The 72,089-nt window shown below is 47.2% G+C and overlaps 1 protein-coding gene across 3 annotated transcripts; it reads left to right on the forward strand.

Moving 5' to 3' along the window:
- Positions 1-18,958: 18,958 nt before the first annotated feature.
- Positions 18,959-27,627, forward strand: LOC133912792 (tobamovirus multiplication protein 1-like). Of its 3 annotated transcripts, XR_009908906.1 has the most exons (12): positions 18,959-19,256; positions 21,772-21,862; positions 21,940-21,992; positions 22,170-22,262; positions 22,364-22,435; positions 22,584-22,656; positions 22,747-22,792; positions 22,870-22,933; positions 23,303-23,356; positions 26,700-26,799; positions 27,118-27,195; positions 27,272-27,627. XR_009908906.1 is itself a non-coding variant. In XM_062355704.1 (11 exons), the coding sequence occupies exons 1-11, from the start codon at positions 19,074-19,076 to the stop codon at positions 27,371-27,373; spliced, it is 909 nt and encodes a 302-aa protein (XP_062211688.1). In that variant the 5' UTR covers positions 18,961-19,073; the 3' UTR covers positions 27,374-27,627. The 3 variants fall into 3 exon arrangements, 2 of the variants coding, with proteins under 2 accessions (XP_062211689.1, XP_062211688.1); XM_062355704.1 differs by lacking the exon at positions 26,700-26,799 and having other exon boundaries at positions 18,961-19,256; XM_062355705.1 differs by lacking the exons at positions 26,700-26,799; positions 27,118-27,195.
- The last annotated feature ends 44,462 nt before the right edge of the window (positions 27,628-72,089 follow it).

The following is a 72,089-nucleotide window of genomic DNA, read 5'->3' on the forward strand; positions in this document are numbered from 1 at the left end:
GGCCCCGAGCACCTTCTCCCGGGACTTAGCTTTTTCTTACCTCGTAGGGTGGTGACATGTGGTGGATAGCCGGCCTGGCCTCGGGACTTAGGGACCCCTGGTTCTGAATACACCGACAGTAGCCCCCGGGCCCGTTGGTAGGCGATGGGACGGAGACTGCGAATGGGCCCTTCGTCGCGACCGAGGCCAAGGCTAGCGCGGACGCCATATGGTAAGCTTTCGAGAGGTGGCCCTTGCGGACCTAGACCTCAAGTACGTTCCAACGGGAAAATGAGTAGACGCGTGTCCACACAACTTCCGAAGGGTATGATAACCATACGGGCGGCACGCGCGGTCGCCGCGCAGATCGAGGAAAATACGCCTGGCAACCGCTGACATCGTGCGATCGTCGGGAGATTCGTCTGACAGTTGCGTCGATCGAGGCGACGCTTCGCCGAGCGAACCGTCTGGGGCGGCAGTTTTCGAATTTTGAGATATAAAAGGGGGAACGGATCGGTCCGTTTCCCTTTTTACGCTCTCTGGCACTTGCGCTCCTGCCTTCTTGGTGCTCCGAAGCCCTCAGGAAAATCCCAGGCGATCGGAGCATTCTCTCTTCTCCCACTTCTCCACCAAAAAAACACCTTCCACCCTGTTGAGATGACGAGGGTTGGAGGAGGACGCCGGGATAGGACTTCGGACAGCATCTTGCCGGAGTCTCGTCTGAGGAACGAGGAGGCGGCGGAGAAGATTAGGAAGCTGTTGGTACCGGAGGGTCAGGAAGGTGCCGTGGTGGTGAGGCCGGCGACTCTGACGCCGGCGACGACCGTCCCTGGGCGGATCGTTCTCTTCACCTCTTTCGTGGCGGTGGGGCTAGTGCCGCCGTTCTCCGCCTTCTTTCTGCAAGTTTTGGAGACGTACGGCATACAAATGGCGCACCTAAGCCCCAATTCCGTCATGGCGTTGGCGGTCTTCGCGCATCTCTGCGAAATGTTCGTGGGGGTGATGCCGTCGGCGACGCTGCTTCGCCATTTCTTCGTTCTCCGGCCGGTGGGGAAGAAGAGGGGGTACTCCACGGCGGACGTCGCGGGGTGCTGCAACCTTCGGCTCCGGGAAGGCCTGGGGGATCATTATATTCCCCAGGTTCTGCGCAGCAAGTGGGAGGAGTGGCGGCGGGACTGGTTCTTCGTCGACATCGACCCCCACGAGCGCCTCGAATTGCCAGGGAGGGCGGCGGAACCTCGGCGGTCGACGTGGGAGGCGCCGCCGCTAGAAGATGCGAGACTGAAGCCGGTGCTAGAGCGCATCTTGGAACTGCGCGAGGGCGGGCTGACCTCAGTCATGGTGGTTGTAGACTTTCTGCGTCGTCGGTTGGCACCCTTGCGAGAGCGGGCCCGACCAAGCTGGTTCTACACCGGGCCGGAGGACATCACCAGGACCCAGATTGGCGCGAGCTGGGATCTGGGGCAGGCGGAGCTGCGAGGGATGACCCGAGTGATCACCGGGATGGAGGACATGAGCCGGGCGGAGCTCCCGTGGCCGGAGATGGCGCTCTGCGCCAATCCCAACCGGGTGGCCATCATGGCGGTGCTGCCGGAGTTCGATGCCCAGGGGCCCGTGGACCGGCCACGAAGCCGGAGTCCCGAGGCCACCGACCTCCCCGGCCTGGAGGAACTTCTTGGCGAGGAGGTCGCTGGTAGTTCGGCGCGGGCTGGCGACGGGGCCGCCGCAAGCAGCAGCCGCCGTGCCGGAGAGGAGGGCGCCACTGAAGTTGTTGAAGAGTTGGCGCCGGGAGACCGGGGAAAACGACCCCGGGCCTTGATCCTAGTGCCGGATTCTCCGCCGTCGCCGACGGCAGCGGCGGCATTTCCGGTGCTGGAGCCGCACCTGGTGCGGATGGGGCCTGCATCGACGCCTGCGACCTGCACGGCGGAGACCGAGACCCGTCCAGCGGCACCCGAGGTTCGCACGACGGCGCCCGTGGCCTGCGTAGTGGCTCAGCCGAGCCCCCAGCGGAAGAGGCGGCGGGAGGAGTCCGGACCGACGGCACCGGACCCGGACATCAGACTCCCAGCGGCCAAATGGCGGTATCGGTGAGTCTTCTTTCTCGCCTTTCCATGGGCATTTTCGGCCCGAACTAAGTTTTGACAACTTTCACTTGTCTCCCGCAGGCCAGCTGCAGGCGCTGTTGTGACGGAGAGAGAGAGGGCGCCGGAGCCAGAGCCGAGCCTGCCCGCTGCGACGGCGGAGGCCGGCATAGGATCAGCGGAGGTGCCAATCGACGTGGCGGCCCCTGGGAGAGAGGTGGAGGTGGCAGCCGAAAGAAGGGTGCCGGCGGAACCTACCCCGGGCGTGGAGAGCCTGGGGCGGATAACGGTGGAGGCGGATGTTCTGCCGGGGCCGGTGGACAGGGCGGCCGATGCGGGAACGCGGCCGCCGTCCGAGACTTTGGCTCCGGCGGAGCCTACCCCGGGCAGGCAGAGCCCGGGGCGGATGGCGGCGCAAGGCCCGGCGGAGAGCTCGGCCCCCCTGGAGGCATCGCGCGGAGAAGCCTGGGCGCCCGCAGTGCCCGGCCGGCCTGCCGATCCCTTCCTGGCCGCCATTAAAGGCGTCCAAGCAGCAGTCGGGCAACTGGGCGCAGTGGTGAGGGCCAAGGAGGGGGAGCTCGAAGCCGAGTGCGCCCGCCTGGCACTGGAGAAGGCGCAGCTGGCGGGCGCCCAGGAGGAGGCCCGTGCGGCAGCCGCGCGGGAGCAGAAACTCCTAGAAGACATCCGCGCGGAAGCCGCGCGGGAACGAGAAACTTTGAAGACCGCGCGGGCAGAGGCCGCGCGGGAACGAGAAGACGCCGCCCGCTTGGCCGAGGCATCGAGGCAACGAGCTGCCGAGGCCCTTGCCAGGATGGGGCAGGCGCAGGAGAGGGAGGCGGCAGTCGCAGCCCGGGAGGAGGCTGCGGAGGAGCGGCAAGCCGAGCTGGCCCGCCGGGAGGGCGCGGACGAGAAGACGCGCGCCGACCTCCAGCGCTGGGAAGACGACCTCCGGAAGATCAGGGAAGAAATCAAGCGCTGGGAAGAGGACGTCTCCGTCCGGGAAGTAGACAACGAGCTATCAGCGTCGGATCTCGGAGCCCGGGAGGATTCGGTGGTCCAGCAGGAGGATGTGCTGGCCCGGCGGGAGAATGAGCTGAGTCGCCGAGAAGGCGAACTGAGTCACCGAGAAGGCGAACTGAGTCGCCGAGAGGGCGAAGCTGCTGCTGCGGTGGCCGCCGCGGCTACCAGGGCGGAAGAGAATGCGAAGCACGAGGCGGAACTGGCCGCCCGTGAGCGCGCCTTGTCCGAGATGGTGGCCAAGGCAAAGCAGGATGCCGTCCCCGCCGCAGCTGGCGGTTCTTCTGGTCCGGCCAGGGACCAGGGACTCGAGGCACAGCTGCGGGCCGCCAAGGAGAAGCTCGAGACCGCCTTTGTCTCGCGGGTCAACCTAGAGCATATGCTGGAGGACATCCTCCGGCGGATGCAACGGGCCGTGGAGAAGGGTGGTCTCGGACGGCTTGTCGACGACAAGAAGGGCGACGGCCCCGCACGACAAGTGTTGGGGCTGCAGCAGGTCTGCGAGCGCCTCGAGACCCTGCCCTGGGCAGTTCAGGAACTTGCCGCCCGGGAGGGACGTGGCTTGGCACGTGCCGTGGCCGAGCACGTCTTGGCCTGCTACCGAAGCAGGGACCCGAACTTCCCGTTGGAGCCAGCGCGGGAGGGAGTAGTCGAGGCTGAGGAGGAGGCCGCCCGGGCAGCGGTTAGGAGTACCGCCTCCGTGGTGGCGGCCGGCTTCAGGCGAGAAGTGCCGCCGCCGCCAGCCCCCGGGGACGACTCGGAGGATTCAGCCGACGCCTCTGCCGCCGACTAGGCCTTCTGTGCCCTCTCTTCTTTTGTTGTAGATGTAGGAGTGAATATTAGGAGTGAACCCTTAGAAAACGCCTTGTATATGTCTTGTGAATATAATGGCAGCTTTTCCTTGGGCTCGCAACTCCAATTTCTCTGTGTGTTTGACGTTTCTTCTGGTGCTCTGTCTGGAAGTCCCGGGGAGTACTCAGTCGGGCCGTTCCCGACCTTCCCATCCCCGAGAAATGAAGTTGTTCCGGTCGCTGGCGTTGGCGCAGCCAGCCCTCAAGCTCTCGCGAGTCCGCACTACCTAGGTTAAGAAACGAAGACACAGACTCCCTTGCCCGGGAGATAGATCGATCCTGCTCGGAACACGCCGTGCCTAATGAACACTTTTTCACTTTGCGACCACTCAGTTAGTAGAAGGGAGACGCGTGCAGGCGAGAATGTGACCAAAAGTCCTCGCGGTCTGGTGGTGCCCGGGCTCAAAACGGGCCGGACCGAGCACTGACAGCCCGCCCCCAAGGCCGGAGCTCCGGACTACTCGAGCAGCTCGAGCGATAGGATTACCCAGGGCACCCGAGGACTCGGTAGTGATCGGGGTCCATAAAAGCAGACCGAACACCACGACGACCACGAAGGGCTTCGGTCAGACATTATCGTAAGCACGGTACTCCTTTCTACAAACCGCTATGTCGTTCTGGGAAAAAGGTAGACACGCGGTAGGGTTTTTGCGTGCAAGGAGACCACCTCGCCGAACAGATTAAAGCGCGAGAGCCCCCGAGAATGACTCGGGAACATAAATTTACTGAAAGCAGACTTGTCTGAACATAACCACTCACCGGACAGCTGTCGGCCTTCCAGCCAACCGATCCAGGAGGGGTGTGCTTCCGAGCTCGGGGGCCCGGGGACTTGATTCTTTCAACGGAGCGCCCGAGGGCCCAGAGGCATACGAGGCTCCTAGGGTCGGGTGGCCTCGACCACCCAAGCCTAAGTGGTAGGACCACCCGAAGACCCTTGGAGCCGACCAGAGACCGGGGCATTGAAGCCCTCGCGGCCGAACTGCTTGTGATTGCCAGCCTGTGACTTGAGAGAGAATATAGAATTTCTTTGTCTGGTGCGCTCTGTTAGTGCGGTACTTGCTATAGACTGTTCTCGTTTTTGACCCGAGACCTCTTGAATACCCAAACCGGCGAACAAGAGCGGACAGAGGCATAACCTAGAGGTCCTATGGTTCGATGGCGTCCGGGTACGACAGACCAGACCGAGCACCGACAGCCCGCTCCGAGGTCCCGAGCTCCGGACTACTCGAGCAGCTCGAGCGATTGGATTACCCAGAGCACCCCGAAACTTGGTAGTGCCCGGGAGCCTGCCATGACACCGAACACCACAGCCTACCATGCCGGACGTGGGTCAGCGGCGACTGCTCGCATGCATACCGATCGGGATTCTTTTGTCAACGGGAAAAGAGAGAGAGCGAACTTTTTCTCGCACAACCGAGCTCCTCACCAGACATATTAAACATACGGAATCCAGAAAAAGTATTTTGATATAGCAATTGCTTATTGAAAAAACTTAATGTGCAATATTTACAAGGTTGGGTGACATCGACTTACCCCACGGGGCGAAGCCTTCAGACTGCTCGGGCGGGGAGAAAGCCCCCGGCCTTACTAACCTGAACCGCGAGCACGGCCATCTACGGGTAGAAGCGTCGAAGATGCTCGATGTTCCACGAATTCGGGAGTGGCTGTCCTTCCTCCGTCGCCAACCTGAAAGAACCTGCCCGGGGGACCGCGATCACGGTGAAGGGACCTTCCCACACAGGGGACAATTTATTCATTCCTTCGCGCGACTGGATGCGTCGGAGAACTAGGTCCCCCACCTCGAGAGACCGGGCCCGGACATGGCGCAGATGATAACGCCGCAGACTCTGCTGGTACCGAGCCGCCCGGACAGCAGCACGCCACCGGCGCTCCTCCAGGTAGTCTACGTCGTCGCGCCTTTGATGCTCCTGCTCACCCTCAGAGTATGCATGCACTCGAGGGGAGCCCAGAGTGAGCTCGGAGGGGAGGACTGCTTCGGCGCCGTAGACGTGGAAGAAAGGAGTCTCCCCGGTAGCGCGGCTTGGCGTAGTCCGATTGGCCCATAGCACGGCTGGCAGCTCGTCCACCCATCCCTTCCCGTGCTTAGCGAGCACGTTATAGGTCCGGGTTTTGAGGCCCTTTAGTATCTTCGCGTTGGCGCGCTCGACCTGCCCGTTACTCCGGGGATGAGCGACGGAAGCGAAGCAGAGCTTGATGCCGAGATCTTCGCAATAGTCCCCGAACAAGGCACTTGTGAACTGGGTGCCGTTGTCGGTGATGATCCGATTAGGGACACCAAAGCGGCTAGTGATGCCGCGGATAAACTGGAGCGCCGTGTTTTTGGTCACCTTGATGACTGGGACCGCCTCCGGCCACTTAGTGAATTTGTCGATAGCGACATATAGGTATGCATAGCCCCCGACTGCTCGGGGGAATGGACCCAGAATGTCCAAACCCCAGACCGCGAAAGGCCATGACAGGGGAATGGTATGGAGAGCCTGAGCTGGCTGGTGAATCTGCTTTGCATGGAACTGGCATGCCCTGCAGCGCCGAACCAGCTCGGAAGCATCCTGGAGAGCTGTAGGCCAGTAGAAACCTTGCCGGGAGGCTTTCCCGACCAGCGTGCGGAACGATGAATGGCCACCGCACTCGCCCTCGTGGACCTCAGCGAGAAGATCACCGCCTTCTGCCCGAGAGATGCATTTCAGGAGGATACCTCCTGCGCTACGTCGGTAGAGATCCCCATCCACAATGGCATAGCGTTTGGACTGCCGAGCAACCCTTTCGGCAGACGCCTCATCCTCGGGTAGGAACTTTTCTTTCAAGTACCCTCGGATGTCAGACATCCACGAGGCATCTTGAGAACATTCGGCGAGCACAGCGCACTCGTCGGACGGCGGCGCCCTGACGGGGCTTCCCACTGAGGGCACCGCCGGGGTCTCCTGAATTGAGTTCGAGGTTTCCCCTTCATCCTGTTCGGCAGGCAGGATGGAAGGCCGTGCGAGTCTTTCTTCAAAGACTCCGGCAGGGACGCGCGCACGTGATGAGGCCAGGCGAGAGAGCTCGTCGGCCGGAGCATTGTCGCGGCGAGAGATATGCCGCAACTCGAGGCCGTCGAAGCGTCGCTCGAGCTTTCTGACTGCAGCCACGTACGCCGCCATTTGAGGATCCGTGCACTGGTACTCCTTGGACACCTGGTTGACGACCAGTTGGGAGTCCCCTTTGACCAGGAGGCGACGAATCCCGAGCCCCACCGCAGCTCGGAGGCCGGCGATGAGACCTTCATACTCCGCCATGTTGTTGGATGCGCGGAATTGCAACTGTACGACGTACCGGAGCTCTTCACCCGTTGGGGAGGTGAGAACCACTCCGGCCCCTGCGCCTTTCAGCGAGAGGGAGCCGTCGAAGTGCATGACCCAGTACCCGGGCGCGTTGTGCCCGGGATAGGCAGAAACCTCTTCTGGGATGACGCAAGGGACGGGCGTCCACTCCGCCAAGAAGTCGGAGAGTGCCTGGCTTTTAATTGCCTGGCGACTGACGAAGTGTAGGTCGAACTCCGCCAGCTCTACTGCCCATTTGACAACGCGCCCGGTGCCTTCCCGGTTCCGGAGAATGGGTCCCAGTGGATAAGTGGTAACCACCGAGACTTTGTGCGCCTGAAAGTAGTGGCGCAGCTTCCGGGAGGCGATGAGCACGGCATAGAGCAGCTTCTGAGCTTGGGGATACCTTGTCTTGGCCTCCCGGAGGACCTCGCTGACGAAGTACACCGGTCGCTGTACCCGGCGGGCCCGGATGGTGGCCCCACCCGGGGGGCTGCCACAGCCCCCAGGGTCGGCGGTATGGTCGGGGTTGGCCGAGCATTCGAGCTCGATTCCTTGGCTGGGAAGAGCAGTGTGCTCGGGCTCGACCCCTCGCTCCGGGGGAGCCACGAGGACAGGTGAGTGGTCGGGGGCCTCTGGGAGCTGGGACCCAGCACCCGGCCCCGAACACTCGTCTCGCTCCACCACCAATACTACGCTCACAACCTGAGGAGTGGCTGAAACGTAAAGCAGCAGGGGCTCACCTTGAGGAGGAGCCACCAACACGGGTGGCGAAGTAAGGTACTTCTTTAAGTCGCGGAAGGCCTGCTCGGCCTCCGGCGTCCAGTTAAAATGACCGGATTTTTTCAGAAGCTTGAAGAGGGGGAGCCCTCGTTCCCCGAGCTTGGAGATGAAGCGCCCGAGGGCGGCCATGCAGCCGGCGAGGCGCTGGACTTCCTTGAGTCGAACCGGGGGTCGCATCTGCTCGATGGCCCGGATCTTCTCCGGATTGACCTCGATTCCTCGGCCAGAGACCAAGAAACCAAGGAGCTTGCCCGCCGGGACTCCGAAGACACATTTCTCCGGGTTGAGCTTGAGGCGGGTAGAGCGGAGACTGTTGAAAGTCTCGGCAAGGTCCTCAAGCAGGGTGGCGCGGTCTCGGGTTTTGACCACGAGATCGTCGATGTAGGCCTCGACGTTGCGGCCAACCTGCGAGTTAAGAGTGATACGAATGGCGCGCTGGAAGGATGATCCAGCGTTGCGCAGGCCGAAAGGCATTGATATGTAGCAATAAGTCCCCACCGGGGTAGTAAAAGCAGTTTTTTCCTCGTCCCCTACGGCCATGCGAATCTGGTGATACCCAGAGTTTGCATCTAGGAAGCACAAAAGATCACATCCCGCAGTTGAATCTACGATTTGATCAATGCGAGGTAAGGGGAAGGGATCTTTAGGACAAGCCTTGTTAAGGTCGGTGTAGTCCACGCACATGCGAAGCTTGCCGTTGGCCTTCGGGACGATGACCGGATTTGCTAGCCAGTCGGGGTGGAGGACTTCTCGGATGAATCCGGCGTCGAGGAGCTTGCGGACCTGCTCGCGGATAAACTCCTGGCGCTCTGGCGCCTGCCGCCGGACCTTCTGCTTCACCGGGCGGGCGTCCGGACGCACAACCAAGTGATGCTCGATCACCTCCCTAGGGATCCCGGGCATGTCGGACGGTTGCCAGGCAAACACGTCCACGTTAGCCCGGAGGAAGGCGACGAGCGCGCTTTCCTATTTGCTGCCCAGGTCGCTGCCGATTCGGACAACCTGGGTAGCGCCTTCGCCCACCTGGACCTCCTTCGTTGGAACAGAGGTGTCGGCGGCGAGTCGGGGTCTGGATGAAGAGGGTCCCGGGCCCCCTGAAGAGCCATCAACCTCGGCCTGTGCTGAGACCAGAGCCATGTATGATTGTTCGGCGCAGGAGACGGCGCCGCGGGAGTCGGCGACCACGGAGATAGAGCCTGCGGGGCCGGGCATCTTAACCGTAAGGTATGCATAATGCACGGCCATCATGAACTTGGCAAGCGCCGGACGCCCGAGGATGGCGTTGTAGGGGAGAGGGAGCTCCGCAACATCGAAGAGGACGCACTCCGTGCGGAAGTTGTCCCGGCTCCCAAATGTGACAGGCAACTCAACCTGCCCGAGGGGTAGGGAGTGCCCGGGAGTTACTCCACAGAAAGGGAGTGACGGCTTTAGGCGTCGGGAAGATACTTGCAGCTTCTCAAAAGCCTCCTTGGAAAGGAGGTTGAGGCCGGCACCACCGTCGATCAGCACTCTGCCGACCTTAACATTGCAGATAGTGGGAGACACAACCAGAGGTAGCCGTCCCACGGCTGCGGTGCTGACGGGGTGATCTGCCATGCTGAACGTGATCGGAGCATCCGACCACCTCAGGGGTCTTATGGCCTCCTCGCTCGGGGTTGCCGAACACACTTCGCGCCGCATGACCTTGATGCCACGGCGCGAGCAGGGTGTGTAAGCGCCCCCGTCGATGAAGGCAACCGCATGTTCGGGCTCCTGGAAGCCGAGCTCGGTGTTGTTGGGGACGACCTCGGCATTGCCTCCTCCGTGGGACTCATCGCGCTCCCTCTGGCGCTGCTCCACGAGTCCTTTGACCGTACGACACTCCGTGAGGTCGTGCCATCTGGTCAGGTGTATGGGACACCATTTACCTGGCTCGGGCCCCGCGGGAGCGGGGACCCTCGCTGGAATAGGAGCTCGGCCAGGGGCAGGGGCTCTTGCTGGAGCTGACGCCCTAGCCGGTGCCGGGGCCCTCGCGGGCACAGAGGCCCGAGGAGGAGCCCGAGCAGGGGCCCTGACGGGGCGCCGATCGGCACCCGGCTGACGCTCTTGCCGGCGATCGGGCTCTTGCGGCTCCCTGTGAGCGGGGACTTGGGCTGGCTCAACGGGAGCGGCCTCGCGCTTCCTTCTCTTTTTCTTTTCCCGCTTATCAGAGCGGGAAGAACTTGGCTGGTCGGAAACGGGGCGAGGAGCATGCCATGCCCTGGCCTCCGCAGCCTTGGCGCACTTATCGGCCAGTGCGAAAAGCTCCGCAGGGGTCTCGATCTCGTGCGTACCTAGCTTCTCGAGCATCCGCTCATCACGGACGCCCTGCCGAAAAGCAACAATAACAGCATGGGGGGCCACTCGCGGAATAGTGTTGCGAACCTGGCTGAAACGCTGTATAAATCGCCGTAGCGTCTCCCCTTCCTGCTGTTGGACGGCGTGGAGGTCGCACTCCAGACCGGGACGTGCGAACGTGCCCTGAAAGTTGGCCACGAATTGGTGGCACAGGTCATCCCAGGAGCTGATAGATCCTGGGGGTAAGTTCATAAGCCAAGAGCGGGCGGAACCCCTCAAGGCAACATGAAAATAGTTTACCATCACCTTTTCGCTGCCTCCGGCCGCTTGGACGGCCGTCGTGTAGATCTGGAGGAACTCGACGGGGTCGATGGACCCGTCGTACTTCTCCGGCAGCTCGGGGCGGAACTTGGAAGGCCACCTCACCCGGCGGAGCTCGGTGGTGAAGGCACGGCAACCGGTGCCGTACCCCGCAGCACGAGCGGGAGTTCTTGGTGGCGAGAAGCGGCGAGCCGGGGATCCCCGGTGGTCATGGGCCGGGAGAGAGGAAGCCTGGTCCTCTGCCCCAACCCCCTGCCGGGTCTCCCGCTGACGTTCGAGAGTGACTCGAGCATCTTCGTGGCCCCTCCGCTCGTCAAGGTGCAAACGAAGGTCCCGGGCTCCGGACATGGCCAGGGGGACGGCACTCCGCCTGGAGACCCCTCGGCCCGTGCGGGTGTTGCCCGCTGAGGAGCCGGCTCTGGCGGCACCGTGCTGAGAAGTGGTGCGAGGACTCCCGGCCTGCACCTGGCGACGAGCAGTGCCGACCAAAGCGACGACGTCTTGCATCCACCGGCCTTCCGGAGTGTTTGGCGTGGCCTGAATGGGCGGGTGTCTGAGGAGAGCTTGTGCTGCAAGCAACGCGCTCCCTGGGCTGGCCTCACTGAAAGCGAGCCTGCACCGAGGCGGCACCCGACGTGGTCCAGAGGCAGACCTGGCGGCCGGGGTCCCGACCACCTGCTGGGGGTCGGAAAGTACGTTGGCAGCGGCGGCGGCGCTGATGGGCCCAGCGCCTTGATCCCCTTGGGCGGGAAAAGCCGCACGCGTGGATGGCGGCTGCCGCGGGTACGCAGCAGCGACGGGGCTTTCTTCGCGGGGCAGCGTTCCGTTACTGGAAGTGGAGCCGGAACGCTGGAAACGGTGCCCACCTACCATCTTTTCCTGTGGAGAAAAAAGTGAAACAAACAATCCAGGGATATTCCCCCCTACCTGGCGCGCCCGCTGTCGGAGAGTGAACTCCTGTCGCAGGGATCCCGAGAGACCCCTTTTTAGAGATTCGGCCGGGGGGATGATCCTGGAAAAGCTTGTTTGGGAAATAAGCGGGAACGGAAATAAATGTGATGGCTGGCGGGAGACGATCACCCTAATGCAAGAAAAAGTGGGTACGCCGGGTTTTAGACAGGTTCGGGCCGCACGGAGGCGTAACACCCTACTCCTGTATGAACACTATATTTATCCTTGAAGAGAATTCTTCAAGGAGGTATCTGGTTCTAAGGGGAGAGCTGTTTACAAAGAGCTTGAGGCTCTTATGTTGTAGCTTAACTCGAGCTGGTTCGAGTGTCTGTCGATCTATCTTTGGCCTGGTTCGTCGGAGATTGTTGGTCGTCTGGTGGTCGAAGGCTTTTTCTTTTTCTCTTTTAGTGTTCTCCATCCTTTCCTTTTATAGGCGCGCCGACCTCAACATATCCTGAATGGGAAAGAGGGGACACGAATGCCAAGGTGCCACGGAGAAAGGCGTAATCATTTCATTTTGGCGAAGTGACAGGGGCGGTGGAGAAATGCGGCGCGCATTCGACCACCAGCCGCTGCGGAAGCCTCGGGGCGCCCTAAAAGGGGCCCACCGGTCAGCCTCAGAGGTGCCCAGTGCGCCCACCCTGTCTTGTTCTTCTGCCAGGGCAGGGTGGCAGGCGGAGTGCTTCGATTCTGGCAACGTTATCCCGAGGCACCTGGATAAAAACGGGACGGGACCCGTGCATTTAATGGACCCACGGCCCCCTACTAGTGCATGGCAGGGTCTGACACTGGGGCGTGGGCAGCTGAGAATGTCAGGATGTCAGGATGTCAGACCGCGCGTGCCTATTAAATGCGGCATTGGGCCTTTGACTGGATGATACCCTGACGACGGGACCCTTCGGGTCGTTGAATGATCTTGCGCGAACCTTCGGGGCACCGAGTCCTCGGGGGCTGCCACGTGCAGCCCCGAGCACTCTCTCCCGAGCACTTCAGTGGGACCTTCGGGGCACCGAGTCCTCGGGGGCTGCCACGTGCAGCCCCGAGCACTCTCTCCCGAGCACTTCGGTGGGACCTTCGGGGCACCGAGTCCTCGGGGGCTGCCACGTGCAGCCCCGAGCACTCTCTCCTGAGCACTTCGGTGGGACCTTCGGGGCACCGAGTCCTCGGGGGCTGCCACGTGCAGCCCCGAGCACTCTCTCCCGAGCACTTCGGTGGGACCTTCGGGGCACCGAGTCCTCGGGGGCTGCCACGTGCAGCCCCGAGCACTCTCTCCCGAGCACTTCGGTGGGACCTTCGGGGCACCGAGTCCTCGGGGGCTGCCACGTGCAGCCCCGAGCACTCTCTCCCGAGCACTTCGGTGGGACCTTCGGGGCACCGAGTCCTCGGGGGCTGCCACGTGCAGCCCCGAGCACTCTCTCCCGAGCACTTCGGTGGGACCTTCGGGGCACCGAGTCCTCGGGGGCTGCCACGTGCAGCCCCGAGCACTCTCTCCCGAGCACTTCGGTGGGACCTTCGGGGCACCGAGTCCTCGGGGGCTGCCACGTGCAGCCCCGAGCACTCTCTCCCGAGCACTTTGGTCTTAGTATTTGGACCCTGCAGATCATCGGGGAACTAGGGTGCTCGGGAACCAGAGGCGGCGGCCCCGAGCACCTTCTCCCGGGACTTAGCTTTTTCTTACCTCGCAGGGTGGTGACATGTGGTGGATAGCCGGCCTGGCCTCGGGACTTAGGGACCCCTGGTTCTGAATACACCGACAAGAACCATAACCACAACCAAACTCATAATGATAACCCAACTAATCATGTGAGGATCCAAGTCTCTTATAACCATGAACACGGCTGTTATAACAGTTTTACACTCTGCAGAGGTTGTCCAGCTTTCCCCACGAGTCAGTGAATTCCATGTTGCTGTGTTTCGCAAACACTTAACACACGCCAGTGGTGTGCCACCAAGAATCACTGTATGACACTTTCCACTAACCAGAGACTAAACCAGTATGTGTCTACCCACTAGGTTTCACCGTCAGTCTTTACGTGAGTTCAACTCCTACCCAGAAGCCCCCTTTTGCGCTGACACAACACACACTGGATAGACTCTAATCAGTATGTCACGCCCTACCCATATCAGCCTCGTGGTTGGTACGTTACTTCTTGGTTGTCGCTCCACGAACCGGTCCTTACTTAGGTTACTTGAGCAAACACTAAACCAACATCATAACCATGATAACCATCAAAACCACTTTGCTCAAGGCCTAAGGTTCCATGTTGCTAGACCATTAACACATTAACGACCATTGTTTTATATGTTCATTAGTCAAGATTATGACACTTCTCAACATCCCAAAAGCATGGCTAAGAAATCTACCCAACAAGAATACCTAACTATAAACCATCTAGGTTCCAAGGAATGATAAGGAAAAATCTAGGGAAAACCCTAACATAGGTGACTACCCATCATATTGACACTACATGCAATTTTGTAAAACAAAACATTTAAAAATATAGGTTCAATATGATCAAGGATACTTGCCTTTTACCCAACACTGCTCAGTGTTGTCGAAATCTTGGTCTTGAAGTCTCTCGAACTGCTTCAGAACGTTATCGACTAATCGCGGGAACTACCTACAAATAACACAAAGCAAAACACTAAGAACAAGATACCAAACTTCATTAAAACACTTTAAAACACTATGGTTGGATAGGTAAGATTTTAGAAATATTTAGACGCAAGAATCGCCTAAATCGGAGTTAAGATGAAAAGAGAATAGCTTTCAGGAGATAGATTAGGCTGAAAAGGAAAAACTAGTTTACTTGAGTTATCTTCCTATAGGAAAAGAGTTTATTGCACAATCACTGTGTCAGGCTTGACAACATCATTGCGCAGGATTCAAGAAGTATAGGGCAGACCGAACTTCGCTGACTAGGCTAAGGAGAATGATGGGATGCTGACTTGGCATGCTATGCGAGTACCATCTTGGATTAAAGAAGGGATACACTGAGATCTAGTATCGACCATTTATGATGGATCAAAAAGACCGAAGGTTGCACTTCTAGGTTAAGGATACTACTGGTGACTCTATGTAGCGCTGGTGGTTCGGGTTTCATCGGAGATGACGATCGGGCACATGGCCATCAACATCGATATCGGCTTCAGTGGTGTTTCAGTGAAATAAGGGAAGCATGGCATAGAACATGAAAAGACTAATTCAACGGTATGGTTGATGTTGGATGGGATCATTTGAGGTAGTGGCAAAACAGCGATGACTGCTTCTAGGTTTGGTGGTGATCACAAACAGATTTAGGAATGAAGACGCTAGCGTTCACAGAGATTGGCTATGAAATTTGAGAAACTGTTTGAATAGAGATGTTCATATATCCCAGGAACACAATGCTATGGTATAGTTTTGGGTAGATCATCCACTGAGAGGAAGAACGATCAGTAGAGATGAGACGGGTGATGGCTGCGACATGCTGTGGTTGGCAATGGCGTCCTGGTCGTGTCGCTGCACAAACGGGGATAGGCTCCTAGGGTCACGTACAAGACTCCATGGGACACGCCGTGACATGGTTGGTGCATCCATACGACTTTCGGATTGACGGGGAATGTGAATGCAAATCCGATGCACGCGCAGAACGCGTTCAGAAACCGGACAGCGGGTATATCGACCTTCATTACGGTGGTTTGGTGAGGGTGTGGGAAACATCATGGGACATGTGCTGGTGAAAGGGTATGGCAAACGGCACACTGGTTGGCCGGGAACGTCAATTCACAGCGACGACCGTGGCGGCGTAGATTGAACTTTGGCCGGGGCTAGGGCTTGGCTAGGGACTTAGTATGATGCTAAAACAGTAGTAAAGGAGGATAAGAAGGGGTTCTCACCTTTTTTTGATGGTCGAGGAAGGAGGACTCGCGTAGAAGATGACGTAGCGCATCACGGGAGACGGCGGCGGTGGCTACGGCGAACGGCGGCGCTCCGGCGATGCACGGACATGGCAGCAGCGGCTTCTAGGGCTTGGGGGCGTGGAATAGAGGTAGGGGAGGGCGTGCAACTCATATTTATAGGGCTAGGGGCGGCTGGTTGAGGTGGACTCCAAACCGAACATGAATCGGATTCGAGTTCGAGTTGGTTACAATTTCCTTTTTCGTAGCTCTCTATTCTGAGGATGATATCTTCCTCGTCCGGACTCTAAATTAGACGTTTCTTGATTCTAAATTGTAGTACTCGAAAATATCTACAACTTTGGTAGTCATTAAAACTTCTAAAAATGCCATCTTGATTTCCAAAAATACGTCACAAGATAAACTATTTGAACTCAGACTTATGTGCGTAGCACTGATTTTGGGGGCCATAACTCCTTGCTCCGTTATCTAAAAGAGGACTTACATAGGTTCAAATCGAAGCCCTTGATGAGACCTACAACTTTGGTATTGTCAAGATTTGCATTTGAGGCCGTTTCAAACTCTGAAATATCATGAGAAGATGAAGCTGTCCAGGACTCCGCAAAAATTTGCAGATTTCGTGGATCCTTTGTTGGGCCATCTAGAAGACTTGGCTAAGGGGTTAGACTTGAGAAAAATTGAGCTCAAAGACACTTTAGGTATATCTAGGGTTTAGAAAAGAAACTTTTACAGAAATTTTTTAATAGGTTTTGAATTTGAATTGAGCTTGGAGTGAATTTAAGAGGAACGAATAATGAGGTTGAACAGGAATATGAGTAGATAAGGAATTTGAATTTGGATTTGGGTAGAATTTTAGAAAGAGGAGAGATTGACTTTAAACAATGATTTAGATAAGATTTGTATTGACCTAGAGAAGGATCAGATATGATCAAGGATTGAATAGATGATAAATTCAAAGATTTTGAATTCCAACCATTAAGATCCTTAACTTATTCACTACTGAGTTTCGTAAAAACCTTTTCAAAATCTTTTTTCATTCAAAACACCAAAGAGAAAGAAAAAGAAAAAAGAACTCTAATGCATTGACCTGACTCCTAGCAAAACTCAGCATGCAATGCACACAAAATAATAACCTATATTGATCCCTATTCTACTCGTGAAGCTATTCAATAATCTTGGAAAATTTTATAATTTTGAGAAATCTGAAAATCAGGGTGTTACAACACATGATAGTGGGGCTGGAGCCCAGCTGACTCGGTCAAAACGGCAATGAGGCCATGACTGCACAGCGACATAGTCGGCCGGCCTTGCCGGTGGCGAACAATGCCCAAAATGGCCCGGCCGAAGGCACCTAAAGCTTTCACGCATGCTAACGAATTCAATGGCATGGCTATTGGCCGATGAGCCCGATTGCAGCTCGATCGGTGACGAACACATATGAGCGGTGGTGGCTTGGTCACCATGGATGATCGCGCCGACAACGGGCCGATGGGAAAATTACGCACGTAGAAGGAAGAAGAGGGTATGGGGAAGCTAACCACAATTTCGGTTGGGCCGGAGAAGTGTTGGTGAGGTGGCTCGACGATGAGGGGCGGGGAAGGGCGTCGGAACCATGGAAGAAGGCAATGACGTGCTTGATCTGACAGGGAGATGACGAATTCGCGCTACAAGAAGGTCCCAGCATCCTCCTCCGTGCTCCACGGGGCTCGGGCTTGGCTGGTCTGCCCACAAGCATGGCTGATTTGGGTGGCGGTGTGCATGTGCGTGCTTGACAGGACGGAGTAGAGAGAGAAGTAAGGGAGAGAGCGAGAGAGATCGAGGGGGAGGGGATAAGGGCGGCCGAATGCCCTTGAAGCGCCTCGGTGTCATGACTCACTAGCCTGGCGTGTTGGCTGACCTCGCGGGTCAACAATTCCGGCAGCCGAGAGGTAGAGAGGGTGAGGGGATGACAGCAGGGTTCATGAATAGTAACTGGCAGAGTAAAATATTATCACACCTTTAGTGAACCAAAAATAGGTCTTCCTCACCTTCAAAAATTATGGGACATTTTTTTTTGAAACTACAATTCATGTGCAATCTATTTTAACTGGTTTGACCCAAAAATGGTGAGCCAAATTTGAACTAAAATTCTTCAAAAGTGTACTTTTTCTAACTTGCACATATTTTTAAGGCTTCAAAATAATTCCCAAAAAATTAGAAAAATTCATGAATATTCTTTATATGGCACAGAATAATTTCTAAAATTATTTTAAATCCCACGTGCATAGCAAATTTGTGAGTTCCTTCACAATACATCACTTAATATTAATTTTAATAATTTATGTTTAATTTAATTTGCATGCCAAAAATTGCTCAAAACAGTTAAATATATTGACGGATTTTAGGATGCCACACCCATGCTTAGAACTTTGCAAGAGCCATGGGAGACGAAGAAGAAATGTCCATGGCAATGAAATCCTGGGGCTATGTTGATTGGAATAGATGGAGAATGCCATCATGGTACTGGAGGTCAAGGTTGGGTAAATTTTCTTGACAAGGAGGTCAAGGATTGATCGAGTACTCTTTTTTTACTTTTATGCAAGTTCATGGTGCCTTTTATATTCGGTTGTAGATTTATTATATAATGTATGTGTTTTAAACGTTCAAATTTCATATTTATGCAAAAAAAATATCCGAGCCTTCCTTTGTCTAACCATGCATGTATATTAGGTTTTACTAAACAGTAAAGTCTTGCAGAGTAAAAAATAGTCACCCTTGTTTAATTATGTGGAATTCACATGTACTTAATAGGAAGTGTTTTTGCAAAAATCTCCTTGAGTCCAAAAGCACAGGCCGATGTGACAGAGGGAATTGTAAATCAATTTAAAATGAAGTGTTTGTGCTGTTACATAGTTGTGCCTTGCGGAACTTATTGTTGATTTCTTAGGTTTTTTTTCTTCTAAATGGTCACACTATTGTTTAGTAGTAAGGGAGAAAGATTATCTGATCCAACTACACTGTGATGTCACCGCTAATACATAAGAACATCTAATACTAAGTCGTTTTAGTTTCGAGTATTTTGGTGTGGTTGTGCAAGTGGTAATCTAGTTTTTGTTCTTTGGTGTTTTGCTGCTAGAGGTGATCTTTAGGAGGTGGTGCCGTTGGACGTGGTTATTCTATTCTTGTCGAAATGAATACAGATCCCCTGTCAAAGGATGGCGATCATATGCAATTAAGCAATTTTTGGGCGACAAATAGCCAAGTCCAGCGGTGCAGTCGAGGCTGCGTGACCCCAGAAACGCATCCACCCCTCTTCGCACCGCACCGCCCCAGAACAAAGTCAAACCCCGCACGCACGAGTGCCGAGGGAACCAGTGTGTGACATGTGGGCCGGATGAGATCCTGGGCCCACCTATCCGAGTCCTGCCCATAAATTGTGAAGCGAGAAAGCCGATTGGGCCCATCGAGAACGCCGCCGTCTCCTCCGTTTCTTCCTCTCCTCTCTCCACTCCTCTCTCTTGTTGATCTTTCGCAAGAGCTCGCACTCGGAGGAGAGAGAGAGAGAGAGAGAGATGAGGAAGCTGGTCTCGTCGTCCGTGTCGGCGCTGTCGTCGCCTGAGATGGCGGCGGCGGCGGGAGGGCTTGCGCTTGCGCTGCGGGGCTGGTGGCAGGAGGTGAACGACTCGTCGGCGTGGCAGGACGGTGCCTTCTTCTCCCTGGCCGCCGCCTACGCGTTCGTATCCGCCGTCGCCCTGGTATACCGCCGGACCTTGTTCAAACCCACTCTAACCCTGGCCTCGCCGAATCGATAGCCCCCCATCTGGTCTTACGGGTGGTCGGACCGCTCGATCTGAAACCTCGATGTGCATTATTGGCGCGTGGGAATGCTTTGTCTGTGACGGAAGGATTGGTCGCATTGCTGTTCCCAAAAGTTTCCATTTCGGATTGTGGCTGGATGAAATTTTGTGTGTAAGTTGAAACTATGGTTAGACTGGTGGGTTTAAGTTAATATAAGTCTATACCAAATCACAAAAATGGAATTCGACTCGACTTCCTTTTGGAAATTTGTGTGCTGTGAGAAACTGCCATTAAGGCATCTATCCATACTGCCACCCTATTTACTGAATCATTGTAGATTGTAGTTACTGATGGACAGTGATTCACTCACAAGCAATGTTGTAAATTGTAGTAAGCAGTTAGCATGTGGCCACCCCACCTTGTAGCAGTATTGTGCTATGCAGCCTTCGAAGCAGTGTACCTGTGATTCTAAAATTTAGCCACAGGTATTGGTTTGATAATCCACTTAATACTGATTATATGGCCTACCTGTCCTAATTATGCAGCCTAACTGGGGATTATAGGGTACTAGGTAGGGGAAACTATTGCTTCTATATGGCCTAGTGGATTCATTTTTAGAAAACTGCTTTTAACAATCAAAGACAATGTTCCGAAAACAGGTCTACCAGGTCGAATGCTTGGCTGAATAATTGTAACAGGTGCAGAAAAGCTGTACTAACTAGTTTTGCAAAAGGTAGGGACCTGCATCTGCATGCTATGCTTCCTCGGACATAATGCTGAACCATTCTGAACCACCATGAGTAATGTAAACCATTCTGAACCACCATGAGTAATGTAAACCATTCTGAACCACCATATATACGCAAATTAAGGATTAATATCCTACTGTTTCCAGTGAAATAACATAATGCTGTGTACCTTAATCCAGAGCATTCTTTCCGTTTAGACTCTAAGAATCATCCCAGCAGAAGGAAGGCATAGTGAACAAAAACTCTATAATCCATGGGATTCACAAATTAGCTCCAATCAATTGTTGCACCATCACTTGTAGTTTTCCATCATGTTGCTTTTGCCAGGTGCTTGGGGACTGACTCTTTGCTGTTTGTGAGTTGTGACTTCTATGAAGCAAATTTTAGCACAAGTATTGATTGTCACAACAACAATGCATCCACCATTATGTCCATCTAGAGCTACCACTGTAGTTTTGGCATTGTTACTGTATTTATCTCAGCTCATTGTTACTGCATACATGTGTTATGTTTTTTTAGCATCAGAGCCATGAAGCATTGCCATCATCACAGCTAAGTTGTTAACAACTTGCCTCCTTTCTTTCTGAAAATCCCTGTTTGTTGGCTGTTGTACAAATACTTTTTAGATTAGAAATTTTCTTTTTCTCCTCTTCCACCTCACTCCCTCTTTAAGAAGATAACTAATGTGAAAAATGCTTTTGGGTGGTGCATGAGAAATTCACATTTGTACAATATACCATAGTTCCACTTGTCTGAAGAAAATAGTAGCCAAATTTTGGATTAGAACATGGATCATGATCCTAGAGGTGAAAAAACAACAATAATTTTCCTCAATAAAGAACTAATGCCTGAGATTATGGCCATCTAGAGGGTAAGAAGAATTAAGAAGTAACAAAAAAAAGAAAAAAGACTAAGATTTCGTACTAGCATCAATCCTGCAATAGGAGAAGTGCTCATTTGATTATTCTACTTTCCTCTCTTGCTTATTTTATCCCTCCTCTTAAAAAGGATGACCAAACCAGTCTCTATACTCTCGAACCTGCTCAGTTATGTCTTGCTACATTTAGATTTGCTGATCTAGTGACAAACTAAAATGTAATTTGGAAAAGACTTATTCTCAACAGCTGGATCCTCCTCTTCCGACCCCCCTCTATAAGTGTGTAGTAGTCACTAATGATGTTTTCAAAATCTTATTTGTCACTGCATTGTGTTGTCAGTCTCACTTCCTTAGTTCCTTTTCAGTTTAGCTGGTTTAGTGGACATGTTGGAACTGTTTTACAAGGTATTCATGGGATAAAGTGTATCTTCGGTATTATTTAAAAAGGATTGTGTTTATGCTAAGAGTGAAATAAGAGATTGCTCTTACTACATTCCAACAATTACATTTGTTTTTTGCTTGTACATCTCTAAACTTTGTGCACTTTCTATAATTTTGAAGTTCTATCCAACAATTATGGAGTTCTATCATTGTCTCAAAGACCTTCCATTGAAACATTGCATGCTATCCTGGAAATATTTAATCGTTTTCCCCTTAAAAGATTTACAACATTATTCTGAAACATAAGAGTTCATTAGTTTGGACTTCAAGTGCTAGTGAAACGAGGTTTTAATTCCATTACTCTGGTTTTATGATAGTGAATCTATTGGCTATCGCAAAATGTTTAGCCAAATGACATCAAAGATATAAGTTACTATTAAGTACTCACTTCATTCAGATTTGCAGATTCAATTAATCAGAATTCATTTGCGGGTGCCAGAATTTGGTTGGACCACACAAAAGGTTTTCCATCTCATGAATTTCATTGTGAATGGAGGTAATGTGCCGTCCTGATATTTTATCTTATATCTTCATTGAAATCTACTTTCAATAATCATGGAGTGCCTCTTGCAGTTCGTGCCATTGTATTCGGACTTCATGAGCATGTGTTCCTTCTTCAAACAAAAGTAAGAATCGCCCAAAGATGATTTATCTAGAAAGTTACGAAGTTTTTTTTTTCTTTTTGCAGTACACATTTTATAGTATCTGGATCGCTGTTGAACTATTATCATTAGAAATTTATGCTTGTAGTGCATAATCCATAGCCTTGATTGATTGTTCAACTAAACCCTTCTTTTCAACAGGTGTATACGTTAGTGCTGTTATATCTTCCTGGTCTCTTATTTTTCTCAACCTACACATTACTTGTGCTGTTCTGGGCAGAGATATACCATCAGGTGTCTACTATATCTTTTGCTTTTTGCATTTTCTTTTCCAGCTTCTCAATTTAGTTCATGTACTGATGAGCTTACTTATTTGTTAAAAATGACTTTGCCAGGCTAAGAATCTTCCCACAGACAAGCTAAGGACTATATACATTGCATTTAATAGTGTCATATATGTAATTCAGGTTGGTTTTTACCTGCTCAGTTGATTCTATTGCCATATGATTTTAGGATGTTTTAATTAACCCCAAGAATAAAATATATAACCCAATTGTTATCTCGTATCTGTAGTCTTCAACATGTATATTATGTATATCTAATAGATGTGTACAGGTTTGTATTTGGGTATACCTTGGAATAAATGGTAATCCTCTCATCGAGATTGTGAGCAAAGTATTCGTATCAGGTATTTTATTTGTCGCAGCTGTTGCCAGAAGAATTACCTGTTCATTTTATCAGCTGCTTAGCTCGCTAATGGTTTTTGCTTGATTTTCAGCTGTCTCCTTTATAGCTCTTCTGGGATTCTTAATTTATGGTGGAAGGTAGCTTGTTTCGTTAGCGCATTCTATGTTTTCAGTAAATGTTTATTTTAAAGGTGTTTCTTTTTTCATTTGTTTAGGCTATTTGTCATGCTGAGACGCTTCCCGTTTGAATCAAAGGGGCGGAGAAAGAAGCTTTATGAGGTCATTACACTATTCAACAAGTATCATTTACATACATTTCTACTCTTTGTAATATTAACCTGTTGTGAAAAAAGAAAAAAAGAACAGCCAACTGTTAGCCTTTTGTATTATGCACAATAACTTCCCTTGTTCCATGCCTTTCACTTTGCAGTGGCATATCTCAAAACTAGCCAGTGTAGAATGGTATTATCAAATTTCCGCGCCGAATAGCTTGACTTGTAAGCTGTAACATCACAGGAAACTGTGATGACATAATGCTTATAGTTGCATGACTGTACTTAATTAATATGCTTATCGATGTCTAGCTTAAGATTCTCCTGTGCCATAAATGAACCTTACTAACTTACATGTATTGAAATTGTCTGTCAGGTTGGGACTGTGACAGGAATTTGCTTTACCTGTTTCTTGATCAGATGCATTGTGGTGAGTATGTAGTTCTTATTGACTCTAATATTTATTTTGAGAATTATTTTCAAGAATCATGCTAGCTTCTTCATTGATGTGGAACTAAACTTCAGGTGTTGGACACTACAGAATGTCAATTTTCAAAATCAGTAGATCTTACCAATTCTATGTTGATATTATGGTAACGAAGGGAACAATGGATACAAGGGGTAGGATAGGGCAGATCGCTAATCCCGGGCTTCTCCCGTAGATTCAAGGCTCTGATTGATGCCAAGGGCCGATCGCCCTCTTATCGTCGGGCTTCTCCCGCCGAGAAGAGGCTCTGATCTAACCATCTGTGCAAAAGCCCTTTGCTGAATTCTTTTTGCTGGCCTCCAATGATGCGTGGCTACCCCTTTATATAGAGAGGGGAAATTACAATCTAAATCATAACTTACCTAATTTATCTCTAACTGAATTGGAAACTAATTAAACTCTATCTCCTAATAAAATCCAACTTATTTCCTGCCCATAATAACTAGATAACTTGCCTAAACTAACTTGATTCTTTCCATAACATTACACCGCTCGTTGAAGACAACTCGTCCTTGAGCTATGGTGGTGGCCATGGCTATTGTCCTTGGTGAAGACCTCATGTTGATGAGTGGCAGCAGAGTGCAACAGGAGAGCGGTGATGGCGTGGTGCAGCAGATTGACGGCGACGGTGTGGTGCAGTAGGAGGGTGACAGCGGTGTGGTGCAGGAGGGCGGCAGCAGCAGCGGTGTGGTGCAGCAACATTTTTTTTTGTGTGAAATTGGTGAAGGGCGGGCGGCGCAGGTACAAGGCGATGACTATGGCTTGGCAAGGCAGCAACGATGGTGGCGCAGGATCGGTATCTCTGATACAAAATATTATGGTAACGAAGGGAACAATGGATACAAGGGGTAGGATAGGACAGATCGCCCTCAAATCTCGGTCTTGTTCCATAGACTCGAGGCTCTGATTGATGCCAAGGGAATATCGCCCTCTTATCGTCGGGCTTCTTCCGCCGAGAAGAGGCTCTGATCTAACCATCTGGGCAAAAGCCCTTTGCTGAATTCTTCTTGCTTGCCTCCAATGATGCGTGGCTGCCCTTTTATATAGAGGGGAAATTACAATCCAAATCCTAACTTACCTAATTTATCTCCAACTAAATTAGAAACTAATCAAACTCTATCTCCTAATCAAATCCAACTTATCTCCTGCCCATAACAACTAGATAACTTGCCTAAACTAACTTGACTCTTTCCATAACAGTTGAGTGTGTGCAAATGTTATTTTACACAAAGGGGCTTGCATTTGTGTCGTGAACATTAGTTCATAACAAGATGGCAATTTTGTAGAGGAAGGGTAGACTGAATTATCTGATGGGGATTACAGTATTAGAATTGTGAGATAGAATATGAATTGACATGTAAGAACTAGAGAGGTTGAGAGATAGAAAATAGATAATACAAATATTACTTTGTTGCTTGATTCCAAGTAACATACACGTTGTCCCTTGTATTGGGAGATCTAGACTTACTACCAAGAAACCAACTCTATCTGTGCCACTTCTGAACTTTACAAGCTTACCTAGTCTCCAGCTAATCTTCCTCCCGTACTCCTTGAAGATGTCTTGCGCTTGCTTCTCACAGCTCGTAAGATGAGCCATAGGGTTGTGGATACCATTGAAGTCTTTCATAGCCCCAGACAATGATAGGTTACGGCGTTTGCTCTACGTTAGAGCACAAGTAGCCTCAGCTGTGGCATACATACCCACCAGCAGTTGGAGCACGGCTTGCAGAAACCCCGGCAGACATGGCCCGCACCATGGCACGCACCGGCAGCACCATGACAGGTTTTTGGCAATGTCGCGGCTTGTTGCGGTCTTATCGTAAGCCTCCAATGGTGATACTGACAGAAGGGGTTGCTGCTGTGGAACTGTTTGCAGTTGATGCTGTAGGATTTGTTTGGTTTGCCCGCATGGTCTAGCCTAGCTCGTATATGTGAGCCAGGCTGAGTGCATGCAATGACACTCTGTTTGCTTGTTTGTATCTGTTCAGCTTGGCTGATGTTTGGTTGCTGGTACGAAGACATGTTGCATGAAACAAAGTGGGCAAACAAGCCTTACCATGATATTATTTTTGAGTACCTATATTGTTATAGTCCTTATTTTATCTTATTAAGCCATAATATTCTTTGAAATACATTAGTATCACTTTATACGCACTAATCACACACTAATAGCATCATTAGCTGGGCACCTGAACCTATTGGTAGAAATGCCCAAATTCCACATTTATGCACAGTCAAGCCAAGAGGCCTCTTTTGCATCCCAAGAGCCAGACCCAGGGTGGTACGCAGGTAACCAAACACATGCTGGATGCATCGCATGGGGGCAGGCTGAGCCATATGCAAGCAACCAAATGCGGTTGTAGTTGCTGCATAGTTGATGCTGTAGTGGCTGCATAGTTAGGTGGTTTTCCCTAGGTTGTGCACAGCATTGTCAATACAGAAGACGGTAGGGTTGTAGGGATGCTGGTGGCTGCATGGATGGCATAGGTGACAAACTGTCTATGATCCCAAACTTCTTCTCCAGAGTCTTTAATCTTACACATGACTCCAAAGATGTGAAGCCCGCTCTGATTTGCTGGTAGAGTTTGGCTTCATGCTCCATTAGGTTGTGGTTAGTGATAATCTATTTATTGCATATTGGAAGCCATGATGGTTTGTTGTTGTGGAAGCCATAATGGTTGGCTTCGATTCCAAATGTTACTATGCAACATTCATAGCAGGGTAAACATCTGTTGGATGGTGATGTCTTGATGTTGAATTGTGTTAGGTGAAAGAGGTCACTGGTTGGATAGGACTAGACCTAGAGCCAGGCAAAGAAGAAGAGCATACGCAAGGGCTTTGTTGTTTCATCCTGTTTTAATGAAAATAGAGGAAAACAGAAGGACTGTAGGGAGATACTTGGTTATTTCATTATGGCTTTGGAGAACCGAGTCAGTTGGTAAACCTTTAGCTGAGAGATCATCTACCTAGGCTTGAACCCAGGTGCTCGCAAAAAAGTGGGTATCTCTCTGTGAACTAGTTTCAGCGAGTTTCCCAGCCAGTCAAGGTTCGGTACTTTCTTCCTTTAAGATAAAGTCAGGGTATCTCTTCTTCCTGTGGTTGAGTTTTTTTTTTTAATTTCATTATGGCTTTGTGACAGAAAATGTAGGTTTGACTTGACTATCCCTAGAATAATTTGTAGCTTAAGGAAACAGACTAACATTTTTATGATTTATTTACCAAACTACATGCCATCAATACATTATTGAAAATCACCAATTATACTGATTTGACACCCTTAAAACAGATGATACAACTGTTTACAACAGAACTTTACATTCTCGTCTCGGTACCAAAAGTCCAAGATGATAAAGATGATGAACTCCATTGTTTGGTCGTTGATGTTGGTTTGTGCCCTTTGCTCAATAGCTTGCAGATTGTCAGCTTTGCCCCTGGCACAATACGCACTAGCCACTAATGGCAGTGCCACTACAGCACTGCCAACCACTTGGCTGATGTTGGAGTGCACGCGACTAGTCTCGACTAAATTGTTGGTTCGGCAACTAGGACTTAGTAATTCTTTTTTTTGGCTTTCACAGCCCTAAATACCATTCCAAATATCAAATCCGCATGCCATACTTCTATTAGCCAGAAGTTTTTGTAAAATCAGCTCAGCTTAGGTTTGGCTTGATTTTGCTCGCCTCTAACATATACTATTAACACAGGTGGCTTTTTCATCATTTGATCCTGATCTATCTCTTGAGGTTTTGGATCATCCAATTTTAGATTTCTTTTACTATATGGTAAGTACCATGAAAAGTCAAATCTCTTGTTCATGCTACCGCAATACCAGTTATTTTCGCTTATTTTCCTCTGCAGTTGACAGAGGTACTGCCTTCTGCCCTTGTACTATTCATCCTGCGGAAACTTCCTCCCAAGCAAGTATCGGCACAATTTCCAAGACTTCTGTTGGTATCTTAGGCCAAGAATTACTTAAACACTTCAATTTCCAAGACTTCTGTTGGTAGAGGCTGAATTGTGATATTTGAGCATGGCTTTGAGAAGTATTTTGTCATCTTGATGTGTAATCCTTTTCCCTTGGCCTATTTTCATGTGGGCTTCATATAACTCAAGCTCCAGTATAAGTAAGCTATCTATACTTTTTATTGTCTAACGAATCTAACAGTTGGAGAATTGCACTTGTCGCATTAATTGATTTGGATGATTTCAGTAAATCAGGTTGATGCTAGATTTGTTGGAATCTTGTTAGCATATTTTCTTCCGAAGAGTAGGGGAACGAGAACCGCTACTGACATATGTACTCAAAAGTTATAAGGCCATCTTCAGCAGTTATCTTAAATTTTCATCCTAAAAACATTATTACAGTATCCCTTATCACTGTTACAGCATCTTTTATTTTTTCATCTCCAGCAGCTACTCTGTTTTTTACCTTCTACTTCTCTTTTTTTCTCTCCGGATACGCTGTCAGCCTCTGTGAACAGTACAGGTACAGTACTGCAACAGTACGAGACACTGTTTTCTTCCTCCGGGCCCACCGTCAGTCTCTGCGAGCAGTCTGGCACAGTACTGATACAGTGTCGATACAGTGTTTGTGGTGCTACAGTAGCTCTGCAGATTCTGCTGGAGTTGCTACAGCAGCTACCGTAACTATGTAGCTACAGTGTTTCGACAGGATGGGTGTTTTAAATTTGAGGTATCCTTCTTTTTCTTTCAATACTGTTGGTAGAGGTTGATTGTGAGTTCAAAAATAGGAGAAGAGTAATAGAAGTAAAAAATAGAGTAGCTATATGGGATCGGTGATATTTTAAAAGAGGAGTAAATTAGAATATTTAGAACTATTTCGGTTTTAAAAATAATACAAGATAAATCTATATCAATTTCTATCTAAATGTGCTCTATATTTATCTAGTGTACTTACTCTACTGATCAAAACGTTTGCAACCTATCTAAAAAGGTAAATTATAAGGTAAATTACAAGTAAATGCGGAAACGTAAATAAGGTAAAGAGAGTAAACTTAGTATAATATTTTTTTCCCATGGTATCGATGGCATGAATGTCACTCTTAATCCACGTTGGAGCTTCACAAAGGATATACTCCCGGTCGGCACCCGGTCACGGCTCTTAAGCCACCAAGTCACACAGACAAGGGTTTTACCCGGATGAGCCACCAAGGTAAGGTCTAACAACTAGTATTTCTTCCGGTTTCTTAGTGCCATGATCACTTCAGAGCTTGAGCCACCAAGGCAAGGGTTTTTGCGTCCCTGTACATGCGTCTCGTCACCGCTCTATACCAAGTCGGAGGGTCAACAAACTTGAGCAACTCCGGCTCAAGTTTCTAGCGAGTCACCAAGATTCCAAGACGCTAGCGTACCAAGAGATACAAGCTTGGATCACTGTTTGATCCACTCTCTAGGCAGAAATCATCTAGCAACACAATCTCTAGGTATATAAGCACTAATCACTCTCTAATCTTATGCTTAATTACCTTAGATGATCACTTTAAGCACTTTGGTGGCTTGGATATCTTCTCAGGTGTATGAACTTCTCTAGAATTCAGTTGCACGCCACACCCGTCAAATGACTGAGGGGATAAGTGTTTATAGCCTCAAACCCGTGCACTAGGCTTTAACCCAACGGCTCTGGAAAGCTATTAATACCGGATGATCCGATGAGAACAGTAGTACTAACACCAGATCATTCGGTGAATACACTCTCACAAACTAGCCGTTAGAACCCCACTCAAGTCACTGTGAACACCGGACACTCCAGTGTATACTGCAACATCATCATTGGACATTCCGGTGGGTATACCTTAGCCATTCGAGTCAACATCTTCTATATGTAAATTGCTCCGGTGCCTTCTCCGGTTCTTATCAATTCATCATCATACTATCCGGTGAGCAATCCTCAGCCATCCGAGCTAAATGCAACACTCTTTGAAAAATATGCTCCGGTGTACACATGGCTTCATCACCGAACCAACCCTCTTTGAAAAATATGCTCCGGTGTACATATGGTTTCATCACCGAACCAACCCTCTTTGTACTGTTTATTATCCGGTGTATTTGTCCGATGTACTCTTGCTTCATCACCGGACTATCTGATGCCTTCAAAATCTTCTACCTAGAACCAAATGCTCCGGTGTGTATTGCTTGTTGAACACCAGATTATCCGGTCAGTTGATCTTCAACTTCAACTCTTGAAACTGCCTCCACTGAAATTGCTCCGATGCTTCTGCCCATTTGACACCGGACCATCCGGTGAGGCAAAATTGTCTCTATCTGTATGCACTGTTTATTGTCCGATGTGTGCAACACATTCAACACCGGACCATCCGATGAAAACAGAACTCCTGGGACTTCTCCAATTCAACCAAACTTTGTCTGTGCTTCAGTGGCTTCTTCATGTATTGCATCCATGAGACCTACTAACATATATTCTTGACAAACATATTAGTCCCATTGACTATGTTGTTATTAATCACTAAAATCACAAACATGGCCTAATAGGGCCATTTTCCCTACCAGCTCCCTCTTTTTGGTGATTGATGACAACACAAGCAAAGCAAATGGCAAATAACAAATGATACCAAATATAAAGATCATAAATGAGTACAAAATTTTACCACATTGCTTGGATGCATGTTGTTACCAATGAGTTTCCCTTTGTTGTGGCTCTCCCTTTCTCCATTGCACTATCTTCCTTGATTGACCTATGCAAGAGCTTCTCTTTTATTGATCTAGACACCTTATGTTGCTTCTAGCATATTTTTCTTCTCTCCCTTTGTCAACTTCGGTATTCCTAGACCATCTTGCTTGTTGCTACAATCTCCCTTATCTTATTACTTGCTTCTTTCTTTGGTCGTTTAAATTTCCCCCCATTGTCAATAATCCCAAAAAGGACTATATACACATGTTGAACTCAAAGAGAAAATCATTAGAGCATATGGGAGAGAGCTTCACAAATCATGATCCAATTAAAAGTATAGCAATTGAATGTATATCACTACAAATGAATGATACCAATTGTAGGATATGATACAAATTGTAAGCTATGAAAGCATATGGATCACAATTTATGAAACTCACATAATATAGTCTAAATTTCTCCTATATGTGTCCATACATATGATGAGAATAAAATATATGCATAACTAAACAATATGTTAAGATAGAAAGATTAAGCTATATTATGCACGGAGGTAGCTTAAATGAACAAATATTTGATAATGATACCAATTGAAGCGTTTGAGCCTTGCATACCTCCGGAGACATGTTGATTGCTCCATGAGACTAAAAAAATATCACTAGCAACATATGTTAGTCTCAAAATCACAACTTATAGGATGTAGTCCCCCTAAATATGTGCATACTGTGTGCATACAAGTGTTGAATACTTATGAGATATATGCACTTATTATTGATAACAATGAGAATTTATCCTATAGATTGGATCACAACACATAAAAGATATTGATTGTAAAACTAGTGCTATAAGAAACCTACCACTAATAAACCATTTAGGTTGCTCATGGATAAGAGAGAAACACAAGCAACCTACCATATGAGACTTACACTATGCATTGTAATAAATTAAAATAAGCGCGTGCAATTCTAGATGAGGTAAAAATAGCTACGTTAAATGAAAGGATTTTGCATCTAGATTCATTAACTCTTTTACCTTTGGATGGGGATTTAATTATATGATGTTCATGATCTTCATCAATGCTCTCAATCTTGTACACTTGGCTTCTTTGCTTGAACTTTTACTTTATCTTGTGAGTCAAGTCTCCAAATCCCCATAGCTGCTTCGAGGCTTCAAGTCGTCTTTGGAACTCAAACCGATTAGGATCCCTTCATGTTGGTGATGACTTTCTTGGGCACTCAAATAGGTTAGTTCCACCTTCGATCCTTCTTCCCAATCATGTGTGCAACCATCTTGCTATTTTTCTTTTTCTTGAGCTTGTAGTGGTTGCTCTTTATCTTGTTCTTGTAGTTGGGTTTGGTGTAGAGGTTGGAGATCTTGTTGGGGAGGTTCGCTATCTTCTTCTTCTTCTTGGTCTCCTTCTTCACCTGCTTGCATTGGAAGGACTTGTAGCCTTCTTGATGGCATTTGAAGCGTATCACGGTTGACCTCTCCGCAAGCTTCTTCACCATGAAAGTATGATTATCTTGAGGAGGTTAGACATGTCATTTGCCATTCAATCTCGCCAAGTCTTCCTTGAGCTTCTCTACTTCGTGCTTGAGCTCATCATTCTCTTGTTCAATAAGTTCATTAGATTATTCTACAACAATATTCTCAACACAAATCTCATTGCAATGGGTGAGCTAGATAAAGCATATAAGTCATCACAAAAAGTGGAAGCATCTAACCTAGGATTGTAATTAAAAAGAGATATAGATTGCTTCAAAGGGACCTTAGTTTAAGATTCAATGCTCTCAAATTTAACCTTAAGCTCTTCATGCTCCTTATTTAGCAAATTAAATTTGCATAATAATTGTTCATAATTAGAAATAAAGGTAGCATGAATGTCATTAAGTGCATTGAATTTCTTAAGATCTTTAGATTGTTTCTTAAGGGCCCTTTGTTGCTCATTGATCAAATGAAGAAATTCATCATAGGAGGGAGAATTCTCATCGGATTTATCATCACTTACATCGCTATCCATACCTTTGGCTATAAGACACTTATGAGATCACTTGCAAGACGACTTGTGTGATGATGACCTTGAAGAAGAGCTTATCTTAGAGGAGTGGAAGGTGAGGCTTTCATCACTTGAGCTTGAACCTTTATCATCACTCACCCATCTCCCTATGCTTGCGAATGCTTTGGCTCTTCCCCTTGTCGCCCTCTTATTGATCTTGGCCTTCTTCTCTTTCTTGATGCGATCAATTGTTTTGACCAAGTCTTGAATGAAGATTGTATGATCAACCCTGGCATTGATCCTCTTCATATTCTTCTCCAATTTTGAGACGAGCTTGGCCATCTTGGGGTCAATTTCTTCATCACTTGATGTGCTTTGATCATCATCTTCATCGCTATCTTTATCTCCATCATCTTCACTTGAGCTTGACTCTTGCTCTTGTCTTCTCATCCTTTGCTTCATGTGTTGGTATTGAGCTTGCTTGCTTGTGAGAGCAAGGTTCTTGGTGTCGGATGAGGTATGATCTTCCACCTCCATGTTTATGGTCATCTCATGGGTGGTGATCTTGCTGAGCACTTGACTTGGAGTCATCTTTTTTATATCGTTGTTGTCGTAGATGATGGAGACAATCAACTTATACTTTGGAAGAAAGGCTTGAAGTATTCTTCTCACTACTTGATCATCTTCAATTGTCGTCAAACCTAACTCATTGATCTTATTAACAAGAATATTCAAATGAGAATATATATCATTAGCACTTTCATGGGGCAGTTGATTGATGCCATTAAGCTTAGTAACAAGCACATGATATTTCTCATTGCGCACATCCTTTGTGTCTTCATGTATTTCAATGAGACTAGTTCAAATATCATATGCATTGGTGAGAGAATAAACACGATTGAATGCATCAATACATATAGATGATAAAAAATACTCTTTGCCAATGCGTCTAATTGCCTCTTCTTGTTGATGATGCGTTGCCTCATCCCTTCCTCAGTTACTCTCCAAACATCTAACCCTCGGACTCGTGAATAACAAGTCATTAGAATTTTCCATCGAGGGAAGTTTGTGTCATCGAAAAGTGGAGCACTATGAGAATCCATCATAACCCACAACTCTAGGGTGTTAAGCCTATCAAGAGCACGAGGCTCTGATACCAATTGTGAGGGATCGATGACGTCCTAAGAGGGGGGTGAATTAGGACACTTAGAACTATTTCGGCTCCAAAAACAACACAAGATAAATCTATATCAATTTCTATTTAAATGTGCTCTAGATTTATCTAATGCATTTACTCTACCAATCAAAACGCTTGCAACTATCTAAGAAGGTAAATTATAAGTAAGTAAATGCGGAAACGTAAATAAGGTAAAGAGAGTAAACTCGACACAAGGATTTTTTCCCGTGGTATCGATAGCATGAATACCACCCCTAGTCCACGTTAGAGCTCCACAAAGGAAATGCTCCTGGTCGGCACCCAGTCACGGCTCTTGAGCCACTAAGTCACAAAGACAAGGCCTCCACCTGAATGAGCCACCAACCCATCAAAGCAAGGTCTCACCACTAGCCTGTCTTTTGCTCGCCGCCGTGATCTCTTCGGTGCTTGAGCCACCAAGGGAAGGGTCTCTGTGTCCCCGTATATGCGTTTTGTCGCCGCTCCACACCAAGTTAGAGGGTCAACAAGCTCAAGCAACTCTGACTTAAGTTACCGGCAAGTCACCAAGACTCCAAGATGCCAGCGTACTAAGAGGTACAAACTTGGATCACTCCTTGATCCACTCTCTAGGTAGCAATCACCTAGCAACAACTCTCTAGGCTTATAAGTACTAGTCACTCTCTAATCTTGTGCTTAATTATCTTGGATGATCACTTTAAGTACTTTGGTGACTTTGATGTCTTCTCAGGTGTATATGAACTTCTCTAGACTCCAGCTGCACGCCACACCCCTCAAATAATTCCAGCTACAGGCAGACATGCTTCGGCAGTAGGAACAGCAGCTCATGATGATGCAGTCACTCCAGCAGCAGTAGCAGGCTACCTTAACAGCTCTTTAGGCCAATCGATAGAACAATGACCACATGTTCACATTTATTTCTAGATGTCTTGGGTCTCTCTTTTAGGCATCAGGCCTACAGCTGCCAGTTGCTCCTCGGGCTCCAACCCTAGGCCTATAGCTGCCAGTTGCTCCTCGGGCTCCAACCCCAGCACCTAGTTCTCTCCTGGGTAGTGTCAGTGGTCTCCTGGGAACACCAGTGTCAGCATTCCCTTTGTCACCTCTCTTCAGCACTGGTGTGTTTTCTCAGCCTGCCGGGACTACGACGGGGCCAGTTCTACCTTCATTGTTGACTCTTATGACTGGCGCTCTTCGCTTTGAGGACTCTCCACAGCTGACAGTGCCTTCTCAGTAGCCATTAGTTAAAACTCCTCCAGTTGTTCAGTCTGCCTTCGAGGAGCTTGATGCAGCAGTACAGGAGATGGCTACTCAGGGTACTACTACTACTACTACCAACTCGACCCCAGCTACAGTCTCAGAGGTAATGTCAGAGTCAGCTCAGCCTTCTCAGCCAGCTGTTAACCCCACAACTATTGAGCTATCAGATTCAGATACAGACTCAGGCACACAGTTCGAGGTGCGACTGTCTCTAGCAGCACTGACTTCCTCGTCTCATATGGCTCCGGATGTTTAGGAGTGTGCTCTTTTTGGTGCTTAGATGCCAAAGGGGGAGAGAGTCTAGGTGATAGGGGGAGGTTTTTGGAGAGAGGTAGGTGAATGACTAGTGATTTTTCTAGTTCATAGACTTAGGGGGAGCTTGGGTAGTATAGGGTCGGAGTGTTGGATCTTCATGGATTTAGATGTAATGACAAGCTATTTGATTCTTAATCGATGTGTTTCACTTGTCATCACATTGTGTTTCTTTTCGTGCTCTGTTTTAATTCTTATTCTACTAGCATGATAGGTTGTTCTAGTGCTAGGCTTTCTCTTGCTTAATTGTTATATGCCGTTCAATGCCTAGTATGATAGGGTGTTTTTCTTATTCATTTCCTTATTCCTATTTGAGTTGTCATCAATCACCAAAAAGGGGGAGATTATAGCATGTATGCCCCTAAGTAAGTGGTAAGTATTTTGGTGATTAATGACAACCATATTATTATGACTAATGCGTATGTTTTGAAGGGAATCTAATATTTTAGTTCACAATGATTGAATAGCTTTTCTTGGTCTCTCATAAAATTCTATTAGTCGATCAAAGGATATTTGCGTCAAGATTAAGGATCTTCTAGGTGTAAGTGTCACAAAGTGATGAATGACACTTAGAGTAGACATATGTCTCTTTTTGTCTTTTGACGGTACTATAAAGGGGGGCTAAGTGTTGTAGCTTGACCTAGTTGAGTCTAGCTATAGTTGGATGCACACTTGCAAAAATCTAGCACTAGGTAGCTCAAAGAAGCTCATAGGTGAGAAGTTGAGAAGTTAGAGCTCAAATTCGATTGAATTGGATGAGTTCCAGAAAGTTTGTTCTCACTAAATTGTCCAGTGCGAGAAGGATTAAACTCACTAGACTATTTTCTCTCTCTGTGAAGATTTCAAATGACCTCACCGGATTGTCCGGTGATGGGATTTATGCACCGGAGCATTTAATAGAAGAGTCATTTTTTAGAGAAATTTGAAGTTACATGCACCGGATTGTCCGGTGATTTGAAGGACGCATACACCAAACTATTTAATAGATTGACTGTTTTTCTGGAGAAAATCTAAGTTGAATTAACCGGAATGTCCAGTGACTTAAAGGAGTTATCACCGGACTATTTAACAGAAGCTTGGTATTTTCGAAGGAAATGGATTATAACTCACCGGATTGTCCGGTGATACTATGTAAGGAACACCAGAGCATTTTGCAACGGCTACTGACAACTACCAGACCAGCGTGTGGAAAATGTAATCTCACCGGATTGTCCGGTGTTAACAGAGGTGTGTGCATCGGACCATCTAGTGTTCATAGAAAAAGTGAGTTGTTGGGCAACGGCTAGATTTGGACCTCTAGCCTATATATACCCCCTCACTTGGTTTCATTTGTCTCTCTTGCAACCCAGAAGCATTCATACACAGTGTGTATCATCTAGAAGCAAGGAGAACACTTGAGGTGATTTGCAAGTTCTTAATTGAAGATTAATGACTCCATTAGGGCTTCAAGACTAGTGAGTGTGCATCTAGATGCTGTTTAAGCTTGATAGGGATCAAGTGAACTGGTTAGCTTGTTACTCTTGGTAGTTGGAAACACCTAACCGGTTGTGGAGATTGGAGGTATTCTCAGTGAGCTCTTGGAGGTCTTGTGGGAGCCCCACGAAGATCGTGTACTTGGTTTGATACCCGTCAATCCGGAGATGGAGAAGTGGAAATCACTAGTGAGCACTTGAGTCTTGGTGACTCAAGGGGGAGGGACATCCTTGTGTGGATACTCCAATGAGGATTACTGGAGAGTGCCAACTCTTCGATACCTCAGGAAAAACTCAGTATTCCCTTTCCCTACTCTTGTTACATTCTATATTTTGCTTCTAGCATTTCCTTCATACAAGTTTCAATTTCGCACTTTACTTATGTTCTATATGCTTGCATGTTTGTGCTTATCATTCTAGCTTGCTAGGTCGTCTAGTTGCTTTTATTCATTATAGGCTAAGGTTGCTCTTTGTTCTAGAATTTGGTAGTTAGTTTAATTTTTGATTAGTGCCCTATTCACCCCCTCTAGGGCCATTAGATCCTTTTAGGGAGGCGGCAAGACGAGCTAGCGGCGAGAGGAGGCAGTGGTGGCTCTCAGAACTCGATGGAACGGGTTCTTCGGCGGTGGAAACTCGTCGACATGTAGTGCAAATAGTTCCCCAAGGGCGCACGAAGCTTCTCGGTGACTCGGCGAGGGCAACGAATCACAGGTGCGGCGGATTAGCGAGCTTGGGCGGCGGCGTGCTAGGGTTTCATGTCTTGGTGAAATAGGGCACGGGAAAGGCGACGGCTTCTGGCGGAAAGAGACAAGGTCGCGAGGGAGCTATATATAGGCAGCGACTCTAGGAGTTGGTGGCACGCACGGCAAGAAAGGAGGCGGTGGCACGGTCAGGTTCAAGCAGGACTCGGGTGGAGTCCATGAGGACGACGACTAGTGCGGACCCACGTGGCGGCAACTCGCGGCGAAAACAACAAGGAGCGGGGGCGTCTTCAGTCTACGGTAGAAAATCCGAGACTGGGCCGAGGTGCGCGTGCACGGCCTAGGGAGATGGGGTGTGGGTGGATGGGCTGGAGTGGCCGGGCCCAAGTGGGAGGAGGAGAGGGGTTGGCTTGAGCTTGGTTTGGGCTGGGCCAACCGAGAGGACTAGAGGGGATGGGCTGGACTAGGCCTTTGGGAATAGGTTAGGGTTTTCTTATGCTTGGGAATTTCCAGAAAAGAAAGAAGGCAATAAATTAAATTTAAAACATCAAATAAAGCCTAAAAATTCTAGGGAAAAAATTTGACAAGCTTTTGAAAAACATTTAGAAGCCAATAAAACTATTTAGAGCTTATGAAAACATTTTTGTATTTTGGAAATAAGATATAACTCAAAAAAATTATAAATGAGCTCAAATAAAAATCCAGGAAACCAGAGAAACTCAACAACTCCAAGAAAACCTAAATACCTATTTGCAGCATGAATGCATACAAACAATTAATAACCTTATTCAAATTTGGGTTTGAGTTTAGAAAATAGGATTTTTCCTATTCTAATTATTAATCTATAATATAATCTTGGAAAAATTTAGAAATTTGAGAAATCTGAAAATCAGGTTGTGACAAATCTACCCCCCTAAAGGAATCTCACCCTCGAGATTTGGCAGCTCGGAGAAAGAGATAAGGGAACTTGGTCTTCAAAGTTTCTTCTCTTTTGTACGTTGCTTCATCTTCTAAGTGATGACACTACTGCATTATGCACATCATTATTACTTTGGTTCTTAGAACTCTTTCTTATTTTCTAGTGATCTTCACCAGATACCATGTATAGGAGAGATCTTCTTAAACATCCAACTCCTTCATAGGTAGTTGTTCTTCAAGCACTTGAAGACACTTCTTCAACTAAAAACCATGTGAGACCATGCACATATGATAGTTAAGGCAGTAATTCCAACTGATAGATTACTTCTCTTCTTCTATCCAGTATCTTGAAAAGTACAATGAATCTGGGCGATAACTTTCCCTTTGATTGGACCATTGTTTCTAGCGCACTCCATTGTTCCATTGAACTTGGCTAGTCAATCTTTCCAATAATGCATCTTTACTCCATGTTTTTGAGTCTATAGGGTTGATAGAGGAGTCTGCCCCCCCTTTATTTAGGGACCTTCTTAGATATATAGACTTGACTCAAACTTCTTCCAATGATATCCAAATGCTTTCATTATTCACTAATTCCACTATCACAAAAATGGATCAGGGGTACATCCGAGTTCACACTCTAATCTTGCTAACTTGTTCCAGAGTTGGAGACTTAGCCTTGACCTTCATTGCCGTTCTACTAAACTTAACTGCTTTGCATTGGTGCTTGGGAGATGTCTTATTTTGCAATTGAATTGGCGTCTCAGTCTAAACCTTGGATTTGCTAGGCGTAGATTGTTCCTGAGGGCACTTCTTAATATATGTCCTCTTTCTCTGCAAAAAAACATCCTCGCTCCTGCTGGCACTGGAGCGGTTGAGATTGACTATCTTGAGTTACTGCTTGATAGTTATGGTGGCCTTTATGACATGAACTGAGGTCTTTATCTGAGGTTGGGGGATGATCCGATTCTGGGCAGGAAACTTCTTGGGACATCTTTTCGTCTTTGTGTACGGTCTCCACAGTGGAAGCACGCTCTCCTTTTTATGGAAGAACTCAGGGGTTTGTTTCCACCCAAATTTGTAGGATGGGGAATCTGAATGTTAGGGCATGGAAGGGGAGCTTTTTCTATGGTATCATCCTTTTCTCGTCTAATGGGATTGCCTTGTTGCACCGATCCATCTTGATTTTTGCACTTCTTGAAATGTTTGGCCTTGTTCGGTTGAAATTCATTACAGGTAATCTTACAATCACTGATGTTGAGATCTTGAGTACTGCTTTGCGTCTGGGTGTTCTGAATGGGCATCTTACTTCCATTACACGCTTGGGGTTGAGACTTATTAGGCTTCAGAGTGTTGGTGTTGACCTGGTTGGGATGCCTCCTAGGACAATATCTCACAAGGTGTCCTCCTCCACAACAGTAACATTGCTCGAGGAGGGAGTAGCTGGGCTATTCTCGACTTGAGGATGGCTGGTGGAGTTGAACGAGGTGTCTAATAATCTGAGCACTGATCAAGTGTTTGTGATTGAGGCCTATACTGATTATTGGGACGAAACATAGATCCTTGCCAAGGAACTTGAGTTGACTTATAGAGATGTGTGTTGCTTCCCTATTCCTAGAATGGCATTTTCCTCTTCTTATTGTTATCTTGCTGACTATGCTCAGCTTCTGCACTCTGATCTTTAGTGATCTGTAGTAAACTTTCCATAGTCAGAGCCATGTCTTTAAGAATCTGAGTCTGTGTCGTCCAGAGTTGTTCCTTGTTGAATTGTAGTGGCACCTGCTGTTTGTTGTTGTTGTTGGTATCTTTACCAAGCTAACCCTTCTTTGTGTTCACCATTGATTGGAATTGAGGAGGAAGGTTGGGGCAAGAGGAGAAATGACTAGAAGGAGAAATCTCAACTATCCAATTAACTATAGAGATACATAAGGAATGTCGTTGTTACCAGATGCTAAATCATCTCTCAACGCATTCCGGCACTCAAACTGAAAAACCAAATCACATAAGGCACACAACACAAGCACACACTACCAACGGTGCTCTAATGTTTTCGAAGAACAGGGGAAAATTCTCCTATGACTCGAAAAACTAAAACTGGAGAAGCGCGGAGGTAGATCTTCATATCTTCAGTTTTGTGGTATATGATTCTTCCTTGTTGCGAAGGGTCTTCATCTTCATCATCGGAATCCTCATGCCAGATAGAAATGTCAAATTAGATCTTCAAGAGCATCCTTCTGGATCAGAGTAATCGGGATTGTTCAACAACTAAAAATTTTGAAAGGGAGGAAGTGTTGGAAAATTATTTTGCTCAATAGATTGGAGTAGGTAAGTGGAGAGAGAAGGGTCAGAAAAGGACAAGGATGGGTTTTTCAAAGTAGGTTTTTAAAATATGTCCTTACAGCATGACCATTCTATCTAAGTTTGCGGTCCTACAGTCAGTATGGCTCTGATACCACCTCTGTCATACCCGGTTTTAATGGACAAAACCAAGTGTGGCTTATGTGTGCACAGGAAGTTTATCACACATAAGGACATTATAGGTGAAATAATAGTACCAATAATTTAGCTTAGAAATATTTAACTCTTACCTTAAAGACTTAAGCTAAACAACTTTATTGCCTAAATGACAACAAAGTAAACGATGACAACGGGACGAAAGCATCGACGACCAAGCACTATACAGGCACCGACTAGAAGACACGCTCCTAGAATACCAAATCGTCATCTTGGAAATCTTCAAAGTTTTTCACTGAGCAGCATATGTATTGTGGGAGATAGCAAGGGTGAGCACATGGAGTACTCAGCAAGTGTGGTAAAGTGATGACATGTAGTCTTTGAACAAAAATAGGCTAACATATGGTATATTTGCGTAAATGCGAGTAAAGCAAATAGTAATGTAATTAAAAAGCATTAAATAGTTGTTAAGTGAATGTAACCTAAACAACCTGATAACTAACCATCCAAGGTTAACCATCCCATAAACCATAACCAACTAGTACCACATGTATTATAACATAACCATGACCATAAGCATCTAATCATATGAGGATCGAAGTTTCCCATAACCGATGGCACAGTTGTTATAACAGTTTTACACTCTGAAGAGGTTCTCTAACTTTCCCCATGAGTCGTGATTTCCATGTTGCCGTGTTGCGCAAACACTTAACACACGCTAGTGGTGTGTCGCCAGGAGATCACTATAAAGCATTGTCCATTGATTATGTCTTGGTACTCCAACGAATGCTAGCTAGGTGTCTAATCAATATGCTAAGTCTTACCCATGTCAGCCTCGTGGTTGGTACGTTACTTCTTAGGTTGTCGCTCCACGAATCGGTCCTTATATGTGATACTTGGGCAAAGACTATCCAACAGGGAAAATAACAAACCACACCTAACACCACTGCTTGGAACGTATCCACAAGCCCACCACATGAACCACCATTATCAAATCAACTCCTTCCCCAAGTCCTAGGGTTCCATGTTACTAAATCAAGTTCATCATCACCATTGTGTATGTCCACTAATCCTATAAAAGACACTTCCCAACATCTCGACAGCATAGCTAAGCAATTCTAACCAAAAGACTCATATCATCTACCATCTAAGCTTCAAGGGATGTAAAATAAAACTAGAGAAAACCCTAACATAGGTGACTACCCATCAAATTAATAGACACAACATGGAATTTGTAAAACAAAACATTTAAAAACATATGTACAAGATGATCAAGGACACTTGCTTTTTACCCAATGCTACTCAGTGTTGTCGAAACCTTGGTCTTGAAATCCCTCAAACGGATCTAAAGCATTGTCGACTAATCGTGGATTCTATCGATAAACAAAACAATATTGAATAAAATCCAAATTGCAAATAAAAGGAATAGAATGATGGACTGGGATCTTGGTTGGACTAAGCAAAGATTAGGAATAGAATGATGGTGTTCTTTCAAGGAAAGATTAGACGATAGGAACTAAAGCTTCACATGAAATGATAGAAAAGATTGATTGAAGCATTAACATGGATGACCTACAAATTAATATATTATTTTAATTATCAATTCATATTTGTAATGTAATGACATGTAAAACTAATCAGGAATTATATGCCATTGTCACAAATATAAACTAATCAAAATAATATCCTCATGTTGTAGGGATCTAGATGTAAATGAGAGAAAACTACTGTAAATATGTGAGAATTGATACTTGAAATTGGTACGATTGAATAGATCATGATTTTAGAAAACTTTAAGCGCAAGAATCACTAAAATCAGAGTTAAAACTAAGAAGTTATGGAGTTTTGAAGTTGTAGGGGTTTTTCTACAAAAGAGCCATTTTCTAGAATTATTTTGTACTGGAAAAGAGGAATTGATGACTGGACAGTGGTCTGGGCGACTTTAGCTGATGTGGTAGACACGTCATCAATTTTGCTAACGTGGCAGGCTGAGGTGGCAAGGCTGAGCTAACTGGGATTGTGTGGCAGTTTTCGATTTGCTAGCGAAGGGGTATGATTTGGATCTAATCTAGGCCCTTGATTTTGGATCGAATGATGGGGTGTGATGGCCCCAGAGGAGACTACATGCACGGTGGTGGAAGCTCGGGCACGGCAGCAGACTCGCTAGAGGACGACCGGAACGGTGCTCTGATGCACGGTGGTCAACGGTGAGCAGAGTGAGAGCATCAGAGAGCATGGAGAACTTACCTAGTACACAAGATGGCTCAGGGAGGCGGCAACACGAGCTGGCGATGAGAGGAGGCAGTGGCAGCTCTCAGAACTCGACGGAACGGGTGCTCCGGTGGCGAAAACTCATCGGCACGTAGTGCAGATAGTTCCCCGAGGGCACGTGAAGCTTCTCGGCGACTCGGCAAGGGAAACGGAGCACATGTGAGGTGGATTAGCAAGCTTGGGTGGCGCATCAATGGAGGGCGTCGGTATGCTAGGGTTTTGCATCTCGGCGAAATATGGCACGGGAGAGGAGGTGGCTTCTGGCGGAAAGAGACATGGGTGTGAGGGCGCTATATATAGGCAGTAGCTCCAGGAGTTGGTGGCACGCATGCCAAAAAAGGAGGCGGTGGCACGATCAGGTTCGAGCCAGACTCGGGTGGAGTCCGTGAGGATGACGACTAGTGCGAACCCATGTGGTGGTGATGCATGGCAAAAGCGGCAAGGAGCGGGGGCGTCTTCGGTCTGCGGCGGAAAAGTCGGCAACTAGGTTGAGGCACGCGTGCGCGGCCCAGGGAGATGGGGTGCGGGTGGATGGGCTGGAGTATCCAGGCCCATGTGGGAGGAGGAGGAGTGGGGCTGGCTTGAGCTTGGCTTGGGCTGGGCCAACCAAGAGGAGGAAAGGGGATGGGCTGGATTGGGCCTTAGGGAATAACTTAGGGTTTTCTTATGCTTGGGAATTTCCAGAAAAGAAAGAAGGCAATAAATTCAATTTAAAAAATCAAATAAAGCCTAACAATTCTAGGAAAAAATTCTGACAAGCTTTTGAAAAACATTTAGAAGCCAACAAAACTGTTTAGAGCTTATGAAAACATTTTGGTATTTTGGAAATAAGATATAACTCAAACAAATTCTAAATGAGCTCAAATAAAAATCCATGAAAACTAGAGAAACTCAACAACTCCAAGAGAACCTAAATGCCTATTTCCAGTATGAATGCATACAAACAATTAATAACCTTATTCAAATTTTTATTTGAGTTTAGAAAATAGGATTTTTCCTATTCTAATTATTTAATCTATATTCTAATCTTGGAACTTTTTTAGGAATTTGAGAAATCTAAAAATCAGGGTGTCATAGACTCTTTGTGTCAACTTCACGCTAGTCACTTGAGTCAGGGAGGATAGGGCATGCATGTAATAGGATAGTTAGTCCGATCGGATGCAACTAGTCATCTTGTAACCTATCCTCTATATGAATGGAAAATGCTAGGGGTTCACGATGCCCGTCTTTGTTGCGGCCCCCTCCCAGGATCTCATCGATGGCCTGAGGACCAAATAGGAGTCACACAATTTTTCAGACTGATTGGCTTGGACCACTATTTGGAGTTTTCGAAAAACCTTCCCAGTGTTGATGCAACGAGTTGGCTCTGATTGTCTCGTCCCGCTCACTAGTTAGGTTCTTGGGGGCGTAAAACGAATCATAGCTCAACAAGTCCGTCAGTAGCGACCAGCATTCAGCCCGAGTGAGGACTTGTGGCCTTGTGGTCGTTATTTCCCACTGCTCATACCCCTTTCTTCGCACATGCATACTGGATGGGGCTTTGCACTGTTCTGGGGTATCTGACTGCCTTGTTGTTTGGCACCCTGCTCGCCAGGTTTCGTAGTGGCTATCAAGTCTGGCCGCGTGTTGTGGTCGGAGAACCAATCTGTTAGGAGCTTGTTGCTGGTCGGGAAGTCCTGCAAAATAGGGAGTTTGGTTTTTTGAATTTGAGAACTTACACGATGTATTCCACGCTCATTTGGAAGGTCCTACAAAATAGATAAACAGGGCCATTTTTGAGCAACCCTACACAAAGAACTTGTGCAAGAGGGCGATATTCCAGGAGTTGTGTAATTTCATGGCCGTCCTCCATGGCTAATTTGACCGCACCAGGTCGGATGACATCGACCACTTTGTAGGGCCCCTCCCACTTGGGGGAGAGTTTATTCCGATCGGCCTTATTATGAATTTTCCTAAGGACGAGATCGCCTATGACCAGTGTTCGTTTTCGCACCTTCCGGTCGTGGTAGCATCTAAGACTCTGCTGATATCGGGCGGATCAAATCGAGCACGATTAAGGAACTCTTCGATCAGGTTTGTGTCATCCTCTCATCGTGCCACCTTGTCGTCATCCGAGTAGTTGCTGACTCGAGGCGACTAGAGGGTGATTTCTAAGGGGAGCATTGCTTCAGCGCCAAAAACCAAGAAGAAAGGGGTTTCGACCATAGCCCGGCTGAGGATCGTTCGAGCGACCAGAGTACTATAGGGAGTTCGTCCACCCAATATCTTGAATAGCTTTTAAGCTGATCAAAGACCTTTGTTTTGATCCCTTGTAGTATCATCCCATTTTCCCTTTCGACCTGCCCATTGCTTTGGGGGTGAACAACAGACGCATAGCAAACCTTGGTGGTGATGCACGGCAAAAGCGGCAAGGAGCGGGGGCGTCTTTGGTCTGCGGCGGAAAAGTTGGCAACTAGGTTGAGGCACGCATGCGCGGCAAATGGAGATGGGGTGCGGGTGGATGGGCTGGAGTATCCAGGCCCATGTGGGAGGAGGAGGAGTGGGGCTGGCTTGAGCTTGGCTTGGGCTGGGCCAACCAAGAGGAGGAAAGGGGATGGGCTAGATTGGGCCTTAGGGAATAACTTAGGGTTTTCTTATGCTTGGGAATGTCCAGAAAAGAAAGAAGGCAATAAATTCAATTTAAAAAATCAAATAAAGCCTAACAATTCTAGGAAAAAATTCCGACAAGCTTTTGAAAAACATTTAGAAGCCAACAAAACTATTTAGAGCTTATGAAAACATTTTGGTATTTTGGAAATAAGATATAACTCGTCTGTCTCTAGTCGTTGTACCTGCTCAGGATTGAAGGACAACCACTCAGCTACAAAATCGGCATGTGCCTAGGACTTGATAGAAGTTCGAGGGATGAATTGGAGATCGAATCCCTTGAGCTCTACTACCCACTTTGCTATTCTTCCTGTCGCATCTCTATTGGGAACAAGGAAAATCACCTTGATTTTGTGAGCCTCAAAGTAGTGTCTGAGCTTGCGAGAAGCTACCATGACAGTGTATAGCAGTTTCTAAGCCCGTGGGTACCGAGCCTTCACATTGTGTACGACCTCACTGACGTAATATACTGGTCGTTGGAGGCCTTCCAGCTCGACGACTTGGACCATGCTTGCAACCTGTGGTGTTGAGGCAACATAGAGTAAGAGCTCCTCATCGGGTCGAGGCACGGTTAGTACGGAAGGGGAGGAGAGGTACATTTTGAACTCTTAGAATATTGCTTCTGCCTCTGGCATCCACTGGAAGTGGTCGTTTTTCTTCAAGAGTTTGAAGAGCGGCAGTCCCTTCTCCCCTAGCATTGAGATGAACCTGTTTAGAGTAGCAATGCATCCTATTAGCTTCTGAACCTCCTTTAACCTGGTCCGAGATCGCATCTGGTTGATGTCCCTAATCTTTTCAGGGTTCGCCTTTATTCCTCTATGAGACACGAGGAATCAAAGCAATTTCCCTGACGGGACCTCGAACGTACACTTCTCCGGGTCCAACTTCATGCGATACTTCTGGAGATTGTCAAATGTTTCTTAGAGATCTGTGACCAGGTCTATCTTGGTCTTGCTCTTACCGACCACATCTTCTACGTATGCCTTGATGTTTCTCTCGAGTTGTGGTCAGAGAAAGAGTTGAATACACTGTTGGTAATTGGCGTCGACGCTTTTTAAGCCAAAAGACATTTTTATATAGCAAAAGACCTCAAAGGGTGTAGCAAAAGCTATTTTTTGCTCATCTTCCCTATACATACTAATCTGATGGTGCCCCGATCAAGAATCTAAGAAACATAACAGATTGCTGCCGGCAGTTGAGTCAACTAGCTGATCGATTCGGGGAAGTGGGAAAAGATCTTTTGGGCACACCTTGTTGAGGTCGGTGAAGTTGACGCACATTCTCCACTTACCATTGTACTTTCAGACCATGACTGGGTTAGCTAGCCTTTCTGGGTACTGCACCTCCCGGATGAAGCATGCTTCTAGGAGCTTATCGATCTCGTGACAAAGTGATTCCTTCCGGTTGGCTGCGAACCGACATGCCTTCTGCTTTACTGGTCGTGCGTCTGGTCGCATAGACAACTTGTGCTCAATGACATCCTTGGGGACTCCGGGCATATTAGACAGACTCCATGAAAGGATGTTCGTGTTCGCCTGGAGGAAGATGATGAGCACGAGTTCCAGCGCGGCCCCTATCTGGACCGACTTGGTTGGGTCGGTGTCGTCCGGACTCACTGCCTTGGGCCAGTCATCTGGGCTGGCAATGACATGAACCTTTACCGTCCGTCCGCTGGGTTCAGCAGTTACAGGCTGCGACCTGGGAGTCAGTTCGACCATGTCGAGGCTCCTCTTGTCACAATGCAGGGCTATTTTAGCATTGCCAGCAACGATGATGGTCCCTGTTGGCCTAGAGATTTTGATCGCCTGGTATGCGTAGTGGGCAATGGCCAGAAACTGGGCCATCACTGGTCATCTGAGGATCGTGTTATACGCAGTCCCGAAGTCGGCCACATCAAAAAGGACCCTTTCGGTTCTGAAGCTGTCCGTCGAGCCGAAGGTGACGGACAGCTCAATTTGCCCTATCAGCTTGGCCGAGGAGCCTAGGGTGATCCTAAAGAAAAGTGGAGATGGCTTCAATGAGCTTCTCAGAATCTACAGGGCGTCCAGTGCGTTGATGAAGAGGAGGTTGATCGAGCTTCCTCCGTCGATGAGTACGTGTCCTAGTTAGATGTTCTGCACCATGGGTACGACCACAATGGGGTAGCGACCAGGGCGTCTGATGCACATGGAGTGTTCGGCCTGGCTGAAAGTGAGCGAGACCTCCGACCACTTCAGGCGCGGGCTCGGGTCTGATGCAGTTGCCCACACCTCCCAGACCATCAACTCATATTCCCTATTAGAGGAATATGTCACGGTGCCTCTGAAGATGTGATGGACCATGCGATCGGCTTGCTGGTATCTCAGTGCTGACTTGTCAAGGGCAGCCCTATCCTTATCATCATTGTCGTGCTTGTGCTTGCACTCTCCGAGCTCCTTGTCGATGATGCCTCGCACGACATTGCACTCGGTCCGGTCGTGGGTGTCTGTACGGTCGATCGGGTAGTAGCCCCGACCCTTTTTCCCGTCTTTCTTTTTGAAGCACCGACGTGTTAGGCCGGTTTTCTCGATCGCCAAGACCTTAGGAGGTCCAGCCTTGCGCTTGCTCTTCTTGTCCTTCTGGTCGACCACTTTGGAAGGGGCGGGCCGGTCGGACACATGTCACATCCTGGCATCAATCTGTCGCTCTTGGGCATCGGCGGCCTGCGTGCACTTGTCCGCGAGTTCGAAGAGCTTAATTGTGCTTCGGATTACCTGGGTGGCCAGCTTCTTGACCATTTTCTTGTCTTTGACCCCCCGCTTGAACGCTATGATCACGAATTCTCCCATGATCCTTGGAATGGTGTTCCAGCGTTCAGTGAAATGCCATATCAAGTCTTGCAATGACTCACCTTGTCACTGTCGGACTTGATATAGGTCATCCTCGACCCCTAGTTAGGCGTAGGTCCCCTGGAAGTTAGCGATGAACTGGTCCCACAGGTCCTCTCAGGAATGAACCGACCCACGGGGGAGGTTCATCAACCAAGACCGGGCGGAACCGATCAAGGCAAGGAAGTAGTTGGCCATGACCTTCCCATGTCCTCTCGCAGCCTGCACCATAGTGGTGTAGATCTGCAGGAACTCTTCCAGGTTGGTCGAGCCATCATACTTCTTGGGTAGGACTAGCTGGAACTTGTCCGACCAGCACACTTCTGTAACCTGGTGGATAGAGCATTACACCATGTCCCATAATGGGAAGCCACTCATTGCTGGGCAACGGTAGGCGCCTGGGGGGAGAGATGATGTCTCGAGGTCCTGGGATGGGGTAGAGCCGTCTGATGCCTCCCTACAGGGGAAGGCATGTGGTAGGACTATTTTCCCCTTTCCTGCTCCCCCCGAGCCCTTCCCTCCTGCTCTTTAGTGGCCATGTGGCTCTAGATCATGCCATGGAGGTCACGTTGGCGGAGAGAGTTGCACAGGTCAGAAGGTTAGCTATCCTAACATGGCAGTGGTCAATGGGTACTCCCTATGGTTGGGGGAGCATGAGACCTATTCCATAATGGGCCCTGCCGTGACCCTTGGCAACCGTGACCCTCACCGGACCTTGCAATGGGCGTGGTGCATGTTGACGTGGTATGGCGTTGGGCGGTCTCGACCAGGAGGATGAGATCACGCAGCCATGGTGCCATAGGAGAGCCCTCCGATACTGGTATCGATGGGTGGCTGAGGAGGACCCATAAGGTCTGTAGATTTTGTGTCGGCATCATGGTCTCATAGTCTAGACGCTGGGCGCGGAGTGGCGATAAGTCACGAGGTGGGAAGCCCCCGGTGTTTGGGCAGCGTGATGTCCTAGTGCCGATGGCACCATAGACTGCACCCTGTGTAGGGGCTCCACAGGACGGCGCTGGAGATGTGGGGGGTTGTCTTGAAGCACCTGCCTATCTGACGCCAGGCTGGTCTCCCTCTCGGTGTAAAGCCAGGAGTTCGCCACCTGCGTTTGAGGTGTGGGGGCCTCTAGCGCCTCTTGCTGTATGGTATGCCATTTAGACCTCGTGTTGGGTCTTAGAGCTCCTGGACTCTGGGTCGGTGTCCCATGCCTGCAGCACACCTGGTTCATCCGGGTGGTACCCCATGACGAACACCTCGCAGTGGCTGGGGTCCTCGGATACAGAATCTACAGACCATGCGGGTCGTCCTCAGCCACCCACCTACCCCATGACGAACACCTCGCGATGGCAGCAGTTGCCGTGGATTCGGCCATGGGTGGCCTAGTCAAGTTTCTTCAAACTTGCTGAAACAACGAAACGCGCCCCCTACCTGGTGCGTGCAATGTCTAGGGTTAATCCGTGATAATGATTTCGGGATATATTGGATAGTGGGTGCGTGAACGGTGTTTCAAGAACTAGATGCGTGTGTACACGGTGAACTCGGGGACATAGGGAGTTATACAGGTTTGGCGCTCCTGGAGGATAATAGCCCTACATCCTGTGTGTTTTGAAGGATCTCAGTTGATTACAGATGATGTTCTAGCTAGTTGCCTGACTTGATCTACCCTTTCTACAAACAGGGTCCTCATCCCTTTATATAGTAGGGATGAGGAGAATTTACATGTGGGTCCAAACAAAAATCCTCTGCTCATCCTAATATCTAACACAAACCATCATTACGGAGGACAAGGTGTGCCCACTTGCTCTGAAGGCTCTATATATCCCGTCGTCGTGTGCCACCATGCTAGCTAGCAAAGTCCCACTCCACAACATTCAATACTATGGGACAGAACAATGCCTGTAAGACCCCCGGCTATCGGGATCTCCTGTGCCTCTAGTATCAGTCCCTGGATTACATAGTTGATACACACAGTATAACAGTCGTAGTCTCACAGTCGAACTTCCATAAATCATAGCGAGGTTCAGTATTCAAAGGGTTACAACCCGGATTGCAATTTATAAGATTGGCCCAGCGGACATGAAAATACACAGTGGAGCAAAAGCCCAAGCCACAAGCACCGAGGTTGTGGACGTGACTTTTAGAGACTACTCTTCATTCCCGGCTTCACCTCCAGCGAAGTCGGCATCAGCTTCTTCTTCTGAATGACAACAAGAGTGAATACAGAAGGTACTCAGCAAGCCCTATACTACTTCAAAGTGTTGATAGATGCATAAAGCGGTATTTCAAGGGCAAGGAAATATGGTTTTAGTTTTTTTCTTTGCGTAAAGCCGTTTTATGCAGGTGATCAGTGGTATCGTCATCTAATAACTTTAAAATAGTTCAAAAGTTTGTAATCCAGTAACAAGCTGTATCTGGGATGTCTCGGTCCTGGGAGGGGCTATACCTCACTCTGCAGTCCCTTTTATCACATCTGATGTACCTCTAGTACCACACAGCTTCTGGCAGATCAAGCCAGGAACCACATCACATGGACTTCTATTCCACACACTCACTCATCAAGACACACACACCTTGAGTCGAGTCAAATGGGGTCATGCTTCGCATGTCCATAACCGTGGACATAACTATTCGAATAGATTTACACTCTGCATAGGTTGTACAGCTGTACCCACGCGATATGCTCAGCCTCCAACCGTTGCAAGCGGAGAAGCGAATCATATCGAGACTCTCCGAACACCTTTCCTGCCGGGCTTTTCCACGAGACACGCCAAGTCCCAGAGCTGCATGTTCCGAAGGCTAGCATCCCTTTTTAAGCCTAAGCCAGTCCCTAAAACCTCCAAACAGTGGGACAGATGGACCCTTGGTTGCTCGTTGCTCTCGGCCTCTTGGTATGATGCCCAACCCAGTCCGATGTAAGGAAAGTCAAGTCCTGCCCATACAAGACGCATGGTTGCATGAGGTGACTAGGCATGTCGAGGTAATTGACTCGGTCCTTAAACGACCGGGGCAAGCATCTCCTACGTTGGCAATGAGTATCACCTCAAGCCCCCAACTTATGAGATAGCCTTCAACTTTCAGAGGACTACTCCGCTCACCCCCGCCAAATCAGTTTTCACCCACCTTTATACACCACCCTCCATACCCCACACGACATCAAGGATTTCATAACCATCACGGAATTCACAACCATCAAGGATTCATGGTATATGAGTTATTATGGATAACGACAATCTTATCTCTGAGGAGAGGTGTTCTAAAAGCGACGTCTCCGAGGAGACGTATTCAAACCTAAGCATGCTAGATATCATGGCATCATCCGACGTTAATATAGTTAACGACAGGTAATCCTAGGGTGATATGTATTCTGGATGATAGTATTCAAGACATGGCATGTGTTTGATAGGATTAAATATTACAAGTAGTTTGTAAAAGCATAATACATAGCACATGTGATGATAGGTCCGATTTTAGTTGAGCAGGTATATCATTTGAAAATATAGGTTCAATATGATCAAGAAGATAGGACTTGCCTTCTCCAGAATTTTCTTCAAAGTCTTGATTGTAATCGGGATCCTCCTCACTCCTGATGTTTCATGCGCAGCACTCGCAGAACTCTAGTTGCCTTGCATTCGCGACTACAATCAATAACGGTGATACTAAAGAAGAATCAATTAACACGAAATGGAAATTCAAATGAGTCCTAATGGATATCATAACATGAAAGATGAGTAGATCTCGATTTTAGATGAATTTTGGCAAAAGAATCGCCGAAATCGGAGTCAGAATGGAGAAGTTATTGCTCCTGGAAGATTTAATCAAAATTTAAATCAGGAGATTACGAAATGGCACTGTTCATAGGTGTGGCCCACAGGTGGGACCCACTGAACAGTAACCTGGCACCACACGAACAGTGCGGGCTTGGGCTGAATGGGCTTGGTTGGGCTGGATTTGGGCCTACATGGGCCTGGGCTGGGCTTGGTATACACAGTACTGGGCTGTAGAGTACTAGCCCACTCTGGTCTTGGGCTGGGGGCTAATGGGCTAAGAAAGTAGGGTCGGCCCACGGCCATACGGCCCTTTGCAGCCCGGCCGGCCTGGTAGGCTAGCCAGCCACTGGGCGAAGCCGTGGCCTAGTCGGCCAGGCCGAGCCACGGCCTGTGGTGGTTTCAAGGGCGCGCGCGCTGGGCGAGGCGAGCAATGGAGAGGAGGAGAAAGTCGGCCAGCGGTGAGAAATTAACAGCGACGCGCACTGGGAAGCTCACTGGAGACACGCTCTGGCTAGGGATTTGCAACTACGAGCGGACGCCGAAACACTACACGACACAACGGACTTAGAGGGGGGCTCATCAACGATAGTCGGCGGTGAGAGCACTCCCAAACGGTGGCTAGAGGAGAGTGCGGAGGCGCGAGAAAATCGGGCAACACCACCTCTGCATGGGGAGGTGCCAATCTGCAAGAAAAGGAGGTTTGGTGCCTCTTGGTAAAATGGCACGACAGCCGGCCACATCACAGGACAACAGCAATGCTGGTGGAGAGAATTTAACGGCGGTGGAGGCAAGGGCTACGGTGGCATGTGGCTACATGCAAAAGCAAGCTATGGGGACACCTATACGCTATTTATGTGAAAGCGAGGGGGATCTGGGAGGCTCACCAGCGCCTGGGTTGAAGGAACGGAAAGGCCGGCGGTGGGGGAAGCTTTAGCGAAAACGATGTTGGCTCAGCTCCATGCGTCGATGGCCCTCGTCGGGTTTTCGACAAACTGATGGCGGCATGGTCACGTTGACGGCTCCCTGGTGCTCCCCGGCAGCAAGTTGACGGTGAGTTGGCGACGACGGAGCAAGGGGTGAAGAAGAGGGGCGCGATAGTGGTGAAACAGGAAAAGGGGAAGAATATGAGCTCCGGGTGTGCTATTTATAGAGGAAGGCGGAGATGGAGAGAGGCGGTGCGACCCGCTGGCAGCAAGCGATGTCGGTGGTGAGGTGGCGGCCGGTGCCCACCTTGTTTCCCGGGCATGGGCGTGCTCTGCGCTGGCCAAGCGTGGGTGTGGGCGCGAAAGTCGCACGGTATGGCGCGGAGCATGGGCAGTAGCAGAGAGAGAGAGAGAGAGGAGAGAAGAGAGAGCGTGAGAAGCGGAGGAGTGTCACAGCTAAGTCGGCCATCGCGGTGGTGCGTGACAGCAAGGCGCGACATTGCGCTGGAGGAGAGCAGGGAAGGAGAAGGCGTGAGCGAGCGCCGATGCGTGACACGTGTACAACGCGGATCATGCACGGGCAGACGCGGGGAAGGAGAAGGCATGAGCGAGAATGGGCTGCGCATGTGGAAGTTGGGCCGCACAAGGTTGCAGCAGTCCGCGCGCGCGAGGAGGGCAGAAGAAAAAGGAGACCAGGCCGGTTGGTGGGCTGAGAAAGAGTGGGGGGGGGGAGAGAAATTGGCCTAGGAGAAAAGAGAAGGAGAGAAAGGAAAAGAGAAAAAGAAAAGAGGAAGGGATTTTGGGAAATAATTCAAACTGGAATATTTTGAATTTTGACTAGGGATTAAGATGAACTCTATTTGGAATATTTGAACTTTGATTTGGATTTGGGTAAAGATCCTTGGGAAGGGCTTTGAATTTAAGGAATTTTGAGCTGAATAGAATATGAGATTAGATTTGAAAATTAAGAGACATTCAATTTCAAATCTCCACACAAGAACCACAAAACTCAACTAATGCACAACTCACAAATATGAGGGAATGTATATACCAATATATACACCACCACATACCTGTTTTCTTAATCTTAGATAGCGTAATTAATCTTAAAAAGTTTTAATTTGTAGTGAAATCTGCAATCAATTAGCATGCTTAACTTAGGATGTTACAAACCTACCCCACTTAAACAGAATCTCAACCCCGAGATTCGGAAAGCTTATCAATGAGGTTTGGAAACTCCTTCAGATCTTCTTCGCGTTCCCATGTAGCTTCTGCTTCCATGTGATACTCCACTGTACTCGGCAAAACCTGACTGTTGTTCTCTTGGTTTGTCAAGTTGCTACGTCCAAGATTCGGATTGGTCTTTCCCCATACTGAATATCTTGTTGTAGGTCCATTACTTCTAAGGGAACTTGTTCCTCTAGAACCCTTAAACATTTCTTTAATTGCGACAAATGAAACACATCGTGCACATGAGACATCTCTCCCGGATGTGCCAGCCTGTAGGCTATTGCACCAATCTTTTCGAGTACCTCGTAAGGTCCCACATATCTAGGCGCTAACCTCCCCTGTACCTGGAACCTTCGAGTGCCTCTTGTTGGGGACACCTTGAGGTAAATGTAGTCTCCTACTTCGAAGATCAAGTCTCTCCTTCGGTTATCTGCACAACCTTTCTGTCTGCTTTGAGTTGCTCTCAAGTTCTTCCTTATCTTGGCAACTTGTTCTTCTACATCTTTGATTAATGCTTGCCCGAAGAGCGTACGCTCTCCAACTTTTGACCATAGCAAAGGCGTTCTACATCTCCCATATAATGCCTCAAAGGGGGACATCTTCAGACTGGCTTGATAACTGTTATTGTAGGAGAATTCTGCAAAGGATAGACTTTTCTCCCAGTCTTTTCCGTAGGTTAGCACACAAGCTCTCAGAAGATCTTCTAAGACCTGATTTACCCTTTCAGTTTGACCATTAGTTTGCGGGTGGTAAGCGGAGCTAAAGTCTAGTTTAGTTCCTAAGGTAATGTGTAAACTTTTCCAAAACCTTGACGTGAACTGAGGTCCTCGATCAGAGACGATCTTGCTTGGGATTCCGTGTAGCCTTAGAATATTGTCAATATACAAGTATGCCAGCTTGCCTCCATCATACCCTGTTTTCACCGGTATGAAGTGGGCTACTTTAGTCAGACGATCCACAATAATCCATATGGAGTCGTTACCCTTCTGTGTCCCAGGTAACCTGACTATGAAATCCATACCAATTTCATCCCACTTCCAGGTCAGGACCTGTAACGGTTACAGTAATCCTGTCGACCTTTGGTGCTGTGCTTTAACCCTTTGACAGGTATCACATCGAGCGACAAAACTTGCTATGTCCAATTTCATACCTGTCCACCAATACTTGATCTTCAGATCCGTGAACATCTTGGTACCTCCCGGATGAATGGAGTAAGGAGAATTATGGGCTTCATTCATGATTATCTCCCTAAGATTTTCCTGATCCGGTACGCATAACTGATCCTTGTACCAAACAGTGTCTCGTGGATCTATACTAAACCCTGGTGCTTTATCCAGCCCAAGATTTTTCTTGACTTGCAAGATCTCTTTGTCTTCTGACTGGGCCTCATGAATCTTATCCTCTAGTGTTGAATGCACTACTAGAGTGTGAACTCGCTCTCGTGTTAGGTGCAGGTTCAGACGTTGCATTTCTATAACGAGTTCTGGCCTTAATTCCTGCACTTGTAGGTCATGACTGTAGACTTTCCTACTCAGGGCATCAGCCACGATATTAGCCTTGCCTGGATGATATTGGATACTCAGATTGTAATCTTCTATCAACTCTAACCATCTTTGTTGTCTAAGGTTCAACTCGAACTGAGTGAAAATATACTTCAGGCTCTTATGATCCGTGTAGATATCGCACTTATTTCCAAGAAGATAATGTCTCCATATTTTAAGTGTATGTACCACTGCTGCTAACTCCAAATCATGGGTCAGGTAATTCTCTTCATGCGGCTTCAGTTGTCTGGATGCATAAGCCAGAACATTGCCATCTTGCTTCAGCACGTAGCCTAAACCCTGGATGACAGCAACGTCAACGGCGAGAATTTAATAGCGGTGGAGGTATGGGCTACAGTGGCGTGCGGCTACGCTCGAAAACAAGCTATGGGGATGCCTATACGCTATTTATGTGAATGCGAGGGGGATCTAGGAGGCTCACCGGCGCCTGGGTTGAAGGAATGGAAAGGCCGGCGGCGGGGGAAGGTTCAGCGGTGATGGCGTTGGCTTGGCTCCGTGCACAGATGGCCCACGTTGGGCTTCTGGTAAACTAATGGCGGCACGATGATGTTGATGGCTCCCTGGTGGCAAGTTGACAGCGAGTTAGTTACGGCGGAGCAGGGGCAGAGAAGAGGGGCGTGGCGGTGGCAAAACGGGAAAAGGGGAAGAATATGAGCTCTGGGCACGCTATTTATTGAGGAAGGCAGAGATGGAGACAGGCGGTGCGACCCGCTGGCATCATGCAACGTCGGTGGCAAGGTGGCGGCCGGTGCCCACTTTGTTTCCCGGGCATGGGCGTGCTCTGCGCTGGCCAAGCGTGGGTGTGGGCGCGAAAGTCGCACGGTATGGCAATGAGCATGGGCAGCAGAGAGAGAGAGAGAGAGAGAGAGAGAGAGAGAGAGAGGAGAGAAGTGAGAGCGTGAGAAGCGGAGGAGTATCATGGCTAACTCGGTGAGGTGGCCGTCATGGTGGTGCGTGATAGCGCGGCATGGCATCATGCTGGAGGAGAGCGGGGAAGGGGAAGGCGTGAGCGAGCGCTGATGCGTGACACGTGTACGGTGCGAATCACACACGGGCGGACTCGGGAGTAGGCTGGCGTGCGAGAATGGCCTGCACATGTGGAAGCTGAGCCGCACAAGGCTGCGGTGGCCCGCGCGCGTGAGGAGTTGGGAAGAAAAAGGAGACCGGGCTGGTTGGTGGGCCGAGAAAGAGAGGGTGGGCGGGGGGGAGAAAATTGCCCAGGAGAAAAGCAAAGGAGAAAAAGGAAAAGAGAAAAAGGAAAGAGGAAGGGATTTTGGGAAATAATTCAAACTGGAATATTTTGAATTTGGAATTTTGACTTGGGATTAAGATCAACTCTATTTGGAATATTTGTACTTTGATTTGGATTTGGGTAAAGATCCTTGGGAGGGGCTTTGAATTTAAGGAATTTTGAGTTGAATAGAATCTGAGATTAGATTTGAAAATTGAGAGACATTCAATTTCAAATCTCCACACAAGAACCACAAAACTCAACTAATGCACAACTCACAAATATGAGGGAATGTATATACCAGTATATACACCACCACATACCTGTTTTCTTAATCTTAGATAGCGTAATTAATCTTAAAAAGTTTTAATTTGGAGTGAAATCTGCAATCAATTAGCATGCTTAACTCAAGATGTGACAATGCCCTTCTGTGTCGTCCCTGTCCACTTGCCTAGTTGGGCTGTTGATGATGTCTCATCTATTGTGCGTCGCCGTGCTGGTCTGCAACGTTTCGTCCCATAGCATTTAATGCTACAGGACGAGACAATGCCCCTCTGCGCCGTCCATGACTTCGTCCACTGGAGCTGGCTCCTGAGAAAGGAAAACACTTGAGTGAATGTCAATATGCGCTTTGGACAGGTTGTGTCAAATCTAGCCCTGCGACCAGTGGGGTTGGTTGTGGGTTTATGCGATGGCGTAAAGGGACTCGTCACGTAGGCGTTATACTGGTTGCTGGAGCCATATTGTGAGGAACCGTCCAAATAGTATTCTAATTAATCATCAGGAGGATCATTATTCATAATCACAACCTCGACGATTAACCAGAATACCATTCCGGTAGTCCCGGCACGTGTTTTGTGCCCAGGATCGGAACACATGCCTTCCAACTCAAATATCACAACACAGTTTAATAGAGAGCAAATAATTAAACTGGATTACCATTATTAAACATGCAACTGCTTCCACAATTTACAACAAAAGAGGAACAACAACAACTATACAGCGGAAGAAAAACCTATACAACAAAAGAGTATGGAGCCGTATGCCCTTAGGCTCCATACCAAAAGCGCCGGAGTTCGGAGTAGAAGGTGTTACTCCTGCCCGCCACCCTGATCGGCAGGCACAAAGTAGCCGAACACCGCCTCTTCCTCGCCAACCTGCGGACCTGAAAACAACTTAAGGGCAGCACCCCTTAGTACGAAGGTACTAGCAAGACTTACACAGTATGAGTATATATATTCTCGACTCCAAGGATCATGCATTTAAAGCTGTAGCAAGGATTAAGACATGTTTAAGTTCATTAAGCGGTAAGCAACCTAGACTCTAAGTGCAAGCAACTGACTTAACCAACCACCGACTCAAACCCTGCCAACCAACTGATCAGAACAGATATATGAACAACAAGTGTATAAAAGCAAACCCTTCCCACCAAACCACCAACCACATACCGACCAAACCACCCCAAACCAACCATGCCACAACCCACATCGAAACTCTACGACCAAAACATGGTCGCTCGGTGGAGATAAGCGATAGCGATGCTCATGACCGAGAGCGCGGCAGTTCGAACTGATTATACACCCTGCAGGGGGATACTCCTGGACCCACACGACACAGGGACCATACGGCTTGTGCCACCCGCTAAGATGCGCACAAGGGGGTACCCGTGACAACCTTTCCCAACCAGGCCCAACCATGTGGATCAACCATAGCTCGGCACGGCGGTATTAGAACTACTCCCCGAGCAAACTAATACCGCTAAAAGCCCGGACTCAAACCGGACTCACACCGTCTATGACGAGGCCCACATGACCACGTCTGCGAAGGTAATCGGCTCGCCTACCATTATATCAGCATGTGGTGAGTAAGGTATGTGCTAAAGCCGACTACACCGACGATCGGTGCTTAACCGGTGCAAGCGGTCTACGGTGTCCGGGTTCCCTCCCCGAACTGCCTGAGGACTCCTCGTGAGCAGATGACACCCCTAACACCGCCCACACCTCGTCTCAACTCACCACTCACCAAACCGACTCATCATCAACACAACCATAAGTGTGAACAAGTAATAAGTCCTAGGCTCGCGACAACGGTGGACGCCGTCGTCGACTTCTACCGGAAAGCCTAAGTACCACTAAGCATAGCGAACTAAAATTAGACCGCGACGACACCACTAGGCTCCTAGGAACAACACATGACACGTGACCGAAATGGGATAATGCATCGGCATAGGTTCTACCCAACTCGGTACCCGACACATGCAATGTATACATAAGCGTAGATAACATATTAAATTTTTAAGTAGACACGGTGCAATATGAACGATGCTTGCCTTGCTGCCCTGGATCAGAAAGGTGGGACGCCTCACGATCGCCCACGGCCTCCGGGATCGACGGATCGGCGTTCACCAAGGTCCTTTGCTGAGGTTGGTAACCGCCAGTTGAAGGAGGAAACGACGGAAAATGGCTTGGAGAAGAGAGGAAAAACTGCTGCTTCCTTGCTTCTCCCAAAGAACACCAAACAAGTTCAGAACCCGCTCGAATTCTTTCGGGGAAACTGAAAATGAATTGGATGGACGAGTAGTCCTTGAGCTGGTGGTCACGTGAGTACCACATACGTACCTTGATCTTGCTCCCAGAGGTAGGGATCCAAAAGGGGAAAAAGGGAGCCTAAGAGAGAGAGTGAGAGACAGCCAACTCCAACTTGCTTCCTCAAAAAGCCTTATCTGGTGGAGTGGGTGAGTAGTACGTATGGGCAAGCTTTTTAGGGGGAGAGAGAGTGTTGTTGCCCACCTATAAAGAGATATTTTCCACCCAAGTGGGCCCCATTTACCTAGAGGAAAGTCCAGACTTGCTTCTAGCTCTTTTATTTCTCTTAGTTTTTCCTTCTCCCACCTCATTGATTCAAAGTGAGGTGCTCCAGTGACCCAAACTGGAACATGAAGCTGAAATTGCATGTTTTTAGGATTAAAACACACAATTACGGATTTTAGGACGTGACACATATCCTGATCGTACGATCGACCAATTTTTGGGAAATATACACATCTAATCGTTAAGTCCTCTGTAAAACCCGTTAGCCAAGGTATACCTTTACTTAATACATCAACAGGTGCCCTTCCTCCTTTTCTCAATACTGTTCACAGAGGTTGATTGTGAGGCTGAAAAGAGGAGAAGAGTAATAGAAGGTAGGAAATAGGGTAGCTAGTGATGATAGAGAAAATAGAGGATACTGTCTATAATAGTGTTATATTGATGAATTTTTAGAGTGTCTGCTGGAGATGATCTAAAGTTATTTGATGTCACTTTCATGCTGACATGATCCGGAATAATGGAGCCTCAACCACCAGTATTTGAAGAAGGGCAAAAGGATTCATCATAGTTTGCTATAAGCCAGTCCCATTCTTCTTGTTTGCTCCATTTCACCCAACTTCTCTTTCTTTACTTGGTCCGAGAATGTCAGCGGATTCAGTGGTCATTCACCTTGCCATAACAGTGACCCGGGAACGAACGGCATTACCATCTCTAGCATTTACCTAGCTTAATTGCGTGCAGACCACCATCTCCACAGGAAAATCTAAACAAGCAACCGTTTCTCTACTTTGAGCTCCCAGATTTGTTTCAGCACTTGTTTCGGTGAGGATTGCTTTAGCAAATCAGCTCTCACATCCTCCAACTTAGGGTCTGTTTGGAAGAGGGGGGATGCTCTAGGAAATTATAGGATTCAGTTCAAGTTTGTACTAAATCAGAGGGTTTTAAATCCTAAAACCTTTTCCAAACAGGGCCATAGTTGAGGAATTTAACATAGTTTTAAAGGAAAAGATGGTAAAACCCCATAAGTTGTTTATCTCTTTCTTTGTGCCCTTTATCTCATTTCTTTTATGGATATCCCATAACTGAATAACGTAAGCTCCCAAAAAAGGTTACCGTGCTGCAAAATGTAGTTTTACTAGCCACACACTATATGACTGATGGGTTAAGGTTTACGTTTTAAATTTTTTTATCTCTAGGTTATAGGGTATGATGACCTATTGATGGTTCCATGTGCAGATTGTAGGGAAAATGACCTTATTAGGTTATATTTATGATTTTGATGATTAATGATAATATAGTCAATCAGACTAACATGTTTGTCAAGAAGATATTTTAGTATATCTCATGGATGTAATATACGAAGAACTCATCTAAGCCGAAATAAAGAGATAAATGAATTGGACTTGTTCCATGAATTTTGATATGATCAAATGGGATGGATTTCTATATAATCTTGTAGAGCTGTTCACAAGCTTTTTATAGAGTCTAAGATCATCAAAATCAGAGTTTGGAGCGAAAAGTTATACCCAAAATAAATAACGCTATTCTGCTAAAATTTGCCTAACCGAATAATCCGGTGCTCATATTAAAATTAGTCCGGTGCAACATAGGATAATCCGGTGAGAACAATAAAAAGCAGTTCGGTGTTCACAGAAAGTTTGACGTGGAGTCTTTTGCCTCACCGGATGATCTGGTGTTCACAAAATGAATACACCGGATTCTTATTTCCAGAGAGTTCCAAAATGAACATATGCATATAGGATAATCTACTGCATTTGTCCGGTGTTCAGTGAGTTATCACAGGATAATCCGGTATTGACAGATGAGTCCGAGTGGATTCCAATAGCTAGTTTCTTCTGCTATACTCACCGGATGATCTGGTGTTCACAAAATAAACATATCGGACTATTATTTTTAGATAACTCCAAAATGAACATACGCACATAGGATAATCTGGTGTATTTGTCCGGTGTTTAGTGAGTCATCATACGATAATATGGTGTTTACAGAGGCTTGAGTGGGTGTTTCAACAGCTAGTTTATGAGAGTGTACTCACTGGATGATCCGGTGTTAGTACTATTGTTCTCACCGGATCATCCGGTGTTAACAACTTTTCTGAGCCGTTGGGTTAATTGCTAGTGCGTGGGTTTTAGGCTATAAATACCCCTCCACTCAGTCATTTGAGGTAGCTAGATTCTAGAAAAGTTCATATACACTTGAAAAGACATCTAAGCCACCAAAGTGCTTAAAGTGATCATCCAAGGCAAATTAAGCGCAAGATCAGAGAGTGATTAGTGTTTATAGGCTTAGAGAATGTGTTACTAGGTGATTGTTGCCTAGACAGTTAATCAAGTAGTGATCCAAGCTTGTACCTCTTGGTATGCCAGCGTCTTGGATTCTTGGTGACTCACCGATAACTTGAGAAGGAGTTGCTCAAGCTTATTGACCCTCCAACTTGGTGTGGAGTGACGATGAGAAGAGTGTATGGGGATGCGGAGACCATTGCCTTGGTGGTTTAAGCTCCGAAGTGATCACAGCGGCAAGGAACCGGAAGAGAGGCTAGTGATGAGACCTTGCCTTGGTGGCTTGGTGGCTCATCTGGGTGGAGACCTTGTCTTTGTGACTCGGTGGCTCAAGAGCCGTGACCGGGTGCCGACCGAAAGTATATCCTTTGTGGATCTCCAACGTGGACTAGGGGTGGCATTCATACCATTGATACCACTGGAAAAAAATTCTTGTGCCGAGTTTGTTCTCTCTACCTTATTTATGTTTCCGCATTTACTTACTTGTAATTTACCTTCTTAGATAGGTTGCAAGCACTTTGATCGGTAGAGTAGATACACTAGATAAATCTAGAGCACATTTAGATAGAAATTAATATAGGTTTATCTTGTGTTGTTTTTTTAGCCAAAATAGTTCTAATTATCCTAATTCACCCCCCTCTTAGGATGTCACCGATCCCTTCACAGATTAATGTGCGAGATGTAGTTGGCTTCCCTAAATGACATGTTTTGTGGGGGTGGGTTTAAAGCAGTGTAGGGCGGTAAGGCAGCAGTGATGCCGCCAAAGCCACGAGTTATGCAAGAGGAAAATGGGTAGGGATGACAATAAGGGTTACAGAAATAGACTAGTTATGTAACAACATGTCTCCAAAATTCATCGTTTCTAGCCCAACTGACTTGTGGTGCTAGCCCAAGTATGTATAACACCTCTCCAGCTCTTCCATCCTCGCTTCGTTTAAGAGGATGAACCCAAACAAAATGCTACATTTGAAGCGATCAAGCTTATATGCTTGTCATCGCCCATGTAAACTGCCAAAATAGAGGTAAATACACAAAACTAACTCACTTGGGTCACATGGACCAACATCACTACTAATATGTTGCTCACGAGCTAGGTTATTAAAAATTAGAGGCGACAGGAACCGTTAGAGAGGAGGGGGGTGATGCGGCATGTGGGAGGTAAGGCGGCGCACTATTGAAGAGTGAAACAAAGGCACCAGCTCTGTTCAATTGGAGAAGATGATGGTGACACATCGAATGTGCATAAACCAGGAATAGTCGACTGACATTTTTACAATACGAGAAGTAGTGCCCAATTTTATAACATTGAAGTTCATTCTTGATAATTTTTTAGCAGAACGACTAAATATCTTGTGAATGGTTTTTGGGATAAAATCATGTGAATTACTTACATTTTGATTGATGAGGAGATTAGTGCTCGGGGCAGTACCATCATCCTCTCGGGTGAGCTCTGGCTGCCCCCTCATTGTCATGTCGCCTTGCATTGCATGATTAGGTTTATGATTTTGAATTTGTGGACCTTGAGGTTTAGTGGATGCCTAGGAGGTTGACCCGCTCGACGATAGAGGCAGGTGTGGGCGGAATGACAAGGCGTAGAGCATGCCGCCGGCCATGTTGGCGGACAGGGGTGAAGCTAGAAAGAAATTGATGGTGGTGCACAATGTATAATTTTGAAGTAACATTGTCAATTTTAGTTGTTTTAGGTGATCAAAATAAGCTACTTAGTGCTAAAACTTTTTCTAGCCTGGTGCATGTGCACCACCTTGGCTTAATATGGCTTTGCCACTGGTGGCAGAGGTATGACGAAGGGCTGGGATGGGGGAAGGTGAGGAATTGATGGCTTGGCGTCACCTAGTATGTGTAGAGGCAAATACGGTGGCAATGGCCACCGGATACAAAGAAGGAAGGCAAGGTGGGGCAGATTTGTTGGAGATGACGAGGAAGGTTTGGGGAAGGGGTGGCTATGGATGGGGGAAGGTTGACGGCGAGGAAGGGGATGTTGGTAGCCCTCGCCAGCATAGGCAGCAAGCAGCAACACATGGTGTGGGATGATAAGAAAAACTACCATCAATTCTATTGGCCATAACATAAATGTTACAAAATTCCCAAAATCTTCAGATTTTATGTGCACCGCATGTGCACAAAGAAATTAATTTTGAGTCTCTCTTACCTTAAAATTAAAAACGAGCCATTCAATTTTCTTACACGTATTCAAGGAATATTTGGTCATATTCAGCCACTATTTGGACCATTAAGGTATTTATGGTGCTCAAAGATGCATCTATAAATTTATTATTCAAATTATCAAATTAAGAGTAGATTATTCAGAACACAGGATAAAATTAATTGGAATGGATAATGCCATTGAATTCAATTCATGTGCCTTCAATTATAAGTGTATGACTAGGCATTAATTTAGAGCATTAAGTATCTTTTATGTACCCTCAAAATGGTATAGCTGAGTCTCTCATCAAGAGAGTTAAATTAATTGCACAACTATTACTTTATATTTGCAATTTACCAATCTCATGTTGGGTAATGTGGTCTTATACGCCACAAACTTATTTGAATAAAAACCAATTGCATATTATAAGGCTTCCCCGTTGTAGTTAAGTACGTGGAAATCAAATAAGATTTTCCATCGTTAAGTACATGGAAATCAAATAAGATTTTTCATCTATGATAATTCGGTTACATTGTATCGATATCACTACTGCACTGTACATTAATGGGTCCTATATGAGGCATACTTTCTATCATAAAATACCTTGAATTCCTAACAAGGGACTTATTCACAACCCGATTCGCTGTTAAGGATAATTTTCAGGTATTAGGGGGACATCAAAAGTACCATAAAAAATGCCAGAAAATAAATTAGAATGTCACATGCATTCAGTCCTTAGATACAGAAATTCAGTCCTTGTATCCACGTGCAAAAAAATTTGAACAACAAGTTCAAGGATTCATAAATTTGCAACACATGTAAATATCTGTCAGATACATTTATTGGCAATAAAAGTGTCACTAAATCATATCGTCACACTGAATACGGCAGAAAGAGTGGAGATACCTAATAAACCACTTAACTCCTAAATGCAAATAAGAGGGGGAGAAATATAGTCATCACAGATAATGCTTCTTTAAAGCATCCACGAAATAATGAAAGTTAACTTCCAATAGAATAAATGCAAATGAACCTGAAGTTGATTGACACCTTATGGATACTCAATATCCAAAACCTATGGATGCTCAACATCTAAGACCCAGCATAAATGTGTGCACTATTTTAAGGTGCTAGGATATCAGAACATTGTTGTAGGAAATTACGAGGAGTTAGATGGGGTAAACACTACTACAGAAAAGGTCATCACTGTCGGTTTAAAATTGACATCACTGCCAGTTTTTGAACCGGCAGTGAATTAGCGGCACGTATAGTAAGTATAATTGTCGGTTCAAGGCATGAACTAGTATTGACAATCTTTTCAGATGGGCAAAAATACTCTATCATGAACTCGTCAACGTGGGGATCTATCTTAAATTGGATGTCAAACTTAAGACAAACACCTTATGTCAAAATGTTTGAAGAGTATTATATACCTAAATCTAAAAACAAAAATAGATATTGCAAAGCTGCTGTACCAAGAGCTCCTTAGACGTTTTCACATCAAAGAGCTTCTGATACAGTAGTTATGTTCCATTCGTTATACATCTTGCGCATTCTTCAGACGTTCCAACTGAATTTACTATTCAAGAGTGACAATAGTAAGTCTAAACAAATGGCAAAAGTACAATCTTTAACACTCAAACTTAGCTTGAAGCGATTGTTCCTTTTGCCATTCCTTTAGATCTATCTATTGCCACAACCATCTTCACACAACATTCACATAGTGGAGACATGGAGAGAGGAGATGAGGAGATAGAGAAGGCATGCGGTCATGTGTTGGCTCGGGAGATGACGGGCTCAGTGAATGCAGGTGGCTACCTGCTTGGAGAACGGTGGGAGGAGATGAGGAGACAGTGAGAGTATACTGCATGGAGACGAATGAGGATATGGTGAAGGCACGCATTGGCTCGGGAGACGAAGGGCATGACAGACATCAAGATCGACGAACGGTGGGTACAGCGAGGAGCTCGTGTGAGTAGTGTTGAAGCTGGGCACGAGGGGTTGAGGCGGCCACAGTGGAGACGGCCAGTGACCACTATTCCACTTCAACCACCACTCCCCCCTCAAGAGTGGCTTCTTGGAGAGCAAGAAATGAGATATGGGTGCGGCTAAGGGAGACAGGTCGGGTTCAATTTATAGAAAAATAATCACTGCCGGTTGAAAATACGAACTGACAGTGATAATAATTAACGCTGTCGATTCATTAGCCTCAATTATTGCTCTATCGGTGTAGCTTACAAATCAGCAATGATAAACATTATCGTTGTCGGTTTGTAATACAAACCAGCAGAGATGAACATTATCAATATCGGTTATTAAAGACACGTTTTTTTTGCCCGTCTTTTTGAAAACCGGCAATGATAAGTATTAATCACTGCTTGTTTGGAATACAAACCGGTTGAAATAAATATTATTACTGTCAGTTATTAAAGGTATATATTTTTATGCATTCATTATGTATAAATCAAACACTGAATCGATAAAATAAACAACGAGTTCATTCTCTACTCAGCTTCCTGCTGGCTCTATTCGATTGTTCTGCAATACTATATATTGGAATCTAACCTTCCAAATTCACCCATTAGACCCTCGTCATCTGCCACTAGATTGTTGGTTTGACTTCTTCGACTCTCGGCTACGTTGTTGCATCCTCCCCTCCTTACCCCACACATTGTTGCCCCACCTCGTTGGACTTCCCCAACCGCAACTTCCCTCTTCCCCCTATGCCCCCACCGGCTTCTTCCCCTCCACTCTCTAGCCCTGTCGCCTGATCCACCACCTCCTCCGTCCACTGCCTCCTAATTTCACCACTCCCTGACTCCCTCCCCAAGTGGGGGAAGAAGGGGAGAGTTGACATGTTTGGATCGAGCCCCGACTAGGCCAGCCAATATATTGGCGAAGGATTTGGGCACTATTTCACCCGTAGTTTGCGAGAAAAAGAAAAACACGCGCTGGGTGACGTGAGGCCCTGGCTGGAAGAAAATGCTACGAGACTAGTCTAATAGACATTTTGACACATGGCAGCACGCATCTTAATGCAAAGATCCCCTTCTCCTTTGCCTTTCTTTTCCAACCAGGTTCGACGCTGGCCATGTCCGCCATCGCTAGACATTCGGCTGGCGCACCCAATGGCGAAGGCTCCACACGTGAGCTCTCTTCGATGGTCATCACCCCGTCGTCCCTATTTGTGTCCTCCGTCAGCTGCCATGCAAATATTGCTCTGCATGAAGGGTCTAGCTCTCATGCCCTTCGTCATCCACCTCTGTTACCACCAAAAGCAACAGCGAGTTGTCAGAAGAATGAAAAAAAAAAAAAACTTCAGCAACCAATGCAAGCCGCACTCTCCGGAGCGTAGCTGATTGAAATTAATTAGATCCTTGAGATGATTATATTAGAAAATTTTGAGTACTAGGTGCTTCGGTGTGCTTTCAGTTAGTGATGAAGACTTCATGGTTTTGTTGCTCGTGCTTACAAATTTGGCTGGACGGAGAGAAGCGTGGCCATACTTAAAGCTCTTAAAAGAATATGGTTAAACTTCCAAGCGAAGAATTTTGAAAACAATATTAAAATAATGAAAATTTGTAAAAATAATATCCGTTTTTAGAAAATTGTAAAAGTAGTACCCTATCGCAACCGATAGGGTAACTATTGGCAGACGAGATGTTGACAGTTACATATCAGCATTTCACATGCCGATAGGTGTCGTCCTGTCAACACGGGGTTTGCATACAACAATATATCATTTCACTCTTGAAAATCTCTTTCTGCACAAAATAATTATTTTTTGTGAAAATAGAAATTGAGCCCTGTCGACGAGCCACACATCGACAGGAATCATGTTGGCATATGGGCCCGCCAACATGATTCCTGTCGCCCCGGTAAGGTGTCCTGTTAGCATCCCTTTACCGACAAGTCCTGTTGGTAGGAGTCTATGTCGTCACCAAGCGATATGACCTTTATCGGCATCTCGCTTACCGATAGGTATCCTGTCGGCTTCACGTTTACTGACATGGTACTACTTCTAAAATTTTCTAAAAATAGATATTATTTTTATAATTTTCCATTATTTAAAAAAAATCTACAAGCGAATGGTTCCAAGGTGATGCAACATCGGCGCCAGATGACAGCCACAGCCTCACCAGTTGTGTCCGATGTGGTATGCACAGCATAGCGGCCAGTGAGAATTGGTGATATACCCTAAAGCCAATCACTAGATCAGATACGTGAGCTTTATGGATCATAATCTATGGGGGATTACAACACTAGTGGGCTTTCATGGTAGTTGATGCGCGTTTGTCCGATCTTCCGAATGTAATACTATAAGTCGGTTGGTGGAGTTTCGACGTTAATGATCCAAAGGCTCTGACCAAGACAGATCGAGAACCCTCGCAACCACTATACCACTACTCCGTGATTATCAACCGTACCAAGACGCGGTTGACTTTGCCAAGAAGGCTTTACCTGCAAGCGAATCGAGAATACAAGCAAGAACAGATAGATGCAATTTGAATATTGGTAATTACCAATGAAGTACTCGAGTTGGGGTTTAACAAACCGATAAATAGTGAAACTATCTAAAACAAAATAATTTAAGCTAAACCCGAGCCTAAACTATGACAACTACTGTGTATATATAGGGGGAACGTGAGGAAGTCGACCTAGGGTTGTGCAACTATAGAAAGAGGCATGCACAACCTGGACTCCGATCTCGACACGATTATAAGCCCCTACTATGTCCAAAACAGTGGCACAACATCTTATTTCTTTGACTCTGAATAAACAAAAAGGAATATTTGGTAGAGCTCATATCCATTCGAAAGGGCTCATTGTAAGCTTTCTAGAATGTCTAAGATTGCCTAAAACAGACTTCGTATGAGAGAGTTATGCCCGTTTTACTGACGTGCTGTCATGTGATTTGACCACGACTACGACTAGAGCTCAGCCTTGAGTCCGAGTAGACTTGGCCTTCGAGGGGTGACATCCGGGTATGGTTCTGGTGCTTCTCCCACATTCCTAAGCAATAAAATATCACAAGAATTTAATAGGAATCCATCCAAAGAAGTATGAACAGCGAGAAACGAGTTCACCTGGTGATCTAATTATCGTACACGTACTCTTGTAATTGGACCTTGTATGATTTGAGGATTATTAGCGGTATTGATCGTATTCTAAGGAGCCATGGGCTCATCACCCTCCCTCTCTTGAATTGGAGTCTCGACTCAAGCTCTTCTTCTTCTCCCAAGTAGGGCTTCAGATCTGAAATGTTAAATGTGGGACTAACCCCAAAATCTACAGGTAGGTCCAATTTTTATGCATTATCATTAATTTTCTCAATTATCTTAAATGGTCCATCAACTCTAGACATCAATTTTGATTTTCTTAGTTCTGGAAACCTATCCTTCCTTAAATACAACCAACACTAAATCAGCCGGTTCAAATTTTATTTCCTTCCTACCTTTACTTCCAGCAACCCTATATTTTTCAGTCATGCTCTCTATATTCTTTTTATGATTTCGTGCAAATTAAAAATAAATTCAACAGTCAGCGTTGTACTTGTGCAGGAAAGACTCGAAGACAACAAATTGCGCCAGTTCCCAATATATCATGTATCAGAAGCTCTGGCAGGCCCGAAGAAGACGTACACAGAACTGGAAAAAGTAGCATATGCACTAGTGATGGCATCCCGCAAGCATCGCCATTACTTCACATCTCACAAGATTACAGTACCAACTTCCTTGCCCCTTCGCGACATGTTTGAGAACAAAGAAGCCATTGGAAGAATAGCAAAGTGGGCCGCGGAGGTCGCTCCATTCATGGTTGTTTTTGTGGCAAGAACATCGTTGAAATCGCAAGCGTTGGCAGACTTCGTGGCGGAATGGACTCCTCTAACCAAAGCCCTAGAAGAAGAACCGTTAGAACCGGTATGGACCGCATATTGCGACGGAGTTTGGGGAGCTACAGAAGCAGGCGTTGCGGCGATATTATCCTCACCTTCGGGTGCAAAGCTGATATGCCGCTAGATTAGAGTTCCGCTCTACAAACAATATGGTGGAGTACGAAGCGGTCCTCCTCGGACTTCGCAAGGCAAAGGCTTTGGGCGCTCGAAGGGTGCTGGTTAAAACAGACTCAAAGGTTATAGCAAGCCAAATTGACAAGGCATTCTAGGCAAAAGACCCAGAGCTAGTTAAGTACAGAGCAGTATTGCGAAGAATGGAAAAATACTTTCTGGGATTCACAGTCAAGAGTATATCAAGAAATGATAACTTCGAAGCAGATGAGCTAGCAAAAGCTGCTTCGCAAAACCTGCCTATGCCATCAGATGTTTTCTACCAGATCTGAGTGAACCAGCCGCTGAGGACACTTCGAAGCCATCATGTCCTGTCGCGATGATCGAAAGCGAAGATTGGCGCTCTCCAATACTGGCCTATCTTCGTGGTCAAGGCAACATCGAGGACCATGTCCAAGCAAAGCGTATGGCCCAGAGAGCTAGAACTACAAAATTATGGGAAACAATTTGTACAAAACTGGAGTCTGTGCACCATTTTTGCGATGCATTTCCCAAAAACAAGGACATAACCTACTAAAAGAAATTCATAGCGGGCTGTGTGGTTCCCATATGGGTACACAGGCTTTAGTCGGAAAAATATATAGACAGGGCTTCTATTGGCCGACGGTGGTAAATGATGCGGATCACATGGTCTGAAGTTGTCAGTAGTGTCAGTTCTGGGCGAAGGGGTCAAATAGACCCTCGACGAAGACACAGCTAATTCCACCGGTTTGGCCGCTAAGACGGTGGGGAATCGACATTGTTGGCCAGCTGCCGCCCGCTCTAGGAAATTTGCGATACGCTATCGTTGCGGTCGAATATTTCTCCAAATGGGTGGAGGCCATGCCACTCGTAAGCATAACATCAAGAAATATACAGAAATTCCTGTGGCAGGGTATCATATGCCGCTTCGGAGTCCCGAGCGAAGTAACAGTAGACAATGGCACTCAATTTGATAGTGCCGGCTTCAGGGATTTTTGCAATGGTCTCGGGATCAAGGTAATTTTCGCATCAGTATACCACCCACGGTCTAATGGGGCAGTTGAGAGAGCGAATGGCATCGTCTTCGCTGGTGTCACGAAGCGTCTACAGGGGCTGCCAAAAGGGAAATGGGTCGAAGAATTGCCTAAAGTATTATGGTCATTAAGAACAATGGTTGCAAGACCAACCGGTTTCACGCCATTTCGCCTCCTCTTCGGCGAAGAGGCAATGACCCCAGGGGAATGCAAAACCAAATCATTTAGGGTCGGAAACGAACCAGAGCAAGGCGAAGAGTCATCGTCAAAGGATGCCCTCGAGGAAGTGAGATTGCAAGCCGCCGAAAATCTAGGCAGGTATCAACAAGAGACAAAAAAAATGGAGAGATAGGAATATATCGGAGAAAAACTTAGTCCCCGGAGATTTGGTGCTGCGAAGATTCGGTAGTAAAACATCAGTGGGAAAACTACAGAGTAAATGGGATGGTCCTTTCTTAGTCAAAAGGTCGTTAAGACCCGGCTCATATCATCTGGCTAATATGGAAGGTGAGGAGCTTCCACACACTTGGAATGCAGACAATCTTCGCAAGTTCTACGCCTTACAGCCATGGCGGCCAAGACGAAGGCTCTTGTGTAATTTTTCTTTATGTAATCTTCTTTTTATGTCATCAAATTGTAAGGGAACTGCACTCTTTTCCTCACAGGGGGACCCCTTCGTTAGGGGGTGAGGTTTTTAACAAGGCAGGAACCCATGTAAACATATTGATATAGTAGAAGTACCAATAGAAAATACTGCTTGTTTCGAGTACTAGTAACTCATCATCGAATTGCGCCAACCTAAGGGTGGGACAGCGCACCAAACGACGATGGAAGGGCCGCAAATGGACGGCGCGAAATGAGATGTAAAGTGTCAACGAAAAAAGACGTACACTTTCGACCTTAGGGAAAACAAACCGTAAAAAAAAAACCC

Source organism: Phragmites australis, chromosome 3 (assembly GCF_958298935.1).
Source record: "Phragmites australis chromosome 3, lpPhrAust1.1, whole genome shotgun sequence".
Lineage (NCBI taxonomy): Eukaryota > Viridiplantae > Streptophyta > Magnoliopsida > Poales > Poaceae > Phragmites > Phragmites australis.

Coding starts and splice junctions, on each gene's coding strand:
- LOC133912792 (XM_062355704.1), top strand. CDS start 19,074: ATGAGGAAGCTGGTCTCGTCGTCCGTGTCGGCGCTGTCGTCGCCTGAG. Junction 21,863..21,939: donor GAATTTCATTGTGAATGGAG/GTAATGTGCCGT, acceptor TGCCTCTTGCAG/TTCGTGCCATTGTATTCGGA. Junction 22,657..22,746: donor GAGCAAAGTATTCGTATCAG/GTATTTTATTTG, acceptor CTTGATTTTCAG/CTGTCTCCTTTATAGCTCTT.